The following is a 69,399-nucleotide window of genomic DNA, read 5'->3' as shown; positions in this document are numbered from 1 at the left end:
CTCATGTGACTGTCCCTTGTAGGGCCATGTCTGTATCCAGATTTCCCCTTTTTATAAGGACATGCTGGTTTAGGGTTCATCCTAATGACCTACAAAAGCCCTATTTCTATGTAAGGTCACATTCGCCGGTATAGGACTTCAGCATCTTTGGGGGTTGGGGAGCATAGTTTAATCTGTAACAGTGGGCCATCTTTTTCCATAAAGAGCCAAATAGTAAGTCTTTGAGGTTTTGCTGGCAATGGGGTCTCTTCAGCAACTACTCCTGCCTGTGGCTACACCATGAAATATTCGGTAGATGATACGCAAACGAGTGGGGGTGGCTCCATTCCAATGAAACATTTTTTGTGGACAATAAAATCTGAATCTCTTATTTTCATGTGTCACAATGTATTATTCTTTTAATTTTTCCCCCAACCACTCAAAAATCTAACAACCATCCTCAGCTCATGGGCTGTGCAAAAACGGGGCTGGCTGAATTTGCCCACTCATGCTTAAGAGCATCCATATACATTCTTCCACAGCACTTCTGTACATGGAGGTATATAACTGCAAAATAGGCCTGCAGCAACTCAGGAAGCAAGAATCTAATCCTTGTCTATTATGTGAAAGCAAAACAATTTGCAGAGAGTCAGCATCTGAGGCCTGCAGCAGCCCTGACAACCTTTGAAGAAAGGAAAATCAGTCAGTTGGAAGCCTCTGAATACTCAGAAAATGGAAACGCTGGAGACAGCATTGAAAACCAAGGAAACAAGCACCCTGCTCAGTTAAAAGAATAGGCCATCATGTTTCCTGTCAGGTAGTGAAGATATTTGGGGTGGGGAGGGGGATGCATGATATCTTACATTTAAATGCTGCTCCCAGACAGCAGTGTGAGGAAGGAACAGGAAACTGAAACAAGTTATGAAATGGCCATCAGAAATCTTTTCTGTGAAAAAAATCTTTTGCAAGTTTCATTGCCTGTGTTTGAGTCTCTAACGAAAGCAATAAATGAAGAGTTTTGTGGCTTCTTGGGTTAGAGGCTGAGAGATGAAGACACCTCCCCCAATCTGGATTTGAGGGTGTTTTGCTTCCTCTGGGTTCTCATTTGAGCTGAGAAAGAGAATGGAAAGGGAGTAAGATCATCAGTGAGTGACATCCCCAGCCCATGTTCAATCACACAATTACTAAACTGCTGACATTTGTAGCAACGTGGACATGCAATAGAGATTTTAAGTCTATGTTAATTGACTTGGAAGAATAGCTATGACAAACCTCGACAGTGTATTAAAAAGCAGAGACATCACTTTGCCGACAAAGGTCCATATAGTCACAGCTATGGTTTTTCCAGTAGTCACGTATGGATGTGAGAGTTGGACCATGAAGAAGACTGAGCACCAAAGAATTGACGCTTTCAAACTGTGGTGTTGGAGAAGACTCTTGAGAGTCCCTTGGACTGCAAGGAACTCGAACCAGTCCATCCTAAAGGAAATCAGTCCTGAATATTCATTGGAAGAACTGATGCTAAAGCTGAAGCTCCAATACTTTAGCCACCTGATGCAAAGAGCTGACTCATTGCAAAAGACCGTAATGCTGGGGAAAATTGAGGGCAAGAGGAGAAGAGGGCAACAGAGGATGAGATGATTGGATGCCATCACTGACTCAGTGGACTTGAACTTGAGCAAACTTAGGGAGATAGTGATGGACAGAGAAGCCTGGTGTGCTGCAGTTCATGGGGTCACAAAGAGTCGGACACGATTTAGCAACTGAACAGCAAAATGTTAATTGACAAGTCCTCCTCCAAACACACTGAATATTTAACTTTTACCAGTACTTGGCATTGTGGTGAGACCAAAAACCAACTGCCAAATTTTGAAACAATAACACTTCAGTAAAAATATTTTGATTGGAATAATTTTATATCAGTTTTGAGGTTTCCAAGCAATTGCTTCCTGTTTTATTTACAGCTAAATGTCCCTAATAATTTAAGAAGACCATCAAGATCCTAAAACTACATTTCTCAGTAACTAGAAAGAGATTAGATTGTGCGTTTTTGCATATTTTAAATAAAGGATAGAAGTTAGATCCATTCAGAACAGTTTAACACCCAAGTAAAAATACCTCTTAGGATATTTCTTTTCTTTTTCTTCTTTATTGTGATATAACTTATGATAGTACAGTACTCCAATCTTAAGGGTGCAGCTAACAAAACCCTTTAGCTAACATCATTACTATGATTGGGAGCAAGATACAGATGATTATTATGACTACAGCTAGTCGATATTGTGTTGGAGATTGTAGCCAGTACTACAAGCTTTTGGATAGATTCTAACTTATTTTTAAATACTTCATCTTTTCATCTATCCACATTTGTCTCTATTTTCTTACTCAGTTCTTTTGAAGTACTTTTTTTTTTTTTTACTCACTCCAGTATGTGAATAACTTCCAGGTCTGCTTCTACTGATTCTTTGAACTTCCAGTTGGACAGTCATATCTCATGTCTGTTCTCAAATCAGCTAGTTTCTTACTATATGCCAGACATTTTGGATAACATACTGCAGTTTCTGAATTACCTTCTTCTTAAATATGTCTTTTAAAATATTTCTGGTTAATTTTTATAATCATGAAAGCAAAAGCATTATTCTGTCATAAGGGAGAATACTGAACTTATTTATTCTGAGCCAGTATCCTTGTTGTTTATCCTTTAGGCTGACAGTTTTCATCCAGTCTATAGAGTCAGTTGTTCAGAATAGCTTGGAGAAGAGTGCAAGAGTATTCTTAAACATATTTCATTTCTAAACCATTCTAAATCATTGCACACTCCAATATAATAGCTGCCTATTTATCATAAATGTATTCTATGCCTCTGAATCGTTTCAGGAAAAGAAGACAGTGACTGTCTCTTCTTCAGTATGACACAGATGTGGTTTCCCTCTGAGAAGTCATGAGATTTCATCTGAAGAAACAATTCTTTTTCATCCCCTGGGGCCATTTACATTATCTTTATGGTAATCGGAGAATTAGAGTCATAGTGTCCAGCTCTAGAGTCAGAATCTTTACCTTTCTTGATATCCGTGTGATTTTCTTTGAAAAATATAATGAAGCCTAAAGGTTTACGTTTCAGGCTCTTTTCACTTTGCAATTCCCAACTCAGGTTCCCATGACAAAAATTCCATGGACAGAGGAGCCTGGAGGGCCACAGTCCAGAGGGTTGCAAAGAGTAAGACCCGACTGACCACTGAGTGCACATGCGCACATCCTCTTCTTCTCTGTAGGTGTACCTGATTTCCCTAAAGCCACGTGCTTCAGCGTTTACTGATATACGTTATTAGAACTGTAGTCAACAGCACAAACTGATCCTGGTAGCAATCCCTTATCTGTAACTCCTTGATAGTACTGAGCACAAGGAGGGAAAATAAAAGGTAAAATAGAGCATGCTTTATTGACTATGTCAAAGTCTTCGACTGTGTGGATCACAAGTTGTGGAAAATTCTTCAAGAGATGGGAATACCAGACCACTTGACCTGCCTCCTGAGAAATCTATATGCAGGTCAAGCAGCAACAGTTAGAACTTGACATGGAACAACAGACTGGTTCCAAATCGGGAAAGGAGTATGTCAAGGCTGTATATTGTCACCCTGCTTATTTAACTTATATGCAGAGTACATCATGCGAAATGCTGGACTTGATGAAGCACAAGCTGGAATCAAGATTGCTCAGAGAAATATCAATAACTTCAGATATGCAGATGACACCACACTAATGGCAGAAAATGAAGAACTAAAGAGCCTCTTGATGATAGTGAAAGAGGAGAGTGAAAAAGTTGGCTTAAAGCTCAACATTCAGAAAACTAAGATCATGGCATCTGGTCCCAACACTTCATGGCAAATAAATGGGGAAACAACAGAAACAGTGACAGACTTTATTTTGGGGGGCTCCAAAATCACTGCAAATGGCGACTGCAGCCATGAAATTAAAAGATGCTTCCTCCTTAGAAGAAAAGTTATGACCAACCTAGACAGTATATTAAAAGCAGAGACATTACTTTGCTGACAAAGGTCCATCTAGTCAAAGCTATGGTTTTTCCAATAGTTACGTATGGATGTGAGAGCTGGACGATAAAGAAAGCTAAATGCCAAAGAATTGACGCTTTTTAACTGTGCTGTTGGAGAAGACTCTTCAGAGTCCCTTGGACATGAAGGAGATCCAACCAGTCCATCCTAAAGGAAATCAGTCCTGAATATTCATTGGAAGGACTGATGCTGAAACTGAAACTCCAATACTTTAGCCACCTGATGGGAAGAACTGACTCATTTGAAAAGACCCTGATGCTGGGAAAGATTGAAGGCAGGAGGAGAAGGGGATGACAGAGGATGAGATGGTTGGATGGCATCACCGACTCAATGAGCATGAGTTTGAATAAGCCCCAGGAGTTGGTGATGGACAGGGAAGCCTGGTGTGCTGCAGTCCATGAGGTTGCAAAGAGTCGGACACAACTGAGCGACTAAACTGAACTTAGAGCGTGTTTACTTCCTGTAACTTTTTTGCTAATATTTAATTCTACATTGCTGTTTTGTCATGTGGACAAAACGTACATGAAAGGAAACAGGAAAAATCAAGGGCGCTTCATTAAAACTACCATTTCCCTGTCATCTCACAACTTATGGCCCCAGCTTGATGGTACACAAAGACTAACAACAGAAACTGAAATTAATTTTTGTCCCTAAGCTGCTTCCATCTATTTAAGGAAAAAAAAAAAGGTCCTCTAGTCTCTCCATTTATCATTTAAATATTAGAGCTAATTTTATAAAAAGACTAAAATTTAAATGCTACTTTAAAGAACTATAGGGTTTAATTATTGGTCTTGCTTGGTTTTTATGAATAGAACATGTTTATTCTGTAGGTAAATCCTATTTTTGCATTTAGTACCACAGGCTTGTGAATCACTAAAAGAAAACAAAAAACCTAATTCTCACAGGTGATTGCTTTTATTATTAATGTCACAGAATAGATTTTTAAATTTAGAACCACTGATATGGTCTGACTCGTTATTTGTGATTTATTAAATGCCAGCTTTGTGTCAAAAATATTGTTTTTGTGATTAAACGCTTGTACAGAATCATTCACTAAAGAACTTAACCACCTCATGATAGAGAATTCACAAAGACTTTCCAGGGAGGGGGGTAATTTGAAACAATTACTAATACATTTCTATTTACCATCAAAAGAGGAAAATCAAATTGATTTTGGTCCTTCTTCAGGTTGAATCTGGCAGAGTAGGTAGATGAAAGTGAAGTGAAAGTATCAGTCGCTCAGTCCTGTCTGAGGCCTTGCGACCCCATGGACCCTATAGCCTGTCAGACTCCTCTGTCCATGGGATTCTCCAGGCAAGAATACTGGAGGGGGTTGCCATGCCCTCCTCCAGGGGATCATCCCAACCCAAGGATCGAACCTGGGTCTCCTGCATTGTAGGCGGACTCCTTACCATCTGAGCCACCCGGGAAGCTTATAGGTAGATACCAAGTAAGCAGCCTGGACTATTCAAGTCTGGGTGTCTTATGTAACCCTAAAACAGACTCAGGTCCTTTCCTCTTTGGGGTTAACTTCAGCAATTAAGGCTTGTCATCCACACTCACTGATAACCCCATCCTGAATTCTCTCTCTTAAGGACCCAACAGAGGCATGCTATTTGTCCTAAAGCAGAAGCCAGTCATTCCACCCAAGCAGGTGACCCCAGGGGAAGGGGGAGTGAGAACAGAGTCAGGTATCTCTCTCTTCAAGACTCTCCAATCACCTTCACTTGTACAGAACACAGTAAGTTCACTCCAACTCTTTTTGTTAAGTTTCTGAATACTTAAAGCATTTCTGAATCTACTTTGATGGGTAACTTTTGCTTGTCTGGAGGTCAAGCACAAATTACTTTCACGAAGCCACAAAACCTTGCATCGTCCATTTAGTTTTTGTTGTTGTTTTTCTTTTCCCCCATAGAATCATTTTGATTCACAGTGAATTTTCACTATTTTTAAAGCCCGGCTTCGGGCCTGACGTCAGGATTCCTGACCTGCGTTCATCCCCCGCGGTGCCAGAGCCCTTTTCATCCTCGCCCTCCTCCACACTCCCCCTACTCTCGGTGACTCACGCTGCCATCACGCAGCATCACTCAGCGCCCACGCGGACGCGGGGCCTTGCTCCGTCCCGCGCAGAGCTGCGCGCCTGTCTCCCGTCTCCTGGGAGGTTAGGATCTGCTCAAGCAATTTCAGAGGCCGTGCAGGGAGAGGAAGATAAAGCAGCCAAGCAACACTTCAGATAAATTACCCACCGAAAAGAAAACACTGTGAAATTACAGAAGGCGTCAGTGTTTGCGGTTGGGGAGTTAGGATGGCTGTGAGAGGAATATAGAAATGAGTATTCTCATCTTGCAAGGACGCGCCAGGGGAGGATGGGGGCAGAAAACAGGACAGGTTTAGGCTTCCGGTTTCCAACTTCCTTCTCAGTCTCTCCTCTTTTCCCAGTCCCCAGTTTGGGGCCGGGGGTTGGGCTATAGCATTTGAGGGTCATATTTCCAGTTGGATTTTCTGTGTGGCTTTGTTTATCCTGCTGGAAGGAAAACCTAGATTCTGCATCTGTTTTGAGGGAGTCAGATGCAGTACATAAGATAATATGTACTTATGCATATTGTAGGCAATCATTCTAAAGGGATCTTCCTCCATTTGGGCCATTTAGTGTAAAAGGGAAGTCTGCTCACATTGTTTTACCTTGGAAAAACTGTCAGCTTCTGACCTCCATCTGAAAATGGGCTTGAGAGTCTGTGCTCAGTTCACTCATTCTCACAGTTCATCTCCACATTAGGATAGTTTCTGCAAAATAATATCAACCACTAGTTTTCTGTCCACCCCACAGTACACACAAAAAAACATTTTCTCCTTTTTATGCCACCCACTGTTAGTGTTCTGTAAATGACCTGGGTGGAGATTAAACAGCTGTATACGTATGTAAAATAATACATATGTAAAAACACTTAAAAGCACTTTACTCTTTGTAAGTTTATACCTCAACCAAAAATTAAGTAAAAACACCCATTTTTTTCCCTCTCTGCACAGCAGCCGTTTTCTTTCTCAATGTTAGTAATTCTATTGCTAAAATAATATTTTCAAATAATTAAAAAAGAATTTTTAAAATCCACCAGTATCTCCTGACTATAATAGAAATGTTTGTTTTTCAGTATCTGCTCTCATTTTGGACCTATAGTTGTGACTGGGAAGTAGATGTTATTTTGTATTCTGTTTTTGTTTCCTCTGTAATATTACATCAAATATTTTCCTGTCTTTCATGACCCTCATAATTTTCCATTTTAATGGCTGCAAACTCTTCTGCTAAGTGATTACAACATCATTTGCTTATCCACTTCTCTTGTTTTGGACATCTAGGTGACTCCAGATTATTCATTAAAACAAATTACCCTCCTGTAAACACATGCATGCATGCATGCATGCATACATCCTCCCAATGGATGGAATATTAAGTGAAGCCCCTGTTCTTTTCAGAGGGTGCAAAAACGGAATGCAAATGTGAAATCCCCTCTAAGGAACCCTGAGTGTGGTCTGCACCTTGAAGCCAGAACTGCTAATTAATTACAGTGTGGTCGTGTCTGTTGAGAACTGCAGCATGGGGCAAAACTATCCCTGAACTCAGCTCCAGCTGGACACGGAATGGCCGATTGGGTATACTTGGTCCACCCCAGTGTGGACAGCACGAGTCAGCGCCCTGTAACTACTCAAGCCTGGCGGCTAAATGAATTAATGCATTTATCTGACCTCACTATCCCAACAAGCTTGTTGAGATAGGCATCATTACTCAACAGATAAGATAAGGAAACTGAGTCTCGTGGACAGAGGTACAAATTGTCACAAGAACACAGGGCTTTTAGCTGACGCGCACGATTGCATCGCTCAAACCCTTGGAAGAAATGGAGCATCAGAGAGAAATTAAACAGCTTTCCCAGGGTCACTCAGCCTTCAAGTATTAGAATCAGAAATCAGACCTAGAATTTCCAGCTCAAAATTCTGCATTCTCTTCTGATACTATGCTTTTTCTCAGATGTGGGATCATGGAGTTAGAAGGTAGAAGCATTTTTATTATTCTATTTTTAATATTGCAAATATTCCTTTTATTTCTGTTCAAAAGTATCACCTGTAACATATACAGTTTTCAGTATACTAGCAATAGGTATCACCTTTTTAAATATTTTTGCTAATATAAACTGTTTAAATAGCACCTATTGTACATTATTTAACATTTAATTCACATGGAAGCCCAGCACTTTTTCATATATCTGTTCTTCTGTACATTGTCTCCCTATGAACTTTGTCTTTTTGTTTATTGGACTCATCATTTCACTGATGTGTATTGAAGTGGCTTCTGTAGGTATTAACCCTTTGTCATATTTGTCTCCTACATTTTTTCCCAAATAGTTGTTTCCTTTTTTATTTGGTTAATTTTTATTTTATAAAAGTGGTCTAGCAGACTTTGTTGGTGGTCCAGTGATTGGGACTTTGCGCTTCCACTGCAGAGGGCATAGGTTCAATCTCTGGTTAGAGAGAATTATCATTCTTAGGAAATTTATTATTTTCCGGAACAGATTGCTCTATCTTCCATCATATCCCTTTATGTGCTGTGCAGTGCTAAGTCACTTCAGTCGTGTCTGACTCTTTGCGACCCTTTGGACTGTAGCCCATCAGACTCCTCTGTCCATGGGATTTTTCAGGCAAGAATACTGGAGTGGATTGCCATTTCCTCCTCCAGGGGATCTTCCTGACCCAAGGATTGAACCCACGTCTCCTGAACCCACGTCTCCTGTGTTGCAAGTGGATTCTTTACCCATTGAGCCATCAGGGAAACCCTTATCTCCCTTTATACTTTCCAGTACATTATTATTTTCATACATCTATCCCTTATTAAATGTATCCCTGAGTAATAGACTTGTAATTAATTTTCTTTTTATAATTTATTTCTTGTTATAATTAAAGAGCTGTTAATGCTACTACACAAGAATATTATTGACTTTACACATTTCTTCTACATCTGGCAACTTTTTGCAGATTTATTTACATTTCTAGTCACCTGAAATTGAATATTTTGTTTTTATGGGCCCAATATGTATTATTCTTATGTTTTAATTTTATTGAAGAGAATAAAACAATATTAAACCAAGGCAGCACCTTAATTTAATTCTGCTTTTAAAGAACTATCTCTAGGATTGTCCATTGATTTAACATGGTGGCTCAGCTGGTAAAGACTCTGCCTGCAATGCAGGAGACCTGAGTTCGATCCCTGGGTTGGGAAGATCCTCTGGAGAAGGCAAAGGCTACCCACTCCAGTATTCTGGCCTGGAGAATTCCATGGACTGTATAGTCCATGGGGTTGCAAAGAGTCGAACACGACTGGAAGACTTTCACTTCACTTCACTTGATTTAAAAAAAAAAAAAAGTTTCATAATATGTTTAGTCCTTTTAACAAAATATGTGCTTGGAATGTGTATTGGATTTTTTCAGATTATTTTTTAACTTCTATGGAAATGACCATATGTGAATTTTCATTTAACTCACTGATGTCTTCGATTTTGCAATTGAACCATCCTTGAATTCCAGGAGTACATTTTACTTTCTAATGCAATCCCCTTTTAAAGGGCTTTGTTTTTGACTTCCTCATCTATATTTATGACATTGGCTATTTGTTTGGAGTGCTTATCCTTATCAGTATTGTACTAAGTATTTCTAGTCAAGAGCACACTTAGTAACATAGTGTTATCTATTTTCTAAACATTTTAAAAATTCAGTCATATTCAGAGACTTTTTTATGAAATTGTAATTCTTCTTTGATGACTTCTGTGGTTTTCTCTTCTCTTATCAATCTGTAGAGGTTATCTTTGTCTTGCATCAACTTTAGAAATTTTTATTGTATATGGAATTTCTTTGAAAACTACAAATACAATAGCATACTTTCAATATTTATTTCTTATGGTTTTTATTTCAATAGTTTCTTTTTCCTTTCTAATTTCTACTTTTCAGAGATTTTTCCATTTTCCTTAATTAGAGTTATCAGAATTTTTTTTTAGAATTTTTTTTTTTATATTATTAGACTTTCAAGGAATCAGCTCTTGTATCTGTTCACTCTGTCTTTTGCTTTCCAATTTATGACTTTATCTTTCATTTCTTTCATTGTGTGTTTTCTTCTCTGAGATATTAAGCTGAATAATTTATTTGCTTTATCTTTTTAATTTTAAAAGATAAACATTTAAAACAATAAAACATTTAAAACTATTATTGATGTTTTCTCTAAGCACTGATCTTGGTATGCAGGATATTATCACTATATTTTCTAAATTGTCTTTTATTGAGTTCTTGATTTTCCCATTGTCCCAGTTGTTCTTTAAGAGATTATTTTAAAATATCAAAGTAATTTACGATTTTGTTTTTTTTATTCTTAGGGCTTCTGATTTTAAGTTTTAGTTGTATTTTGGTTAGAATGTAGCCTATAAAACCTCTGGTGAATTTTATTCATTTAATTTTATGTAAACCACCAAGAGGTAAGATTGATAAGTGTTCTTTGAGTAATTCTTTAAAGAATTATATCTTATTTATATACGACAGAAGTTTGCTTACTTATTATAGTTTTGGTTATAAGGAATTTAATTCTTCCCTATAACTGAATTTTTGTTTCTACATGAAATTCTTACACTTCTTGCTTTGTGTGTTTTGTTGCTATGTTAGTTGGTGCATATGAATTCATAATAATTATACCTTTAAGTATGTACTATGTTTATCTCTGTATAACCACCCACTTATTTCACTTAATATATCTTATCTTAAATTATTTGAAATTATTATTCCAAGCTTTACTGTACTTATTATCATTGCTATATCTTTGCAGACACTTTTAATTTTAGGTTGTCTGCATTATTTTTTATATGTATGCTATTTGTGAGCAGGACAATGCCAAACTATTTTTTAGAATTCCTTCTGAGCATCTTTGCCTTTTAGTGAGGGTTCCACTTGATGTTTTTCTTTTTCTTTTAGTTTCATACTTTTTCCTTCTAGAAAAGTTTTTAAACCTTTAATTGAATTTGATTCATCTGAGTGATCATTTTCATAGCTAATATTTTTCTTTGTTTTAAGTCACTTTATAAACATTTTGAAGGAACTGAAGGAGAGAAAATCCCTAGTGTTCCTTATATCATCATTTCAAAAGAGCACAGCATTGACTAATGAAATGTAGACATCTCCAAGTTTCCAAACTCCCCACCACCACAAGTAGCTCTCTTTTTGTACTGAGTTGTGCTTTCTTAAATTCTATAATTGCTCATTTGTCTTCAAATGCTGATTCTTATTTCTTATGTTTTGATTTTGAGATGTATTATTCTGGTCCGATGGTTTTAGCTATCATCTTCAAATTTTAAATATGTCATTCGAGTTCCTTTCTGTACTAAAAATACTGTATATAAACCTCATTTTACTTTCTTCTTAACTCTTCTACACAACAGTTTCCTTTTTTTGTTTTTAAATTTCAGTATAAACCATAAAATTTTATTGTTTCATGAAAAACTTTGAGAAAAAAATGTCTCAAAAGCCAATTCCTTCTTTTTTAATGAATGCTTTATGAAATATTCTTTCTTTAGTGGTCACTATTATTCTTGTTCCAATTATAGTAATATTGTTCACATGGACCATTAAAATACCACCTCCATTTTTTCCTAGTACCTTCCCACCTATTCTTATGGAAAATTTGTCCTGAGTAAATGATAAACATAATTTAAACTCTTCTCCTTATGGCACTAATTTTTTTAAATCTTCCACTTACCTGTAACAACTATAATAAATAGCAATATTAACTTAGCTCTTTTTAAAACCCAGTTTTGTAACTGGTGGTTTTGACGCATTATTTATCTAATAGTTATGTACGTATGCGATAGAAAAATTGAGGGACACAGAGGGACACAGAGGAAATAGAGTGTAACCAGGATAAAGACCATAAGATTAACAAATAAGCGTCTGTATTAATATTAGAATTTCCAGCATTGGTGCACCCCCTACTGACTGAAGTTCAAATAATTAATTTTAAAATATCACTTAGTGCATGTCATAAAAAAAAATCAATAGTTACTTAGGAGGAGTTTATCAATTTTCTTCCTAAGAAACTTTGCGGTATCTTTACTGTTGGTAGAGTAACACCACAACTCAATAACATGGAACTCAAAGTCACTCATCATCTGAAAGAAATTTATTTATAAATTAACAGACATTTCAGATCAGATCAGATCAGATCAGTCGCTCGGTCGTGTCCGACTCTTTGCGACCCCATGAATCGCAGCACACCAGGCCTCCCTGTCCATCACCAACTCCCGCAGTTCACTCAGACTCACGTCCATCGAGTCAGTGATGCCATCCAGCCATCTCATCCTCTGTTGTCCCCTTCTCCTCTTGCCCCTAATCCCTCCCAACATCAGAGTCTTTTCCAATGAGTCAACTCTTGGCATGAGGTGGCCAAAGTACTAGAGTTTCAGCTTTAGCATCTTTCCTTCCAAAGAAATCCCAGGGCTGATCTCTTTCAGAATGAACTTGTTGGATCTCCTTGCAGTCCAAGGGACTCTGAAGAGTCTTCTCTAACACCACAGTTCAAAGGCATCAATTCTTCGGCTCTTAGCCTTCTTCACAGTCCAACTCTCACATCCGTACATGACCACAGGAAAAACCATAGCCTTGACTAGACGAAACTTTGTTGGCAAAGTAATGTCTCTGCTTTTGAATATGCTATCTAGGTTGGTCATAATTTCCTTCCAAGGAGTAACTGTCTTTTAATTTCATGGCTGCAATCACCATCTGCAGTGATTTTGGAGCCCCCAAAAATAAAGTCTGACACGGTTTCCACTGTTTCCCGGTCTATTTCCCATGAAGTGATGGGACTGGATGCCATGATCTTCATTTTCTGAATGTTGAGCTTTAAGCCAGCTTTTTCACTCTCCATTTTCACTTTCATCAAGAGGCTTTTTAGTTCTTCTTCACTTCTGCCATAAGGGTGGTGTTATCTGCATATCTGAGGTTATTGATATTTCTTCCGGTAATCTTGATTCCAGCTTGTGTTTCTTCCAGTCCAGCGTTTCTCATGATGTACTCTGCATATAAATTAAATAAACAGGGTGACAATATACAGCCTTGACGTACTCCTTTTCCTATTTGGAACCAGTCTGTTGTTCCATGTCCAGTTCTAACTGTTGCTTCCTGACCTGCAAATAAATTTCTCAAGAGGCAGATCAGGTGGTCTGGTATTCCCATCTCTTTCAGAATTTTCCACAGTTTATTGTGATCCACACAGTCAAAGGCTTTGGCACAGTCAATAAAGCAGAAATAGATGTTTTTCTGGAACTCTGTTGCTTTTTCAATGATCCAGCGGATGTTGGCAATTTGATCTCTGGTTCCTCTGCCTTTTTAAAACCAGCTTGAACATCAGGAAGTTCGCGGTTCACATATTGCTGAAGCCTGGCTTGGAGAATTTTGAGCATTACTTTACTAGCATGTGAGATGAGTGCAATTGTGCAGTAGTTTAAGCATTCTTTGGCATTGCCTTTCTTTGGGATTGGAATGAAAACTGACCTTTTCCAGTCCTGTGGCCACTGCTGAGTTTTCCAAATTTGCTGGCATATTGAGTGCGGCACTTTCACAGCATCATCTTCCAGGATTTGGAATAGCTCAACTGGAATTCTGTCACCTCCACTAGCTTTGTTCGTAGTGATGCTTTCATTTATTAAGCACCTAATAGGAACTTGGGAGGACAGAAAGATGACTAACATAAAAAAAGAAAAAACGCTGGAAAGAAAAGGATGACCGACAGGGAATCCCTACATCTTAAGTTCTCGCAGGTAAGAGAATACTGGAATGAGTAGTCATTTCCTTCTCCAGGGGAATCTTCCTGAACCAGGGACTGAACTCAGGTCTTCTGCATTATAGGCAGATTCTTTACCACCTGAGCCACCAGGGAAACCCATGAGAGAGATAGGCAACTGCATAAGAGCTTCTGAACGTCACCCCTTCCTACCCCTCCACATGCCCCATGTGCGCCAGGACAGAGCCCATGACAGTCTCAAATTAACCATGCACTGAATTTTCACACACCCCTGACACCTCTTTTTTCTCCCTAGAATTCCACCCCTTCTCCTTCTTCCCTCCCCTTGAAAAGCTTGTGTTCTTTCCCAATCCAACCACGGAATAATTGCATGAACATTTAAGTTTTTCCAAATTTACATTATCACAAATAATTCTGTGATCTAGATAGATCTTTGTGCAGTCTTGGAATACTTCATCACAGTAGGTTCCTGCATTAGGAATCACGAAGAACAAAGAAGAACGTTTAAGTCTCTGAAGAGATGTTGCCAAATTGCTCTCCAGAGAGACTGTACCAATTTATACATTCAACAGAAGCAGATAAAAGTGCCTGCTTTGCTTCACACTCATTCACTTTCATGCATTGGAGAAGGAACTGGCAACCCACTCCAGTGTTCTTGCCTGGGGAATCCCAGGGACGGGGGCGCCTGGTGGGCTGCCGTCTATGGGGTCGCACAGAGTCAGACACGACTGAAGCAACTTAGCAGCAGCAGCAGCAGCATCACCTCTGAATAAGAGCTATATTTTCATCATTGTTCATTTCATAGGCAAAAATCATAATAATAATAAAATTGTATACTGTCTTGGTTGCTATTTCTTCGATCACCAGTACAGTTGAGCATTTCTTCACATCTCATCACTATTTTATTTTTCTACCAAGTGTCTGTTTGTGGTGTTTTTATTTTCCAAAAGATTTTAGTGGAGCTTTAATAGTTTATGTGAGTTTTTTGCATATTAAGAAAATTAATACTTAACCCACCATATTTGTAGTAAATATTTCCATACAATATTTTCCTTTCAGTTTTGTTTTTGATGATTTCTACTTTTATGAGTCTGTGCTGTTTGTACAGTTGAATAATTAGATTTTTAACATTTATCTCTTTAGTTAATTAAGAACTGATTTAGGTGTGTAGCCTGAGATAATATAACTTATTTTTCTGAATACTTAATTAACTGTCCCAGCACCATTTATGTACTAAGCTGTCCTTTCCCCTTGGGTTTGAAATGCTGATTTTAATCAAATGTTAGTACTTGCCAGCAGTTCAGTGGTTAGGACTCCATGCTTCTACTGCAAGAGGCACGGGTTCAATCCCTGGATCTCTGGTCAAGGAATTAAGATCTCACGTGCCACAGAGTTCAGCAAAAAAAAAAAAAAAAAAAAAAATCAAATGTTAAAATATCATATATACTAAGGTTAATTTCAAAGCTCTCCATTACTTCCCACCCATTTTTGCCCAGTATCATACTGTTTTGGCTTCTGTAACTAGATAAGATGTTGTACATCAAATTTTCCTGTTTGTATTTTCAAAATTTTCTTGGCAATTTTCAACTCTTTCTTCTTCCAAATGAGCATTAGAATCACTCTGTCAGGTTTCAAAAGCTTCCTGTTGGGCTTTTGATTGGAATTTCATTAAACTAATTTTGGGAGAATTGACTGTATCAAAACATTCAATCTTCCTGCCCAGAAGCATGGTAGCTGTTCCTCTATGCAAGTTTCCTATTATATTATTCTGAAAAACTTCATGATTCTCTCTATATACATCCTATACATCTCATTAGGATTTCTTCCTAGGTATTTCATATTTGGTGTTATTTTGAATGGAAATTTTTCATTATTCCTTATACGTAATCATTACTGGTATAAAAGAAAGCTATTAATTTTTCTATTTTTTTTGATTAGTTATAAGTTAAATGTAAACAATTCCATATTAGCTTTTCAAATAAATCACAGTTACCTAAAGTACAATTTTAGGGGACCTACAACCAATTCTATGTGCTGATTGACACTGGTAAAAATGTAAACATCTGTATGTATTTGTACTGAGCACCAGGTCGGCTGATGGGAATAACTAAAGCTATATGAGGATCTTGCCTTATTCAGAGTTAGTCAATAAAGAAATGAGAAATCACTGAAATGACTTCATACAGCAGGCTTTTTCTGCATTATTCTTTAGTGAACAGACACGTCAGGAAAGGAAGAAGCCTGGACATGCCGATATGGTCTTACTCGAGTGCATTCCAAAGATTCTCAACACAGGGGCTCTGGTGCCTCTGTTTCCCCGTCTGTTAGGTGTCTGATGCATCTGGAAGGAAGATCTATGTAAATGTAAGATTCCATCATGATTTATCAGTCTGCAGGCACTCATAAACATTTTAATCTTAACGTCAAGACACAATCCGTAAAAGGGCATGTTTTCTGCTGGAGTTGATGGTTCCTTCCTGCACCCCACCCAGCCCTTCAGAAACTGAGTTTCCCCTCTTCCCTGGTGGTTACAGTATGTGCATTTCTCAGACATTTCTTTGATGAAAACTGGAAGTGGATGGAGTTGAGTAGGTTTTGGTGCAGTTTGACATTAAACTACCTCACAGCACACGAGTAAAGTAATTCACAGGGGCCAGCTGATTATTTTCTAATCAATCATTTGGGCACTTTTTCTGAGTGGCCTGGCACTGACTTAATAAGGACACATGGCTCAGCATTTTTCACCAACAGCTGTTCTCAAAAGACAGCAGATTGGGCTCCAGGCACATGCTTCCCTCCAGGCCTGCTTTGAGCACTGCCCCTGCTCCTCTCTGCTCCAGCCTCCAAGATCATGCTCCCGCAACTGACCCATCATAGAGCACTGGGGAGCACTGCTCAGACTCAGGCACCTGCTGGTTCTCTCCCAGTTCCCTTGTGTTCTTTCCAGCTTTTTGCCTTCATACTGTGCCTTGCAAGTTCCAAATTCTTGTAATTACCCAACTTCATAAAGCTGTCAACACTGTTACTGACATCCATTAATACAAGGGGCTTCCCTGGTGGCTCAGAGAGTAAAGCGTCTGGCTGCAATGTGGGAGACCCAAGTTCAATTCCCCAGGAAGGAAATGGCAACCCACTCCAGTACTCTTGCCTGGAAAATTCCAAGGACAGGGGAGACATTAATACATGAGGCATAGTGTCACCAAGGCAAGGGCTTGGCTTGCTTTCCATTAATTCTTCTATTCATTCAACCAATGCTTATTCAGCAGCTACTGTGTGCCTAGCACTGTGGGTAGGCACTGGGGACTTGGCTGTCAACAAGACAGACCACCTCTCTGGACTGTTCCATCTGTCCAAGTGGGTCCCTTGGAACTAAGAAGATCAAAACCCTGGTTCTTATAGGCTGCCAAGTCCCTCTGAGCCTAAATGCTGAGGTCTGGTTTGCCTCATAATCTAGAATACTATGAGTTTATCCTCCATAGAAAGATCTCTTGGCAAATTTCCCACATCATGCCGGAGCATCCAGATGTGAATAGACCCATTTTCTCAGTGGAGAAGCTCACATGAAGATAGGAAGGATACACTGTTTTGCTTTGTTTGGGAGGAGGCATGAGAACACAGTGTGGGAAGGGAAGCTGACATCTCGGTGCACTGTCTCTTCCTAGAGGTTTTCCAACCTGATGCCGGGGGCAGCAGGCTGAGCCCACACACTGCCAGGGAGGATGACCACCCAGTATCCTGGTTTCCATCTTGGCTGCCAATAATCCAACTTTGTTTTCCTTTCACTAACCAATTGAATCACCTAGTTTAAGGATCGTGTCAACATGAAAGCAACTGACTCCCACAGGTACCGGTTAGTATTCCTGATTCAGGGCCTTGGAAAAGAATCATCAAATAACTCCTCCTGGACCCATATTCCAGAACCTTCTACCCACATGCTGTGAAGCACCTCAGTGTGGCCCACAGTATCATGTGGTCCTTCTGTACTAGGGAGTTGAGTCTTGATGATAAAGTTATGTTTTTGTTTTTTTTTTTCAAAAGACCCAGGGACTTCCCTAGAGGTCCAGTGGTTAAGAATCCAACTTGCAATGCAGGGGATGCAGGTTCAATCCCTGGTCAGGGAACAAAGATCCACATGCTATAGAGTGACTGAGCCTGCACACCACAACTAGAGAGTCCATGTGAGACAACAAAAGATGCCACATGACATGAGGAAGATCTCATATGCCACAACTAGGACCCAACACAGTCAAATAAATAAATCTTGAAAAAAAGATCCACATCAGTCATTTCAAGATGTTTCATGACAATCCACTGACTTTCCTCTCATACTTCTGTGCTTGTTTTTCACACAATTTCTTGAGCATACATAAGATGTCACCTTTCTGCAGAAGGGACCTCTCAGGAAGACCATAAGAGCTGGCTCTACCCAAAATTCTGTGAATAGAATCCAGCCAATATTTATTGGACTTCCACTTATGTTCAGAACATTATAACACACCCACCTCCTCACCAAATGAACAGCAGTCACCAAGCAGGTCAGATTCTGGGATTTCACACCATCCAGCTCTGGGTGGCTGATCTTGCCACCTCCAACCTGGGAAACAAGGCAAGTACGTTGCACAAGTTCTGTGTTGAGTCGCCCCCTTGCCCTGCCCCCTTGGTCCCCACAACACAATCCGGTGAGAGGACAAGGCTGGCCAGTGGAAGGCACGTGTGATGGAAAAGGCACTGCCAACTCTTTTCTGGCTGTAAAGCAGGGAAAAGTCCCTACCTCCTTTCTTTACAAGATGTCACACTGACCAATGAGAGGATGTATGGGATGGCTCGAGCTGCCTTGGAGAAAGGCAAGGTATTTATTCAACCTAGAATTCTGCCCAAACACTCGTTACTGAATGGGTTGGACCCCAAAGGGTTGAAAGAGGTGTCAGCTTGATCCTTTGAAACTGTAGTCAGCTGGATCTCTTTCAGGAAGAGTATCGTGGCAGTAATTGCTTGCTCCCTCGGTGTTCATGCTGTCAACCACTGAAATGTTAGATCCAAAAGGTCATCCAGATAAAGTCAAGAGAGAATAGGCCACACAAAAAGAAGCTCTCTGAATCCCGGGGCCAGTATGTGGCTGCATTTGTAATTCCGTTTCCAAGGTCCCCTGTGGATGAGGAAAGGGAGTCCTGAACAAGGACCCTCTGCTTCTGACTTGCTTGGTCCATATGCCTCCAGCAAAGGTGAAGTGAAGTGTTAGTCGTTCAGTGGTATCCAACTCTGTAGCCTGCCAGGCTCCTCTGTCCATGGAATTCTCTAGGCAAGGGTACTGGAGTGGATCGCCATTCCCTTCCCAATCCAAAGATCGAACCCAGGTCTTCCACACTGCAGGGGAGTTCTTTACTGTCTGAGCCACCAGGGAAGCCCACCAGCAAAGAGGAAGAACTAATTTGCCTCCAGCAAAATGGAAGAGACTGCCAAGTTCGACAGCCAGCAAAGAAAACGCTCAGTCCTCTTTTTATTTTTTTAAATTGAGGTATAGCTGACCCCTTTTTTGTAAATCTAGTGACTCTTCTCACTAAGAGGTTGGATCTCAGTGCAGACTGTCACCCCCCACTCTTTAAAAGAATTTATTTATTTATTTTTGGCTGCACTGGATCTTCATTGCTTCTCACAGGCTTTCTCTAGTTGTAGCAAGCGTGGGCTACTCTCTGGTTGCAGTGCTCAGGTTTCTCATTGCAGTGGCTTCTCTTGCTGCAGAGTTTGGGCTCTAGGGCACACAGGCTCAGTAGCTATGGTGCACGGCCTTAGTTGCTCTGCAGCATTTGAGATCTTCCTGAAGCAGGGATCGAACCTGTGTCCCCTGTACTGGCAGGCAGGTTCTTAACCACTGGACCACCAGGAAAGTCCCACCCCCACCTCTTGATGGCACAGAGCTGAGTTATGTTGGCCATGGTCTTGCCATGTTGACCATGATCACCAAACAGCAGGTCATGGTCTGGGTGACTTCAAATAAGAATGTCCTTTATAAGAGACAAGAAAAATGGATAACACAGACCCTACCTACATGGAGGTAGACACTGCTATGAAACTTCTCTGGTCTTCAGACACTTGGCAATCAGTCAGGGCACCTCCTTCCACCTCTCCATCTCCTGATATGGTCGCAGGAACCAAAGTCCATTAAATGACCATGAAAGAAAGGTTGTTACAACTGTTTATCTCAGAGACATATATGATGGTGACATTTTTATTATCACAGGAAGGATTTCTGGCCAGGTCTATATGTCTTTGTGTGAGTGTAAGGGAGTCTTTTCAGAGTTAAAGCTTTCAGCATAGAAAGGGAGTGAAGCTAATTTCGACATGGACTGCCCAGTTATGGGAAGATGGCTCATAAGACAAATTGATTTAGCTTGAAGAAATTATCCTTAATTTCTCAGGATGAGGAATTACTGGAATAGTCGAAGTCCTCCCAGGAGAAGGGATTCATTTCTTACGATAGGAACTTAGGGATAACTTGGTTAGGTACTTAGGTAAACAGAGAGTGGTGGCCAGGGGGAGGGAGAATCATATAGATAGGAAGCTCTGGACCCAAAATCTGCAATTACTAATGGGAGCAAAATTGAATTGGACTCAAGATACTTGTTGAATGAAAAGTAATGACAGATTCCTGAGATGAGGAAATGCCCTTCGTAGAGTCAAGCAGGTGGTCTCTGGGGTCTCCACAGGCCTCTGGGTCCCTCCCACTTTCTGGCCTCTCCTTCCTGGCCAGTGAAATCCCCAGGGAGCAGAGGCCATGGGATGGTGAAGTCCTGGGCTTGTTGTGCAGGTTGCTTCTCTCCCGCTTATTCCCTGGCCACACAGACCCTTCCTCTCCATTTGTAAAGGTGGTGGAAAGGTAAGAGTATGGCCTAGACATGCCTCAAACCCCTTCCCTTCCTTCCATCTCTGCTCCTACTCTTTCTCACCCAAACTACTGAATGCTTCTGCATTTTCCTCCTAAACCATCTCCCTGAGTGACCCCGAGAAGTCTCAGCTCTTGAGGTTTAAGGAAGCCCTCATTCTCAGCATCCATCTGGTATCCAGTCAACCCACTGAGTCCACTTACAGTCAACACCAATGCTTCATAGTAAAGAATGAACAGCAAAAACGTGTGGCTAGGACTTCATCCTGGAAAATGAGACAGACACACACAGGCACATGTATACATATGCATATATGAAGTGATACATATATATTTAACACATGTTTATATATTGTATGAGACACATACATGCATGATTTAGGTTAAAATTGTAACTCTGTGCAAATTCTTCTACATAAGATGAATCAAGGGCTGGTTTTTGTCATCATTTTCCCCACCAAACTGGAAAAAGTGCTACACAATATGTTTGAATTTCACAGCCCAATTACAGGGATGAAGATGTTTGCAGAAATATTCAAAGACTTGATTAGTTTTCCCATGGGTCCCTCCTACTCCTTAGCTATTCAAAGCATTGCCTTATGACACACTTTTACTTTAGGAACCATCTCTCATCAATTTTCTCTTCTCAGTTGTGAGCTGCCTTGATTCTACAGGAAGTCATCTACCAGTGGGTTCACCTGTGATGGAGGAGGTCTTGAGGGTCACCTGCACAAACCTGATAAAATCCTGCATCTTTCCTCAGAATTGCCACTTTACTGTCCAGCCATGAGTGGTGTGCCTTCAGCCATGGACAAGTACTGAGAGACTAAGCAGAAGACAGCTGGGCTCAACAGAGTCTAGGCTAGTGTTTTCAGAGGGTGCTAAGTTTCTAAGTGTTTGGCTCAGGAGCAAATACGTTCATGTTTGGATGATTCTTGCTACCCAGTATGGCCACTTTAAAGTAAGGACTTGAAAAATGAAAAGCTGGACAAGGAGGCCCTCTCGTCCCTCTAACACAGAGGTTGCTATGGTCTGAATGTTTGTGTCCCATTCCTCCACCCCCCCAAAAAAAATTCATGTTGAAACCCCAATGTGCTGACATTAGAAGGTGGAGCCTTTAGGAGGTCCCCAAATGAATGAGATTGATACAAAAGAGGCACGAGAGAGCACCCTTGCCCCCGTATACGCCAAGAGGCTGCAACAAGAACTCAGCAACCCAACCTTGCAGGCATCCTGATCTTAGACTTCCATGGCGCCTCCAGAGCTGCGAGAAATACATTTCTGTGGTTTATAAGCCAAGCAGCCTATGGTATTTTGTTATATCAGCCTGAACTAATATACACCACCTTGTACTTTACATTGCAGTTGTGGACACATATACACACACACACACACACACACACACACACACACCGTGATCTTAAGGTCTATATTAAATGCCAACAGCACAGAAGAAGAAACAAAGCATTGGGCAGTGCAGAGGAGAGGCAGACGGGGTGTGGACAGGGCACATTTGCAGCATCAAGACGGGAGCAAGACTCTTTAAAGCAAATAAGGGGAAAGTGCTTTCTGGGCAGAGAACACTGAGTACATAGTTCAAGGGTGTGGCCTGTGTGGCCTATTGAGGGACAGCTAGTAATCGCTATGGGGCTCAAGCGACCTGGCGGCTGGAAGGACACAGATGGATGGAGTCCAAGGAAGTAGACTAAGAGTCTGTTAGACGCAGCTCAGCAGGACACTACTGACACTTACACTGGCACTTTTTAGACTTGGGGAGGGTGGTGCTGTCTCTGTCCTGTGTCCTGCAGGGTGTTAGCAGCATCCCAGATGCCAGGAGCACCCCCCTCCCTCACTGTAACAACCAAAAAGGTCTCCAGACATTGTTACGTGTCTCCTGGAGAAAATCACCGCTGACCATGAACCGCTGCTGTAGCATCAGCTCCATGAGTGTGGGGAGGACCTAGAATAGGTGACCTGTGGTTATTCATTGAATAAAAAAATGAAAGGAGCACAGGCAAAAGGTTGGGAAGAAAATGTCTGAATGCAGAGAAATTAAGAGTATTAATGAGATTATCATGGTGCTAGTGCTAAAGAACCTGCCTGCCAATGCAGGAGATACATAGAGATGCAGGTTCAGTCTCTGGGTCAGGAAGATCCCCTGGAGGAAGGCATGGCAATCCAATCCAGTACTCTTGCCTGGAAAATGCCATAACCAGAGGAGCCTGGCAGGCTACAGTCCATGCGTCACAAAGAGTCAGACACGACTGAAGGGACTTAGCACAGCACGTATGCAATGAGATGACAAGACATTTTCAAGAGGAGGGGACACAAGTTGAAGAAGCTCTCAGTAAATTCAGAGACAGACATCACGGCTGAGAGGGTCAGAGGTCAAGGTGAGTTTGGAGTTTGAAGAGAACGGGTGAGAGTTGAAGAGCAGTTAAGAAGTTAGGGGGACTTCCCTGCCTTCCAGTAGTGGGGACTTCGCCATCCAGCACAGGGGGTGTAGGTTTGATCACTGGTTGGGGAGCTAAGATCCCATGTGCCTCTGGGCCATACAACTAATATGTAAAACAGAAACAATGTTGTAACAAGGTCCACATCAAAAAAAAAATCTTTTATAAAAAAGCAGCTTGGAAACTGACCCCAATGTGAGACACACCCACTCCTGGACTCTGTGAAAGATGGTGGGGAGCCCACAGACTTACTGTTTGGCTTTAATAGTTATGTGTTACATGAAAACCAGGAGAAAAAAGAAAACAATTTTCTAGTGATGGTAGTTACATAAAGTTTCATTTAAAGTGTATTTGTAAGAATGCTGGTATAAGAAACTTAATAATGGAACAGATGGTACGAAGACAGGGCACGTTGTGAAGATGGCATGAGAATGACTGAAGTCTGGGAATAAAAGGCGCTGGTGCCCAGCTGAAGTTGAGGCACGTGACTCCACCCACTTTTCCTGCGAGGTCTGTCTCTGAGCCCTACCTACAAAAGAACGAAGAGGGCTCTGCTGCCACCGGGGCTGGCTGCCGGCTGCCTCACTTCCCAGCCCCTGATCTGAGCCCAGGATGACAAGGCTCCACCCACCATCTCACAAGAAGAGCTATCTTCACAACCACGGGCCACTGTTCTGAACACCTAAGCCCTGCACCCCCGCTTTAAATGCCCTCTACTTTTTAAAAAAATTATTGAAATATAACTGATTTACAATGTTGTGTTAGTTTCTGGCATACAGCAGGGATTCAGCTGTACCTATATTCTTTTTCAGATTTTTTTTCCATTATAATTTATTATAAGAGGTTGACTATAGTTCCTGTGCTATACAAAAGCACCTTGTTGTTGATCTTCTAGCTATTTTCTGACTTGTGTTTTGGCTCAGCCAGGTGTGAAGCTTCTGGTTGGAAGGAATCCACCACCCCACCCCGGGCACAGGGAAGGGCACGAGGCTCTGGGCATTGTCACTCCAGTAATTAAGTGCCATAAGAGCAAGTCACCTACCGAACCTCCAGTCAAATTAATGACCTACTAATGACTTCCCTGTTTCTGTGAGAGGCACGGTAAGTGACACAAGGCTTTCTTGTTGTTCAGTCATCGTGACGTGTCCAACTCTTTGCGACCCCATGGACTGCAGCACACCAGGCTCCTCTGTCCACTGTCTCCCAGAGTTGGGTCAAATTCATCATGTCCATTGAGTCGGTTTCCTCTGTGTGTTTCTGAGCGAGTCTCCAGCAGATAACCTATGTAAAGGTCCAGCTCTCCAAGTCCAAGTCCAAGGCAGTGTTACTTCCACACAGAAGAGACCCTTGGACCTAGACTTCTAGTCTTCCTTTCGCACTCCCACCCCCATCACTCCAGCTTTAGTGAGTAAAATCGATAGACTGATAGAGGGATAGGAGGGTAGGCATCATTTAATTTTCACGACTCAAGGGGTAGAATAACCTTCTCTAAAATAAACAGAATAGGGATCCTGGATGGTGAACAGCTTCAGGGATCTCCAGGAATAGCAGAGACAGACTGTTCTGTGCTGATGGGTCCCAAACCAGTATTTTAAACACCCAGCGACATTAACTTTGCATCTTAATGGAGGCTGAGGCACTCTGAGCAGCCAATAAAGTGTTACCTCACCAAGACTTCCCTCTAAGTACTGTAGGTTTTGTTTTTAAAGTCCTGGGTACCACAAATTACACTTAGCAACTACCCAACCATATTATTTCCTTCCTGTCTAATGTAATTTTTCTGTTTCTTTATATAAAGGACCTCGGCTATTTTAAAAAATTATCCTCACTCCTAAATTAACCTGACTTTTGTTTTCAGCAATCGAATGAGCTAAGAACAAGAATGAGGCAGTGTTTCTAGCTTCTAAGAAACTAGATGTAAAAAATTTCCTACAGAGCCATCATTTAAAACGGCAAATTGTTCTATTAAGGGGTACAGGTTGTGGAGTGTGGTGGGGACCAGGAAGAAAGGACAAGCCACTGAAGGAGGCTCCTCTATGGATGAAACCGCATGGCATTCCTTCCCACCAGCTCACATCTTACTCAATCATTTATACAACAATGATTATGTAAGTGCAGTGGGATTGCTGGACAAGTCTGGCAAGGCCCTCCCCATTAGGAGCTCACAGTCTAGTGGAAGCCAAACAGGTAAACTAGACGATTCCAGTAATTCATTCATTCCACAAAGAATTTTCATTTTTTAATAGATAACCATTGAGTCTTTACCAAGAATCATTATTGAGCAAGACAGGCAAGATCCTTGCCCTCAAGGGCTTATGTTTGCGTGGAAGTTAAACAAACGATCATCTCAAAGACTGAGAAGTGCTAAGAAAAATACAACAGGCTATGTAACAGAGGATCTAAGGCTAGAGGAACTGCCAAGCTGATGGAGGGCGATGAAGTATAAGGGCTCTCTGGGCGGGGGAATGGGATGACACTTGAGCTGAGATCCATCCTTTAAGCCAGGGCCAGGAGGCTTTCCATCTCTTCCATGAGCACTCGAGCTTCCTAATCTCCTAACCTAACACCCTCCTTCCACTGGACACTAAATGTGCTGCCTGATGTTAGCGTCTCCGGGTCTACCTTGCGTATCTGCTCCCCGCCCAGGGGCAAAATCTCCGGAAGGCAGGTGAAATGGGATAGGAGATAGGAGGAAGCTCTTAATATGTGACCATGAACATTTGCTCAAACACACAGGCGCAGTCGGCGTAAGCGGCCGGACTGAACCAGTCAACAGGCCTCAGAACCCCAGGCAAGCACGGGCTGGGATGGGAAGAGGTGAGGCGACCTGCCTGTGAGCCGAAGAACCGGCTGGGCCGGGCCCAACTCTGCCCTGACGACAGCGCTCCTGCCTACGCCCTCGAGGGGGCGGGCCGTAAGCCCTGTGCCGCGCCTGCGCAGTACAACGCCCGCGCCTGCGGCCCCGAGCGCGGCCCTCGAACTGCGCCGGCGCGGTGCGACAGGCGCTAAGGGGCGGGGCTCCGTTGCGCCGCGCGCAAGGCTGGGGCAAAACCCGGGCCGGGATAGGGCGTGGGGCAGCGCGTCGGGACGTCCCTCGCGTCGGGCCCGACGGCGCGTGCGCACTGGATGGCCGGCTGGGCGGCTGAGGGGCGGGGCGGGGGCAAGAGTGGCCTCTTTGCCTCATTTGTGCCCTAACGCCGCCCGGACACCGTGCTGGCCGCCGACACCATGAAGATCTGGACTTCGGAGCACGTCTTTGAGTAAGTTTGGGGGTAGGAGCAGGTCGGCGGGGGTCACGGGGCAACTGGGGGTAGGAGGGTAGGTTGGGCCCGGAGTCGCGGCGAGGCTCCGGCGCACTTCAGGAAGCTTCTGGGCGTCGGGCCTAGTGTGGGGAGCTGGGCCCGAGCGCCTCGGAGCCCGGGGCGTGGGGTCCAAGGTCACGACCCTGGGGACACCCCAGAAATGGGCTCCCAGGGGACACGGCCGGACGGGAGGGGACTGGGGATGGGGCCCTTGCGGCCTTCCTCTGGGGGACGCCCCCTCGGGTGGCAGGGGCGGCGCCGAACACGAGGTCCTTGACAGCCCCGTAGGCCCGAGGATCCTGGAGAAAGGCGTGGACTGTCGAGATTCTGGTCGCCCCGCCACCTTCAGGTAGAGTTTCTTAACCTCGGAATGTGAATTTAGGGTGAGCTCAGGCGACCAGGAAGTGGAACTTCTTCCAGCAGCTTCGTGCCTTGAGGAATTGCAATTTATGGCCTTGGAATTGGAGTCCAAGGTACAGCCCTGACTCTGACAAGCTGTGTGACCTTGGGTTACCCATTTCCGTCGTCTGAGACATGGAAGATGACGGTGTTGTCAGGGCCTGACAGCACTGAGATGTCTCTGAGGCCATGTTTATTAACATCTCCTGGTTAGGGGGAAATGTTTACTAAGGAAAAAGGTCTTAAACCAGTTGGATGTTGAGAATTAAATTATTTGCTGCTTCTATGATTCATTGTGCAGAAGAACCATGCCTTGAATCCCCTGTATCGTTTTTGCCTGAACAAATTGTTGATCGATTATCTCATCACTGTTTATTGACTAATAATTTTTCCTCTCACCGGTTTGAAATGCTGCCTTCATCCTAAAACACTGCTGTAATTTATATTTTAATCCATGTCTGAGCTGTCTGCCCTATTTGACTGATCTTGCTATTGTTGCCACACTGTTTTAATTTTTATAGCTTTGGTAGTATGTTTTAGTGTAACCATTTGGTTTAAAAACAAAACGACTTTTCTGAAGGCAGTGTTAAAACATGTTGTAGACTGTTTACATTCTTATCAAATCAGACACATGCAGGAGTTCGCTGGATCCTAGAAAGCAGAGAATGTTAGAATCAGAGGGAAAGTTTCTTTTCTCCCTAATGTTTACTATTTTTTAGGGGGGAGACCCTAAATTTGTAGTCTTTTTAATATTCTTTAACCAGGTCACATTCTTCTACTCTGTTTGAACCATTAGGATCATGGGTGGTTTCTTCTTTGCAGTTTTCTTCTGGGTTTAAATGCTTAAGTTCTTTCCACTGTGTCTTATAACTTTCTTCCTTAACACTCTTCTCCCTAGGTTGTTCCCCACCCCTCCTCTTCACTCATTCTGCCCTTTTCTTTAATGTTTCCCTCTCTTTTTCCCCTTCAGTGTAAATGCTCAGTGAAATTCTGCTATTGGCCTTCTTGCATTTCATCAGAGATTCTTAATTTTTCTCTTGTTGCAGACTTCTCTGAAATTTGATGAAGGCTCTGAGACTCTGCTCCCAGAACATAGACATACTCACATAAATGCTCTGTATGTTCCGGGAGAAGCCCTGATTCTCCCCAGATAATCTGACTTCTTGATCAAGGTCCCAGCTGATACATACACATTTCCAGCAGCCAAATCTGTACCTAGGGCTCCAGCCTCTCTTGACCTTCAAATCCTTATTTTCAGGTTTCAGCAGCGTGTCTCTGCTCCAGTGTTCTGCGGGCTTTTCAAACTCAGCATCCTGAAAATGAAGTTGTTTATCTCCGCTCTCAAATTTTACACTTTTCCTATGTTTCCCATCTTAAGGATGTTACTAACCAACATCTAAGTCATCTTAGATGACTTTCTGTGTCTTTCCCATCTTTGAGTTGCCAGACTTCCTTCTGAGGCCTAGCATGTAGTTGGTATCTAGTTGAAGTCATTCATTGATTCTTACACCAAATATGAAAGCCCACTAGGCACCAGGCGCTGTTCTTTGGATCGATTCCACTTTGGTAAATAATCAAGACATCATTGCTGCCTCAGTGAACAGTGTTCCCACATTTTATAGGTGAAACAATTGGACAGTTCACCAGGCCAGCACCAGTTCCACTTATTGACTGCCCTTTGGCACAATCTTTGAATGTCTTGCAGTGTGAAGTCTTTTCACATGATTACATTAATTCAGTTAAAATGAATTTCTGGAAGATTGTTTATTGTCATATATATCCTTTGTGATTTTTGAGCTAGACGTGTTTTATAAAGCTAAGTCAACATCAGTGTTTTCAGGTTGGCCCAGAGAGGAGAGAAGTACTGAATTACAAATAACATACAACCATCCTGAAATCTTGCAATTGCTAATTTTTTTTAGAGGAGGTGAGGAAGAGAATAAGTTCCAGGAAGCCAGCTATCCAGAGTCTCTGACTAGATGGAGACAGGGATGGGCTCACTCATCTGATTCTCATTTTAGTTAGTTGCCTTGGTAACAGTCAGAGTGCTTGTCCCCTATCACTTCTTTTTGTGGGGATTGTTTAGATTTGTGAAATAGATTTGCTTGTATACCTGCACTTAATGCTGAATAAGGCTTGAGATTAAAAATACAATGGGATTCATTTCTGAATAGTATAGCAAAAATGAAAGCTTTAAGAGTAATGGTGGAATGGGAGGGAGGTTCAAGAGAGAGGAGCAGGTCTCTCCTCTCTCATATATCTGCAGGTATACCTATGGCTGATGTATGGCAGAAACCAGCACAATATTGTAAAGCAATTATCCTTCAATTAAAAGTAAATTAAAAAAAAAAAAAGGTTTTGGTTGTCCAGGGTTTTGCGAAGCGAGTGGGGTTGAGATTTTTCTTCTGTCCACAAAAAGTTATTAGGCTTAGTTCTCTGAAAAGTTAAAATAGATTAGTACCTACTTGTTTTGCTTTTAGAAAAATAAAAAGCCGTGCTGTGTCGTTTATCAGTAAGTGAAGTTTGAAACACCATCTCCAGATCTTGTCTTTCTTTCAGTGAAGATGTAGAATCAGTCACTTTTAATGCTCATTGTAATTAGTCAGAGGCTCACTTGAAAGGGGTATCTTTTGTATATTGTTCAGGTAAACTGTGAAGAGAACAAATGCACATTATGTTGTAAATCACCCAAGTACACGTGTTTTTCCAGTAATATAAAGATGCTGCAAGTTCCATGATGCTGTTGCCATCTTAATCCTTCATAAGCAAAGGCTGATGAAGAGAGACTATTAGAAAATGGCACATTGCTGCTGCTGCTGCTAAGTTGCTTCAGTCGTGTCCGACTCTGTGCAACCCCATAGACAGCAGCCCACCAGGCTCCCCCGTCCCTGGGATTCTCCAGGCAAGAACACTGGAGTGGGTTGCCAGTTCTTTCTCCAATGCATGAAAGTGAAAAGTGAAAGTGAAGTCGCTCAGTCGTGTCCGACTCTTAACGACCCCATGGACTGTAGCCCAACAGGCTCCTCCATCCATGGGATTTCCAGGCAAGAGTACTGGAGTGGGGTGCCATTGCCTTCTCCAAAATGGCACATTAGGAGTATCTTAAAAAAAAAACAGTATATTGAGTGACCTTTTCAAAACAGATGTCAGAACCACTCCTTGGAGGAAAGTAAAGAATAAAAAGATTGGCTGGAGGGGTCACAATTATTTATTACATTATTAGAGGCAAGTACATGTTTAATATGAATCAGTGATTCTTAGAAACAAAATTTATGTGTGAGAGGATACTGGTGAGTGGAAAATATGACTCAGGAAACTACTGGAGTGTTCTATAGGTTATTTTAACCTTGCAGGCATCAGCTGTGACACATAGCCTGTGTACTGAAAAAAAGACTGAAATCTGTACACGTCCATAATGTAGACTGAGTCCCCTGAAATCATCTTCCAGTCAGCATTTCAGAAAATAATCTTCCCTAGGTAAATTAAGTAAACTTTAAGTGTAAAGAATAATTTGATGAGTTATATAAATGGTTTAATTTATATGCATGTTGTTAAAGGTTTGATTTTTGATTCGTGTCTGCAGCCATCCATGGGAAACCGTTACAACAGCTGCAATGCAGAAATACCCAAATCCTATGAATCCGAGTGTGGTTGGAGTTGATGTACTGGACAGACACATAGATCCCTCTGGAAAGTTGCACAGCCATAGACTTCTCAGCACAGAGTGGGGACTGCCTTCCATTGTGAAGTCTGTAAGTGTGCCTTTGTTCCTGAAGCAGTGTGACTGCTGGAGAGAAGTTTTCTAGATCACATTATAATTTCAAATAGGTGGTGGGAGCCAATTTGGAATGTCATTTTTGCATCAGTTCAAATTGTATTATAATAAACTTGAGTTATGAGTGTATAATGAATTAGAAATATTATTACAGTCTTCATGAAGTCACCTGATAAAACCTTCTGAAGGAAGCCAGCTAATGCTCTGTGATCTGAAAGTTTTATTCTGCTTTTCCTACCTTGCCAACAGCTTGAGCTATGGCAGCTGGGATTTGGTGCTGGTGGTTAGTGGGCAGCTGCTGGGGTCATTGGTGCTGCGACGTTAAGTGAGGCATAATCTCAGTTTGCCGTGGCCATGTTTGTTCCAAGATCTGGTGCTTCTGCCTGTACATTGGAAAATGTAATTCTGTGCTCTTTCAAGGGAGCAGGTTTTAGGGATCCAGTCTATCATGATGGGAGAGAATCCTAGTATAAGTGGACCAAGTTATCTGTAGAAACCCTCTTCATAGAAGGTGGGCCCATGCAGAAAACGGAAGTACATGTTTTTCACCAGGAATGTGCTAACTGCTTCCTTTGTTCTAACTGCTGCACTAGATGATGAGGACAAAGAAGTGAGCAGGGTTGGGATGGGCTTGGGGTCAGCGTGAGAGTGCCCCTGCATGTGCTGTGTTACCTTCATTGTGAAGTGGCTGGTCTTCTGCCTGGAGAGCAGAGCCACCGCATCCTCCCCCTTGGACTGCACCAGGGAAGCCCTGACAGACACTCTGAAGCTCTCCTTTCTCTCCATCTATGTTTCCCGAATGTCAGGCTCACCGCTCCACGGCAACCTTGGCAGTTTCCGCATCCTGCCTTGTCCTGCATACGTTTTCAGCTGGCTGGTGGCTAAATTGTCTCTGCGGAAGGTTTTTGTGTCTAGGAGTCTCATCTTCTCCCTTAAGTGGTCCTCCTTTCTGATCTTTGTCTCATTCCTTGTGTTTTTTATGAAAACACATTTTTGGTTCAAAATACTAACACATCTTTACCTACAAATAAAACATTGATAACACTAGTTAAGAAATCCTCCTCTGATCACTAATTCCAAATGTTTTACTTAGATTATTGGTGCGGCAAGAACCAAAACATATGTGCAAGAACATTCTGTAGTGGATCCTGTAGAGAAAACAATGGAACTTAAATCTACAAATGTAAGTAACTACCTGGCTTAGTTTTTTCTTCTTTTGTGGTGGTGGTGGTGGTGGTTTAGTCACTAAGTCGTGTCCAACTCTTGCGACCCCATGGACCGTAGCCTGCCGGCTCCTCTGTCCATGGGATTCTCCAGGCAAGAATACTGGAGTGGGTTGCCACTCCCTCCTCCGTTCCCTCTTGTAGTTGATACACAAGTGGACGTACACTCTTCAGCCTGGTCTAAGAAATTCCTACTCAGATGCTGGACCGTCTCTGCCTGTTTGCAGCCTCAGTACTCTAATGAGCCTGCCTGTTACTTCTAGGAGATAGCATTCAATAAAATGAATTTGGAATCACTGTGTATTATTACTATTATGGTGCTTTTGTCAAATTTATTACTTTTTTAATAAAAAGTAAGCAATGAATATTGAAAAGTTCTATTTACATAGTAATATCAAAGTGGTTTATATGCTATTTTGCATATTTACCCAGCAAGATTTTGGTTTGTGAGTTAATTTAGGAAATGTTTTTAATCTTGATTCCCGACATTATTTGACTTTTTTTAATTCTGTAGATTTCATTTACAAATATGGTTTCAGTAGATGAGAGACTTATATACAAACCACATCCTCAAGACCCAGAAAAGTAAGTGAAAAGTATTTTAACAAGCTTATTTTACAATATATTTTTATTTTTCTTAAGTATGAAAAATGAAAATTAGGTCATCCTGAAGCTGTGCGAATGTGTTTTGTTCTAGAACTATTTTGACTCAAGAAGCCATAATTACTGTGAAAGGAGTCAGTCTTGGCAGTTACCTTGAAGGGCTGATGGCAAGTACGATATCATCAAATGCTAATAAAGTAAGTAAGGCTGCTCTCACTTAACGTGGGGGGGTGGGGTACAGGCTTGTGGGATCTTAGTTCCCCAGGTCCCCTGCAGTGGAAGCACAGAGTCTTAACCGCTGGGTCACCTGGGAAGTCCCTCCCGCTTGCTCTTCTTCCTGGGTCATTTCTTAGAAGAGCTGTCCTTGTGAGCTGTCTGAGCCACTGCAACATGACGCCATGTGGGCTGTTACTGGGTCTAGTGTGTCTGAGTTCACATTCCACCTGTAATTTCCACCTGTAACTCTGACCAGCTTTTCATCTTGGGCAGTTAACTAAGTGAGCCTTTCTCTACCTCAGTTTCCTATCTGTGAAGTGAAGATTAATTACCCACCTTACAGGGTTGGGTATGAAGAGTAAATGAGGTATCATGGGAAATCTGTGGCTGGGGGCCCAGCATTTGGGGGCAGGGGAAGGTGAAGATGTGTGTCACTGTTGAAAGCATAGATTCTCAGCCTGTTTCTCATTATCATCTCCCTTCACCCCCAGATCCACTGTAGATATTTTCTCCTAACTATCCCCACCCTGAGAAATTATTTAATGCCAAACATTATGTCTACAGATTCAGAGATATATGGGTCTGCGTCTGTGCTTTATATATTAAAAGAATGAGATTTTTCCCTACTACCCCCCAACTAATTTTTGCCCCATTGAAAATGTATGATTTAAAATAAAGTAAGTTTAGAGAAAGAGATGCCTAATGCACTGTTTTATAACATGTAATATCATTCAGCAGTCAAAAGATATTCATAGATGCCTTCTCTATGTCAGGCAGAGTGCTAGGCTAGACTGGGGAGACAGCGGGGAGCAAAACAAACGTGGTGCCTGCCCTCGTGGAACTAAGAGGAAGGCGACATTAATCATACAACACGGCATTAGGAAAGGAAAAGTACAGAAAGGTACGAGAGTGCTTCATGAGTGCTGAGTAAGTGGTGTTGCTGCTGAGTTCTGAGCGAGGGGTGGGTAGGCCGTGAGGGGTCTGCTAGGGAGTGGTCCAGGTGGATCAGCTGCACATGCAAAGGCCCCAAGGCCAGAAGCAGTCAGTGCTCCTCATTCTGTCCCTCAGGGAAGTACACAGAGTCCCACGAGAGAGGGGTTGGAGAGCAAGTTAGACCAGAGCCTCGGACAGCATTTTGGTATAAAATATGGACATAAAAAGAGAAATGGAGTTTGACCTCACCATCAGAAGGGGGACCATTCTAATCATAAAGTAAAACATGACTATCATTTAATTGTAGATTCTTTTTAGAACATCTTTTGCAAACAAAAACCAGTTTTAGATCAAGCCAGTTTCTCAAAGCATTTGATATTTGGTAAATAACGTTAAAGAAGAAAATACAAAGAGAAAAACTGTCCTAGTGAGGTTTAGTTACGCTTGTTCCACCCATTGTGACTTCCTGATGTGCTATTCATGCATGCCTTTGCCCTCACTTGGTTATTAGTAAACATACTGGATTTTTTTTTTAAGGGCCGAGAAGCAATGGAGTGGGTAATACATAAATTAAATGCTGAAATTGAGGAACTGACAGCTTCAGCAAGAGGAAGCATACGGACACCAATGGCGGCAGCAGCATTTGTGGAGAAATGATAATGGAAGTTGATAGATGGCACCCAGTTCCCCAGGTCTCTACAAGCTGGCAGTATATTTATTTGTTATTTAAAAAATACAACTCTATTTTAGGTAGAATTTTTTTTTTAAATAAGCTGAAGAAAAGCTATGTGACTTGATCAAACAGAGGTGCAGGGTTTCTAAATAAAAGGGATCAGCTGAAATTAGTATTGTCTGAAATGACTGATTTTGAGGATTCCAGTATTTATGCAAAATTTTAAGCTTTTTGAAAAGTATGCTTGGAAATTGGTATTGGCTGAGGAAACCTCCTTAAGGTAGAATTTTAAAGCTTTTCATGCATTGGAACTCTTACCTGGCTTTGGACCAACCCCAGAACCAAGCAGAGCCCCTTCTGCGTACGCAAGACTGCCCTGCTGCAGTAAACTTGGAGAGCTTCCATGAGGGAACTCACTGTTAAAGGAGGAACTATCGTTTTAAAAAGACATTAATTGTATGAAATAATTTGCTATAAACCACCATTAAAAATCACAATGCTTTAATTTCATACTCAGCATTTTTTGGAGTAAAAATTATCACGAAAGTAATAAATGACTCCAACAAAAGTACATTTTATTGTGTTATAAAGGGTACTGTACTGATTTGCCAAAGTTTTGTAACTTAGTAAAGGTATTACCTTCCTTGGATTTGTACTTTATGATTTAGTATGCTGTATCGTGGGCTGGTTATGTTAACTGAAGAAATAAAGTCATTACCAGAATTTTGCAGCACTCTTAAACTTAAACAGAAGAACAGCTGTTCACATCTTTTAGCATTTCACATTTGCTTAACTTAAATTGCCATGTGTCAAAATCACGGTTCTGTAATTGCTAAAGCATGATATGTCAGGTTATTTGAATATAATTACTTTGTGAAGTAATTATGACCACAAAACATCTTTGTTACATGAAGAGCTGTACATCATTTGAAATTACTCAAATGATGTCTTGATCTGAAGCATAAATCCCAGGGACTTAATGTTTTTAATAACACTGTGTCACTGCGGGGGATGGGGGTGGTGGAGAAGAAAAAAATAATAGGGTGGGAAAAAAAGACATTGGCCTAAAGCACCCTGTGAGCTGTTTTGCAGCTATTTATAGGAAATCCTTGCTTTGGATGAACAGTCCAATATGTGTATTTTGTAACAGGCAATTAATTATCAACCACTAAGTAAGAATATCTATGATCCTTGGAATTGTTGCGTACAGAGTACTGTTATTAAAAGGTGATGAGCTCTTGCCTTTATTTCACAGTACTTAATGTATAAACTTCTAGTCAGTTTTCCTACAAAAGAAACCAGTTAATATAGGTATATAAACCACAAAAATCATATACCAATTTAAAAATCAGTGTTTTTCTACTTAAAATACTGTTTAGCTTGAGGCTTCTTAGGACATTTGTAAAAGCACATTAAAGCCAATAAGGTTTTTTATTATTTTTATAACATTTTTTACAATTAGAATAGCATTTCAACTAAACAAAACATTGCTAAATATTGATATTTAATAAATTACCCTGTATAATTTCTGGAAATTATACTTGTTCTGGAAAGTGTCAGAATAGCCTAATGATAAAAAGATTTCTAAACAATGTTATCCTGACTTTTTTATTCTAATAATCTATAAATTTTCATTTTCCAGTGTAGTTACTTTTAGTAAAGTAGCTGGTAGTTAATGGCTTTTACCTGTTAAGCATTTGAGAGGACTGAAATACTGGTTTTCATGGGTTAGAATTAAGGCTCTCAGACTATGTAGCATATTTTTTAATATTAAAGGTGGATCTTAATTTAAAAACTTCCTGTTAATAAAAACTTCCTTTTAACTATGATGTTTTTCCTGATTATAATTTCTTTCTAATAACTGCAAGGAGTAAAAGTGTTTTATCCTTGTAAGAATTCGCCTAATGCCACGTGCTGGAGCCGGCTCAGCGCCCAAGATCTAGATTCTAGGTTGGATGCGCAGCGCCTCGGCCCTCCCTTCCTCCGATGTCCGGTCTGCTCCCCTGGCCGGGCTCTGCTGCCTGGTCTGGTTACCCACCCTGGGCTGGCCTGAAACCCCAGAACTGTCGAGGGTCGGCTTGCCATGGTTAACTGTTAACTCGGGACGGTAGTGCTGGCGCGTCGTCAAGGTCCGGACCCGGCCGTCGGGTCCCGGGGCGGGAAAGGGGTGGCGCGCCCAGAACACGGGCCTCGACGCAGTTCAAAGTCCCGCGCTACCGGAGCCAGGCGGTCACGCCTCCCCTCTAGCCCCGGCAAGGCTACTACGGAAACCCGCGAGGCACACCTGCACTGGCAACCGCGGCACGGGTCGCGCGCCCCTATTGGCTCACGGCGCGGGGAGCATTCTGCGACGAGGCGGTGAGGCCGTCCGGGAAGGCGGGGCGGGACTGGCAGCCTCGGAGCCCCGCCCCTTCCGCTTCTCAGACCTGACCTTCCGGCAGCCGGGCCGCGCGCCGAGCCGACATTGACAGGTCTTCGCGATTCGGCCCGACGCGCCCCCTCTCGCGACATCATGGTGGCGTACTGGCGACAGGCTGGACTCAGGTAGGGCCAGGCCTCGGGAAAGGCGGACCTCTGGGGCACGGGGAGGTACGGGGCGGCCCGGGGTCGGAGGTCACGCCGGGCGCTTCGCGGATGGGGGTCGGCACGGCGAGTGAGGTCCCAAGATGGCGGCCTGCAGACGCTGGGCCAGGGTCACGGCCGCCGGGGCCCGAGCACCTGCCGGCACCTGCCGAGTGTCACCGAGCACCTGCGTGCTCCCAGGAGCGCCCTCGACAAGTGCCATGTCTTCTCAAGGACGGCGCTTTTCACCCGCGCGGCCTTTGGCCTTTGAATTGGACTCAGTTGAGGTTCTGGAAGTAACAGAGCTCGAGAGAGCGGAGGGGTTCTCTGGGTGTAACCACGGTCACCGTAGCTGTTTCTTTCTAGCATCATTAAAAATTAACTCCTGTTGTCAGGTTTATTGGTAAAACGGGTGAAAGCCCTTGATAAGGTGTAAAGAGCTCTGCCACAGGTGAGTGGTGGCTCCTGGGAAGCCAGAATATGGAACACACTGGAGGCCACGGCTTCTGGTGAGATGGAGAAACCGTGGATCTAGGTGTCACACCTGGTTTCTTTGCCCGTACACCCGATTGAGCTGCTCACCTGGCTCAGGTTAACACACCTTGTTACTTGACTAGATTAAGTAGCACCTCCTAATGGTGACCTGTGGGTATATGACTGGGCAACCCAAGAGTTTGCTGATTTTCAAGGTCGAGGTAGAGTTCTGTAGGATTGGAGGCATGATGGTCCCCCTCAGAGGCAGCACCTACCACGTGATAGGTGGGGCAGACCTGCTCACCTCACTTGGTCTTTCATCCTCCCAGCCACCAGTGGGACAAATATTGTTATCCTTCTGCTTTGTGCTGTTGTTTTTACAGGTGAGCAAATTAGACAAAAAGATGCAAAGGTCACCAATTCCTAGGAGTGGAAGCAAGAATCTGAACTCCTATCTCTGGTCCCCCAAAAAACAAACCTGAAAATATGAGAAAATAGTCAGCAGCAAACTCCCCTTCCTGTTTTCAAAGAGTGTTAAAAGTGAGCTTACATCTCCTGGAAAATAAGGTGTTGATGGGAGTCCCACGTAGCAAACAGGAAGCAGGCTGTCAGATATTTTGCTCGAATTGATGATGTTCTCTAAGGGCTTCTCAGTTTAACTTAGAAACTTTGATTGGGAAGTTATTTTCAATGGCATACCTGTGAATCAGAATCCAGTATTCTGAGGAAAACCTTTAAATAATCAGAAGTAGAGCTCTTTTCATTCAAAATAGGTGTGTTTTTTTCCTCTTTTAATTATGTATGCTTTATCTTGTAAGAATAATAAAAGACAAAATGTTGAAATCAAATGGGAAAAAGTACAGTCATGTTATACCCTTTGTTAACATTTAGGACTGTGCTGTGGGTTTTTCCCTCTAATAAATCTATGCATCTTTTAGTTCAAATTCATATGTATTGAAGAGAAAACAGTGCAAAGAAAAATAAAAAATCTCCCATTCTAATACCAATGAAGGCTTTGATACATTTCTTTCTGGTCTTATTTCTCTTTGTATATATTCCTTTTGCGTCATTCATTTATTTTAAAGTTCAGTTCTACAATAATGTACAGTGAAACCAAAAGTATAGGCAGGAAAACAAAAGCACAGTCACACAACCAGTCTGGCTGGATCATTGATTATTAGCTTTCTTGCTCTCTCATTTCCTCCCAGCTACATCCGATACTCCCAGATCTGTGCAAAAGCAGTCAGAGATGCACTGAAGACTGAATTCAAAGCAAACGCCATGAAGACTTCTGGCAGCACCATAAAAATTGTGAAAGTGAAAAAGGAATAATCTGTAAGTTACTGATACATTTAGAAAAAGAGTTGCACCGTAAGTTTTTAGAAAGCTTTAAAAAATCGAATTTCAGCTCTCAAAAATAGCTGTCCATGTTTGGTCAGTTGGTACGTTTAGAGTTAGTGGGATGATAATTTGAGGCACACAGGTTGTAGAAGTCCCATGGTTTAATCAAAGAATGTCACTGGGAGGCCCTGACAAGCAGAAGTAATTGCCACATTGATTTTTAGTTCATTTAGCGAAGCTTAGGTAAAGAGCCATCGACCATCTTATTTTAATTAAACCTGTTTCATTTGTCTACACAAAATCAAATATTTGGAGGATAAACTCCCAACTTTATAATTGTTATTGGAGTTATGTAACTACTTCAGAAGCTTGAAAAATTACTCTTCTTTAAGAGTTTATTTTCCCCACATCTGCTAGTGTTCTCAAGCATAAGGGCTGCCAGTACAGGCAAGGGTCCTGATTTCTTATCAAGCATTAAAATCATCAAGACCCTGCAGTGAATACTGTTTTGCTAAATTTATTATGCTTTCAGAGTTTGGTTCATTTCACCTCTGATGTTGGCATTGCAAAGTAAGACAGTTTCGTACAGTTGATAAGTTCAAACTACTAAAGTGATTTGATCTCTAAACCACTTTTTTTGACATTATTATTTCAAAGATAAAGTGAGGCAAATTACCAGAGGGATGTTTTTCAGATTTAATTTTCTTGTTTTGCTTTAAAAAAAAATTTTCAGCAGTAGCCAGGAAATGTGATAAATATTAATCCTTTGGCAGCTTGTGGTTATGAGCAGTTTTACTTATTGGAACTGTCTCCCCTAAGCATTCTTCATTTTCATTTTAAATTAGTAAATATTTTATTACAAGTCTGGAGATGCAGTGTTTTGAATTGAGCCCTGTTTCTGTTGGGGCTCTCTGTCTAATCTCATCATTCTGAGGAATGAGACCTTTAGGTTGGGTTGTTTTTGTTTTAACAGTGAGCTAACTGAGAAAAATCACCCCACTTCTGCCTGCAGCATGGCTGATCGAAACCCTGCTTCGATTGCCCTCAACCTTGCGATGTCCTTGGGGCCAGGAAGTAGGGTTTGGCTCCAGTAAACAGCACAGTGACCACTGTCTATACCTTGTACAGGGAATGAGTCCCCACTGCCTCAACGTCTTCTAAAGACAGAGTGTTTCTTAACTGTGGGGAGAGTGTTTGGCTTTATTTAGCAAGGAAGTGCCTCTTTGGCTAGGGCCTCTCAGGTGAACCCACACTTTTTACATCTGAGAGCCAAGGTTTATCACCAGCCAAGTGAACTGAAGCCGCAATCGTATTATACAGCTTGTTGTAAGGAAGTTATTTCCCCTATTTGTGTTGGATTTTTAAGAAAACAAAAGGACTAGCAACTTGGATTTTCTCTTTTCCTTCTAGACCCTGAGTACAGCCTGAATGCTGCATGTTCAAGGTGAAGCTGTGGGCACATATTATAGCAGATTGGAAACCATCTCCCTTCATGGAAAAAAAACAAAATAATACCTGTCTTGTTCATAGATTGACAATGCCAGTGAATTAAAGTACAGTTCACTCTAGCTGTTGATTTTTGATTTCTGTCAGACTTCTTCTTTATGGGAGCCATCTGCACGGCTGCAGGAATATGATAAAAGGAGAACAGAGACTTCTGTCCATCCAGTGGTTAGCACTCCAAGCTGCAGGGGGCATGGGTTCAATCCCTGGTTGGGGAACAAAGATCCCACAGCCGCCAAAAAAAAAAAAAACCCAAAAAGTTAAAGGAAGAAGAGATGTCATATCTAGTGACCAAAGGGATCCAGGAGACATTTTGAAAATGTCTCAAAATAGTGCTCTTTTTCATGACATAAATTGACAGAATTGGGCTCTGTCATCAAAGCTGTCTTACTCCTTATCTTCAAATTGCAGACATCATGTCAGAGCTAGTGGCCAGGGGTGGGGGAGGGGAAGTGGGTTGTCTGCTGGCCTCATCCTCCTTTGCAGGCACCTGTCGTATCCACGTGGTGCCACTTAGCCAGTAGACTAAGTGAGAATGATTATTAAAACATAGATTAGGAAACAAAATACTAAATTGTGGTATTCATTTCTTATCATGCACTTAAAACCTATAGAGGAGTACTTTTAATGTTGAAATTATCAAGCACAAAATATCTTTTACTTTGTCTTATAAATGAACTTTTATTTCCTGGGAGTGTTTCTCATAGGAAACTAGACAAAACCACTCATTAACTTGCTTACAGAGTTGATGGCTGAGCTGACATGAAAATCTAAGGCTCTGGACTGCAGGTCTCAGGCGTGCTTAGGACAGCCGTCCAGTGTACTTTTTGGGGTAATTCATTTACCCTTTAAATACTTAGAGATAAGAATTTTTGCAAGTGCAGTGTTTCTCTTTCTTTGAAACTTGAAAGCACTTGGCTAAATAAAATCCCACTGCAGAGTTAGAACTGCTTGATTGTTAACCACTTCTGGAGGATGGAGAAATACAGCTGGACAGGAAATTTTGAAACACTTCAGCTTCTGCCCCAGGAACGGCTCTCACCTTGATACTTAAGCTCACTATATAATTTATCAGGGCCACTCAGCCACGCTGAGGACGAGCCCAAGAGAACGTTTTTGTTCTTGGCTTCTGGAGAGGACTTCCTGCCCCAGACTCTTGACCTGTATGTAAGTTTTATCTCATTCTCGGCACAGGGCATGCAAAGAGGAGCGGGGGTGCTGAACAGAAGCAGCTTAGGAGCCCCTTGAGCCCTGTGCCTGAGGCTTTTGTCCTGAGCTTTTGAAGTCAGGGCCCCTCAGTTGTCATGCTTCAGTCCCCACAATTAAGGTACCAGGAGGCATCTTTCATTACTGGGACAGAAACAAATGACTCACAAGGCCATGGGGCCTCTGATACCAGACGAATAAAGTAACTGATAGGCAAAGGGCTGAATCATTTCCAGCCAAGTTAATTAGAGATAAGTCATTTTATTCAGGAGGCAGATGGAATAATTAGAGTCGAGACTTAGGGACAGGCCTTGTGATAAGGAAAGGATTAAAGTTAACTGAGTAAAGGACAGATTCACTGCTCAGTAGAGATTCTGTGCGGTTCTTTCTCCATGATTAAAAAAATCCTGAACTGTTACCATGAGGCCTTGCGTCACGCCCCACTGGGTAGCTGGCAGGACCACTGTGTCCAGAATACCAGGGGGCCTGGTCAGATCAAGTTGTGGGTATTTCACTAACCACCTGCGTGACTTGTGAGGGATTCAGTCTCCTCATTCAAACAAGGTTCTTGTGTGTGAAGTGAAGGAATCAAACATGCTCTAAAATCCTGAGTCTACCATCTCGGTCTTGGAGAGACCAATGTTGCTGTAACCACTGTACAGCTAAAGGAAGAGGCCTTTCAAAATTGGGACAGATTTCTTTTGGTTTTAGTGTGTGTTGCTTTTTTTTTTTTTTAATCTATATCTACTTAGCTCAGCTGATAAAGAAACTGCCTGCAGTGCAGGAGACCCCAGTTCAGTTCCTGGGATGAGAAGATCCCCTGGAGAATAGATAGGCTACTGCACTGCAGTATTCTTAGACTTCCCTGGTGGCTCAGCTGGTAAAGAATCTGCCTGCAATAGGAGAGACCTGGGCTTGATCCCTGGGTTGGGAAGATCCCCTGGAGAAGGGAACAGCTACCCACTCCAGTATTCTGGCCTGGAAAATTCCATAGACATGGGGTCGCAAAGAGTCAGAAGTGAAAGTGAGCAACTTTCACTTCACCAGACAAGAGTAGGATAGTGGGATGCATTTTGAAATATTTTTAACTACTCAACATTAATAAGTCTGGGCAGTTAGGTTCCCAGAAAAGGAATTTACTTAGTCTGAGATAAAGCAATTTAGCCATTTAAAATTGAATTTCTTTGTACTTTAATGATTACTATTGAGCAAACAAAAATCTTTACAGTAATATAAATCAGCAGGGTTTTTGTTGGTGTTTTTTAAACTTTAGATCTGTATCCTTTTCTGCATCTATTTAATTGCCTTTTTAGATTTGAGAAAGTGAAAAAAGTGCCAGAGGAAGCATGCGTATAAATTCTTATGTAATCACAGGTTATGTTTCTTTTTAGCATCTAAAGAAGTTATGAACTCTAAGTAATTCAGGTGCAGTTTCTTATTAAATCTGCTTTCGGTTTTAGTGCTTTTTGAACCACAAGTAGAAAGTGTTTAAAACTTTATTTTTTTTAATTCTGTAGATAAAAGGCATGTCACAATACAAACATCGAGAGAATTTTTCTCTTGGTGCATATTTTGGTTATTTCCTCGTGATACGCACGTGAAGAGAGTGAAGTTTCTCAAAATGAGCTACTATCACCCACCCACTGGCTGCCCTATTACTGCAGGTTACAAAGCAAATAGGAGATGAAAACCCAGTTGCCTGCAAGTAGATAGTTCCTCCCATCACTGGCTGCCCATGGATCCAATTGGATAACTCTGTGGTAATTCTAGAAAGCCATTAAAACCTTTCGTGGATGGGATGGCAGTGCAATATGTCAGAAATAGGTAAACTGTAATTAAGAAGTTATGGATGATTTGATTACGCTCTTGTGTATTTGGTCCGTTGTAATGTGAACAGATTAAAATCGTGTAATGGCTAAAGCTGTGTCATCATGCAAACATTTATGGCAACTTCTGCAAATTAATTTGAACTGTAAAAGTTCCCTAATGAGACAGTGTCCTCCATAACCTCGAAGGACACTACAGCCACCGCTGCTTAATTCCTCCATTTCAGTGGTCGCTGGGCCTGCATGTGCCCTTTCTAAAGAGCAGGGTGGCTGCAAAGCCCCTTCAGGAGGGTTTCTGCATTCAAGTGAAAAGGGCATTTCAAAATAGCCTTTACAAGAAGAACCAAAGATGATGAATGAATTCCCAGAATCAAACATTAATAAGAAACTTTAAAGTATCTACATATATGTTAAGAGCTAGTTATACAGGGCACTTCCTGGTGGACCAGTGGTTAAGACTCTGAGCTCTCAGTGCAAGGCATGCAGGTTCAGTTCCTGGACTGGGAACTAAAGAGCGCACATGCTGCACAGCACAGCCAATTTAAAAATATTTTTAAAAGGTGGCTATTCAGACATAAAGATCAGAAGACTGGAGTTGTCATTTTGTGGGGCTTTTTGCCTGGGTATTTTTTCGGGAAGGACTCCCACTTTCCTTTCCTCCCTTTTCCTTTTTGCAGTTGGTACGCTGAAGTGTACACACAATCTCCACAATTTACTAGTGGTCACTGACTCCTGTTTTCCTGTGTGGCTCCCAAACATCAAGCAGTCACCTGACTTTCCTGGAGGTCAGCAGATGTGAACAAGTGGGCAGCAGGCCATGCATTGAGAGAGAACCTACAGTGAGAGCCTTAACAGTCCCAAGATCCCAACAAGTACAGATCCCCAGGCACTTACCAGGGTAGCTGATGCCTATACAACTTAACCTCGCCTGCAGGGGTTCCCCCACCCCATCCACACAGTCCATCTCCACACATAGCAAACAGCCAAATCAAATCTTTAAACAAAGGGAGCACTTTACAGTTAATTCACCTGCCTATTAAAAAGAATAAAATCAAGCTTGTGCATAGAATACCACACTCTTAAAGACCCTAGTGCCTGTCAGTACTTCCCCCCCACCCCCCCCCCCCTCCGAAATCCCCCATCAAAGCTAAGGCTGAGTGGCTGCAGGTGGGTCTCTGTGTCGCAGTACAGAATCGGCCTGCCTTCCCAGGGGTGACTTGCTCATCCTAATAGAAAGTGCTCCGGAAGAGCCAGCCTCAGGCAGGGCCTCTCGTAGTTAATGTTCCTTATCTGCCGGTTCCACTTCTGCTTCCCCCCCGATCTCCTCCTCTTCCACATCTGCTCTGGCATCTTGAAACTGTTGGTATTCGGACACCAAATCCTGGATGTTACTCTCAGCTTCAGTAAACTCGTTGATGTCCATCCCCTCACCGGTGTACCAGTGCACGAAGGCCTTCCTCTTGAACATGGCCGAGAAATGCTCGGAAATCCTGCCGAACAGCTCCTGGATGGCTGTGTTGTTGCCGATGAAGGTGGCCGCCATGCTCAGCCCCCGGGGCGGGATGTCGCACACGGCCACCTTTACGTTGTTGGGGATCCACTCCACGAAGCAGCTGCTGTTCCTGGTCTGCACGTTGAGCAGCTGCTCGTCCACCTCCTTCGTGGACATCCGGCCCCGGAAGATGCAGGCCACGGTGAGGTAGCGGCCGCGGCGGGGGTCGCAGGCAGCCATGGTGTTGCGGGCGTCAAACATCTGCTGGGTGAGCTCGGCCACGGTCAGCGCGCGGTACTGCTGGCTGCCCTGGGCCGTGAGCGGCGCGAAGCCGGGCATGAAGAAGTGCAGGCGCGGGAAGGGCACCATGTTCACGGCCAGCTTACGCAGGTCAGCATTGAGCTGGCCCGGGAAGCGCAGAGAGGTAGTGATGCCGCTCATGGTGAGGGACACCAGGTGGTTGAGGTCCCCGTAGGTGGGCGTGCTGAGCCGCAGCGTGCGGAAGCAGATGTCGTAGAGCGCCTCGTTGTCGATGCAGAAGCAGGCGTCAGAGTTGAGCACAAGCTGGTGCAGCGCCAGCACGGCATTGTAGGGCTCCACCACAGTGTCCGACACCTTTGGTGAGGGCATCACGCTGAACGAGTTCAGGATGCGGTCGGGGTACTCCTCGCGGATCTTGCCCAGCAGCAGTGTGCCCATCCCTGACCCCGTGCCCCCACCCAGCGAATGCACTAGCTGGAAGCCCTGCAGGCAGTCGCAGCCCTCGGCCTCGGTGCGCACTGCGTCCAGCACTCTGTCCACCAGCTCGGCGCCCTCTGTGTAGTAGCCCTTCGCCCAGTTGTTACCGGCCCCAGAGTTACCTGTGGGCACAGGGGACTCGGTCACACCCCTCTTCACCCCCACCCCCCCAGGACCGGGCATGGGGGCTGGGGAGGATGCACACCTCCAGGAGGCACTCTTGCTCTCTCCCCGGTGGAACCTTCCAGAAAAACCTACCGTGGACAAAGCTGTCCGGTTGGAAGAGGGCCCCCACTCGGCTGGATCGGATGCTGTCCATGGTCCCGGGTTCCAGATCCACCAAGACTGCTCGGGGCACATACTTCTTACCTGCATAGAAAGATATGAAGTTAGCAAACTTCTAACTTATTTTTCTGAAGGTTCATGTTTCATCAAAGTAGAACCTGGGTGAGGGGGAAAAGTCCTTCTAGAAAGTGTCTTGGGTAGATAGACTGGCAGTGATAGCTTAGACCCCGACAACAATCACAGAAATCTGTAAAAAGCTTCAGAAATCACTTCTTCCACCATTGTCCATTTTGTTTGTTCTCTTGCCAGTGATGAGGATTTTGTTCCTATTGGAACTGACTCTACTTTGTATTTAAAAACCAGAAAGGGAAAGTTCTCTGGCTGTGCAGTGGTTAGGACTCTGCAGTCTCACTGCCCAGGGCCCAGGTTCAATCCCTGGACCGGAAACTGAGATCCCACAAGCCACATAGCATGGCAAAAAATAATAATAATAATAATAATTAAAAAATAAAAACCAGAAAAGGAAGATAAGGGAAAAAATAAAATAATAAAAACCAGAAAGGAAGGTCAGGGTCTAAACAGTCTGTGTTGGCAGCGTGGCCCTCCAGTGACCAGAGACAGCCTTGCCAGGGCTACCCTTTGTAGCTCTCAGAACATCACCCGCCTGTCCCTCTGGTCTCGCAGGCCCTCCTGTCTCTGCTGTGTCCCCGGGGCTGGTGACCGAGGCCAACAGTGCGGCGTCCTACCATGGGCCTCATTGTAGTACACGCTGATCCTCTCCAGCTGCAGAGCGCTGTCCCCGCAGTAGCTCCCGGCCCAGTCTATCCCATGCTCCTCTCCAATCACCTCCCAGAACTGAAAGCAGAAGGAGAGAAGGTCAGTGTGCAGAGGGATCCTGCTGAAGGCCACGTTGGAGCCGGCAGATTGAGCAGAAAGACAGGAAGCAAGGGCTCTGGGTCCGCTTTCCTCCCTGAGATTTATCACTGGGGCCCTTTTCCCACCTGCCCCCCCTTCCTAAATTTATGCTTTGTCCCTGCTGCTAGCCATGAAGATGAAGACTGCATTTTATATCCACCTGAACTGCTTCAATACAACACATAAAATGTCAAATTGGATTTCGTTTTTGTGAAATTCAGGCCCTTGTATACATTAATGCTGTTCTTTTAGAATTTCACATCAGACAGTGTATCTCTACACTTGCATCCTTACAATGCATCCAGATAGCAGAGTATAGATCCCATTAAGTGAAAATAAACTGAATTCTTATCTGACTGCACAATAACATCTCATTCCACTTTGCGGATTTATTTTCATGCAGTTTTTCCCAAAAGCCCATCACGAGGACACCTATGCATGCTTTTAAACAGCGCGCATTTTGGATGATCAGATATGACCTCAATTCAAAATTATGCATAGCCATTTTCTGGTAACTATTTGAAACATATTATACCTTCAGTCACATACACATATTATTTATATAGATATGTGCCAGGCTTTTATGGATACAGTTACTGAAATGGCCCCTTTTCATTACCCTGGAGAAGCACAAATATACATGAAAATGTATTCGTTTATGTTCAATCCCCAAGGCTGTTTTTCTAACCACATTTATGAATGATAGCTCTGCTTGGCCTTGATCTTATTAATATAAGACTCTGTTTTATAGTAAATTATCAGCAGAAAAAAAAGAAAGTTCTCTGAAACCACAAATTAAATGTCTTGTTTATACTTATGGATGATTCACATTGCTGTATGGCAGAAACCAACACAACACTGTAAAGCAATTATCCTCCAATTAAAAGTTTTTTTAAATACCAAAAAATAAAATCAGGAGTGAGACTAAAAAAAAAATATGGCTTAAAAGTTCTTATGGCCCCAAATAATAAGTTTTTGCTGGGTCTTTAACCATTAGGCAGCCCATTTCTGGACCCAGAGCTGAGACCCTGCCTAGACCCTGCACTCCCTGCCTGGATCCTATCTTCACCTTATCTTCCAAATTCAGAGCAGTAAGGGCCCATGCCTCCCTTCTCTGTGTGTTTTAATTTTGAACGTCTTATCACTCCATCAAGGAAGGATGACATCTTCCTTGTAAGCGGTCATTTTCTTTGCCCCGGGTTTTAAACACCTGTATTAAAAGACTTTCATTTTTTCCATAGCTGCGTTAGTTACAGTAGCCAAAATTTGGAAACAATCCAGCTGCCCATGGACAGATGACTGAATAAACAAATGTGATCTATCTATACAGCTGGATTGTTATTCAGCCTTAAAAAGGAAGGAAATTCTGACATGTGCTACAACAGGGATGGACCCTGAGGACACTATGCTATGTGAAACAGGCCACTCACAAAAGGCCAAATACTGTTATATGTTCATGAAATTCATAGAGACAGAAAGTAGAATAGCAGGTGCCAGGAGCAGGGGAGAGGAATGGGGAGGCAGTGTTTAATGGTGTGCACCAAGTTTCAGTTTTGCAAGAAAAAAGGATTTTAAATTCAGTTTATCAAGAAAAGCATTTTGGAGATTGGAGACATGACAGTGTGAATGTACTTAACACTACTGAAGTAGATACTTAAACATGGTTACAGATGGTAAATTTTACATCATCTTATCACATATAAACTTTCAAGTTGTAATGCAGTAAAGTTTTTAATGTAATTCATACTAGTAGAAGTAATTTCAAAATAGTAAAGAGAATAATCAGACAGCTGTTTCATAGTAGAACCGATCACTTTAAAATTAGAGTTGAAGAGGGCTGCCCTGGCGGTCCAATGGTTAAGAATCCACCTTGAAATGCAAGGAACACCGACTCGATCCCTAGTCTGAGAGGATCCCACATCCCATGGAGCAACTAAGCCTGTGAGCCGCAACTACTGAAGCCCAGGCTCCCAAGAGCCCATCCTCTGAAACGAGAGAAGCCACTGCAATGAGAAGCTTCCCCCATCCAGCCCTACTGCAATGAAGAGTGGCCACTGCTGGACACAACTAGAGAAAACCCATGTGCAGCAGCAAAGACCCACCACAGCCAAAAATAAATAAATAAATCTTTAAAAAAATAAATTTTTAAAACTTAGACTTGGAGGTATTGGGCTCTGGTATCTGTTTTTTAGCATTGGTCAATAGAACCAAGTACTTTTTAGAAAAATGTGATGGAGGAGGAGAAAAACTTATATCACAAAGGATATATTTTAATTATTTCTGCTGCTGAACCCCCAAAATTTTAGGTTTACCACTTTGATTTTTGGTTGCATTCAAAATAAAATAGTAGTTGATCTTTTTAAACTGGAACATAAATACAGGAGGGGAGGGAAAGCTATCTTAGTGATACAGTGGAAAAATTTTCCCAAGAAATTTTGGAAAACTATTTTGAGACAAAATTACTGGTTTTAGATATGAACGCAGAGGTGATCAAAGTAAAAACGATTGACAGGTGTTTTATACACACAGAACTGTCCACAGAATTAACAGGAGTTAGATTTACCCTTTAAGCCTTTTCCTATGCCCTCAGTCTCTTTAACCACTAAAGGCGTCATTTGACATCAGTAAGTCAGACACTGGACAAGTGCATGGATCTGCTGGGCTCAGGTCCTCCCTGCTACCTTAGAGGCTTTTCTGAGCTGGCTATGCTATGGATCATGGACAGGCCAACACTAGTAACTGGACATTCCTTACCTTGGCTCCAATCTGGTTGCCACACTGGCCAATCTGGATGTGTACAATCTCACGCATCCTTGCTCTGCACCCAAGGATCAGACCTGCCTGGAGTGAGTCCCCAGTCTGGGAGAGCTGCTGGTCACTGCCACAAGCCTTACACAACTCTGGTCATCGCAGTGACAGGACCCACTGACCAGGCTGCCTCCCGCAGTGACCCAAGGGTGTGTCCAGCCTGGAGGCCCAGCCCCTGCCCCTCTCTGCTCTGTCATCCTTGTGAAGGGGGAGTTCTTCCTCTCCCAACACGGAATATTGCCCGATCATTTCCTAGAGTTCAAGACCAAAGGCTGCTGTTGTGTGCGCTGCCTACAAGACTGGCACCAGGCCTCGGCATTGCATGGTAGACTCTGGGCACCAGCACTGGCTCTGGGCCCCCAGTTGGTCAGACTCCTAGCTCACTGGGGAGACCAGGACCACCTCCAGAGACCTTTCCCACCCAAGCCAGTTGTATTATTAGAAATCCATTTGTCTAAATGCATCGCATGACAGATGAGTCCACAAATTCCAGAGTATGAAGTGGCTTCACTACAGCCATACATACAACCAATTAGACATCGCCCCATCCTCCCTCTAGACTTGCCATGGCTCCCTCGTCTTCAGCTGTGCTTTTTCTAAAAGCCACTGATGGTGCTGAGGTGGAACATAGATGGACAGTTCTTATTTTTATGTTGCGTATTCTAATGTTAATAGAAAAAAAAAAACTTGCTAAGTCATTCAGTCGTGTCCAATTCTTTGCAACGCTATGGACTGTAGGCCACCAGGATCCTCTGTCCATGACGATTCTCCAGGTAAGAATACTGGAGTGGGTTGCCATGCCCTTCTCCAGGGGATTTTCCCGACCCAGGGATCGAACCTAGTCTCTTATGTCTCCCAAGGTTCTTTACCACTAGCGCCACCTGGGAAGCCCAATAGTAGAATGATAATAAGAGAAAGTTTGCTTTTTCAGCTTGGCCAAATTTGTATGGGTGACATGTTCTTGGGAGTTTGGGAAACCAGAATGGAGACATAAGATCTAAACTCTCCAGCTTGCCATCAAGGCCTTTGCTAACCTGGCTCCAGGCTTCCATCTCAGCATCCCCTCGAGACTTTGGTCTTGCATGGTCAGGGTTCTGGAATATTCCCTCCTCCACACTGGGCCGTGGGGTTTTCAGCCCACGACTGCTGTCTCCCAGCACATTGTTCATACTGGCGGTCACTCGCCCCTCCCTGACATGACAAGGCCCCCTTTAACATAAAAGCCTGTGACTGCCCCACCCACCTTTCTGCCCAGGACACAGCCTGGCTGTCCCTTTGCACCGCCCCCCCAACTCTGCTCTGTTGCCCCTTTGCTCTCATCATGGGGGTCTCAGTGACTTTGGTTCCTTTACCAAACGATGAAGTCCCTCAGACCCAGAGTCCCAGCCACGTTTCCCTGACACCCAGTGAGGGCCAGCCACACAGGAGATGCTCAGCCCCATGTTCCCAGCAAACGAGGCTCACCACCAGCCCCCTGCCTATCACCTCTCACCCTGCAAGCCTCAGCCTGACCATCAGCTCCTAAACCACATGCCTTCCTACACATTGGGAAACCCCAATGTGAGGTCAGTGACATGAGCAGGGAAGTTATCCCCAGTGGACTTTCTGGGAAAAATAGTCTCCTTTCCTCCCAGGAGGAGTTCAACCACAGAGCGAAGAGCTGAGGCAAACGCTGGGAGGGAAACCCACAGGTAGGGAAGAAGGACTTTGTCCCATGGTGCCCGCCGCAGGCCCACTCCTGTCTGTTGTCCGGTGATCTCACACATCACGTGCAGACTAAAAGCTCCATGACCCTCGGTCAGGTCCTGGACCAGGGAAGAGTTGCTGTAAGGGACACGAAGGAGACACCTGTGGACGTTTGAGCACAGACTGTGTAGATAGGATAATAACATTGCAGCCACCTTCTATTTCCTGAACTTGATCTTGGCCTGGGGACTACGCACATGCAAGCCCTTATTTTCAGTAGACACTTTGAGGTATTCAAGGTCACCACGCAACTTTCTCTGAAACAGCAGGGCAACAATGACTGAGTAACACTTGGAGAGAGAGGTTAAGCAAACTGGGACGTGTTAAGAGTTAGTGAATCTTTCCAAACTTAGAAATGAGGACTCTTGAGACATGTCTCTTAGTTTGGAAAGTTCTTCCTGCTCCAAGTTGAATGACCACTTCATTCACACCTGCGTCTGCTCCAGACTTGGCTGCCCCCAAGGTAGAGAGGAGACAGTGTAAACCCAAGAGAAGAAATATGCATGTGCTTAGCAGTATTTTTCACAAAGTAAAAAATATACAGCAGGGAGGGATAAATTCAGAAGTTGAGTCTTCCTTTTTTTTTTTTTGGCTGTGCTGTGTCTTAGTTGCCGCATATGAGATTTATTTCCCTGAGCAGAGAGTGAACTCAGGTCCCCCTGCACTGGGAGAGTGGAGTCTTAGCCACTGGACCACCAGGAAGGTCCCAGGGGGTTGGGATTAACAGATAAACACTACTGTATATAAAGTAAATAACCAAAAGGACCTACTGCACAGCACAGGGAACTCTACCCAATAGTTTGTAATAAACTTTATGGGAAAATAATCTGAAAAAGAATAGATACTTATTAAAAAAATAAAGAATCACTGTGCTAAACACCTGAAACTAACAGAATATAGTTAAATATATATTAAGAAATATATACACACACACACACACAGAATGAGCCTTTCAGCTCCCATGGAGGTCACCCCACTCCCCTTTACTCCTTCCTCTTCCCTCGGTGCTCCCACCTGCCCTCCCCATCCTCCCCCGGCCTGGCAGGCCCCTGCGTCTCTGAGGCTGGAGCAGGAGACAGACCCTGGGGGGTCAGGGACACCCCCCATTCCGGTGGCCCCAGAGCTTTGGTGGCAGTTTCCAACACTCAGCCTTGTTTGCTCATCACTTATATTCCTGCCTTATCTCCCCAACAGCCTGAGAGTTGCTGCATCGCTTCACCTTCGAGTCCCCAAAGTGCCTCAGTCAATGTTTGCTGAGTGCAGACCAACAGCTGGGCGAGGGTGAGCAGCCCCACTCAGAAGGGCAAGCTTCCCCACAGCCAATAATGTGTTTATTCAGCAGTGTGTTCTAACGGGCGGGGTGGGACTCTCTCCTCCTTCCCTAGGAGGTGATCCAGGCTGACCATGTGAACGGTTCCGGGGAACGGGGACGGTACGTGGAGTCAGCACAGACCTACTTTGGAAAGTTACAGGAGGCGGAGGGGGGCAGAGCTGCTGGGAGGGTCTGGGGGTGTCCTCCACCTGCGTTTTCACTCTATGTCGGAGGAATGCAGTCCAGCAAGCTGGGCGCCCCCAGCCTCCACCCTGGAGCACCCTCCTTGGGTCACCTGAGTTTGTCAGAATTCCAGATGAGTGCTTAAAAGGTTTTTCTGTTAATGGTGGCAAAAAGGGGGAAGAAGAGGAACCCTGTTTGCTCTGATTCCGGTGGGGCCAGCGGTGTTTACTCAGCCTGGGTGGCATGAGCTGTCAGGGGTGGGGGCTAGTTGGGGGGGGCGGATGCCAGGCAGGGAGGCTGGGATTGGGGGCCTACCTCCCTCAAACCTGGAAAGCCCAATAGTGGTCCCAAGGCCTAAGTCTGCGGTAAGAACTGAGCAGCCCTCAACCATTGCACAGGCAGTGTTTTTCGAGTCAGCTTCACATGATGGAAGGCAGCGATGCAACTGACTGTGTAGACGCCACTGTCTCCTGGGCCTGCGTCCTGAGTGCCTACTGTGTGTCTGGCCTGAGCTACTGAGGGCTCAGGAGTTAGCATGTTGGGGAGCACCAAGAGGCAGGACACGCAGTGGGGCTGACACCAGCCCGTCTCTGCCCCTTTGTCCTTATTTATGAAGGTACCTGCTCCCCTGGGGAACACGCAGCCCTCTGGCTGCCGGGTCATCGAGAGCCAGTGAGGCGGTGGAGACACAGTGGCTTTCTCAGGCCCCTGGGAGTGACCCCTTCCTGACTCACAGGTGAACAGGCCCCCCTGGGTGACCAAAGGTCTGCACTTCTGCCAGGCAGAAGGTGACCCCTTGCCCTGAAGCACAGCAAGGGATTTAAAGCGACCATCCGTGATGAGTGACAAAGCCATCTTCTCCCCCAAGAAGGGCTGTGACAAAGGCAGGTGACAGTGATAGGCCCTGAACTGAGCTCCGGGGGGGCAGAGGGCAGGCGTCCCCTGCACGCCGGGGGCGACCCCACACACCCGAGGACCCTGGAGATGATTAAGCACCCTCAGGCCAGCCCTTCGTTGTGAGGAACAGCCCTCGACAAGATGCTGTGGCAGAAAGCCCCTTCCTGGATGACACTCGGGTCTATTATGGGAACAGGACCAAGATGATAAGGAAAACCAGTGTCATCAAGAAACCCCACATCAGCTGCTCCCAGACTTCCTGCAGAGGTGACTCCAGTGGTCAGACTGAGCTCTTCGCATCCTCCACTTGGCAAACGAACTTCAAGTAGGAGAAAAACAAAGTTCTCAGAGAATTCATTGATTTCATCCTCCCTGAGCTTCCACTTCTGAGCACATCAAAGTTCCTTGCATAACTTAGAGAAGACTGGTGAATTACAGTGTTTGCTTCTGATTCACAGGCAGAAAAATTTCCAAATGTCTTAGTAAGAAAATGACATCTGAGGGGCCATTAGGAGTGACTCAGCGGATGTGGGCAGATCATCAGATGAACTGAGTTCCACTTGCTTGTACTCTCTTCCTCGTGCATTCTCCTACTGTAAAAGAAAGTTCTGGGAGAATGAATAAGTAACTGCAAGAAGAGAAAAAATAACCAAGAAACTAGTTACTGTTTTTCTTTAAGCCAGGCTGCCCAGCTCCACGGAAGAGTTTGAGACCTTCTCTCCCTTGGGTGCCCCACGCCAATGGCTCCCCATCCCTCTCCAGCCTCAAGTCCAAAGTGGGGATGACATGCCATCTCTTAGGTACATTGAGAATCAGCGTCCTGGGCTGTGGCACCTCTTATTTGCAGGAGGAAACACACACACGCTTCCCGTGAGCCATCATGATTCTGAGGTGTACGGAAACATTAACCTTCTCGTTCATATCTCTCCCATCTCCCAAGGTGTGCAGCTCCTGATAAGCCATGTTCAGTGGCAGAAAGAGAGATAAGCACAACACGGATGAAATCAAACAAAAATATATATTTCCTCAAGCCCAGTGTTTGTCCAAGCAACCTCCGCTGTACAAGCCTCAGAAATCTATTTGTTTAGCCAACAAATGTTGGCTGAATACTCTTTGAGGAACTCAGAAGAGCTTGAAGGACCTCAGAAATGTGGGAAATGTGGTTCCTGCTCTCCAGGGAGGAGAGACTCACGTGCCAAACCTCCCTTCCGTGCCCTTTACCAAGTGCTCTGCCACCACCTCTCTTGCTGCACCCACCTCCAGTCAAAGGTCCGTAGAGTCAAAGCTGTGGTTTTCCAGTAGTCATGTACGGATATCACAGTTGAACCATAAAGAAGGCTGAGTGCCAAAGAGTTGATGCTTTCAAGTTGTGGTGCTGGAGAAGACTCTTCAGAGTCCCTTGGACAGAAAGGAGATCAAACCAGTCAGCCCTAAAGGAAATCAACCCTGAATATTCGTTGGAAGGACTGATGCTGAAGCTCCAATACTTTGGCTACCTGATGCGAAGGGCCAACTCATTGGAAAAACCCCGGATGCTGGAAAAGATTGAGGGCAGGAGGGGAAGGGGGATGTGGACAGAGGATGAGATGGTCAGAAGGCATCACCGACTCAATGGACGTGAATCTGAGCAAGTTCCTGGAGATAGTGAAGGACAGAGGAGCCTGGTGTGCTGCAGTCCATGGGGTCACAAAGAGTCGGACACAACTTAGTGACTGAACAAGTCAGGGGATGATTCTTTCATTTGGCGGAAGAGACTGAAGCTCAGAGAGGGACCTGACTGGTTGACACGTGTCCCAGGATGACACGGCAGAACCAGAGATGGTTCTAAAAAGATGATTCCGGGTGTGGAGAGGCAGGTCGGCCAGACAGCCTTTAGCCAGGCCTCCTCCTCACCTCTGGTCCATAACTGGGTCCTGCCAGCGCTGCCACCCATCTCAGCATCTCTCCAGCAGAATCAGTGACCCACCAGCAGCAGCAGCAGCTCTCCTGCCCACAACCGCAATAGCCTCTAACTGACCACCACCCCCCAGCCTTCCATCCTACCATCCTTCCTCCCAGAGGGAACTCATAGAGCATAAAGACCTCACCACTGCTCCCCAGGAAACCAGCAGCCACCAGGGTAAAACCACCCCTCTCACCGCAGCTGATATATTGTTCCGATTGATGGGGAAACCCCTGGGGTGGGTGGGGAGCAGGGAGGGAGCCAAAGGAGGCGGAGACACAGGCCTGACCCAGGGAGGGAGGGACAAGGGAGGGCTGGGTGGGACCTGGTGGCGGAGGAGGAGCCTTGCACTTGAGGACAGTGGCCTTTGGGAAGCAGGAAGCTGGCCTTAGATCCCAGAGCAGGGCAGCTGAGAGGTGCGTTTACACCCAGGGACCTTGCCCAGCTCCTTCTTCTCCAGCCATCTCTGAGGCCACTTGGTCACACCTACCCAGAGTGTCCGCCTTTCAAGGTCCTTGCACATGCTTGAAAAGTCCAGCACTTTCCATCAGCTGCGTCCTCATCAGTCAACCCCAACTCGCAGGATGGCTAAGAGAACCACCCCGGAGCAAACTCCCAGAGGCCCCGTCTCTGGATCCAGCTCTTTCTACTTGGACACTCTTCCTGTTTCCACATGGCCCCTTACCAGAATGTTCACTCCTGGCAGGTGGGGACTGACACTCCTGTGTCCCCAGGGCTGGGACAATGACGTGGCGCATCCTAGGTTCTCGGAATGCTTGCCAACTTCCCTTCTGGGTCCCAGAAGACTGGATCCAGTGAACGAGGCAGGCCACGCTCCAAGGGCTCCTGGGCAGGCTCCTGGGTGGGCCTGATGGGACCTGCCGAGTGGACGGTGGGAGGCATGCTCTGAAGGTGAGACTGACAGGCCAGTCTCACAAATGTGACCCCCAGGAGGCGACTCCCCTCCCAAGCCAGCCTGTGTGACCAGCAGAGGGTGTGGTGGCAATGGCTTTTGGGGACCACATTCACAGCACAGGGTCAGCGTGAACATCTAACAGAGTGACTGTGTGGACAGAGGAGCAGCTGCCGAGGGACCCATGTTGCCCACGAGCCAGACATGCCTCCCAGCACGCCAGCACCCATCACAATAAAGGCAGTATCCAAGACCTGGCTCAGCCCAGGGAGGTGAGAGAATAGGAAGTGTCTTCCGTCTGCCGGTGGAGGGCAGGCAGCGTGGCATGAGCCAAGAAGGAGGAGAGGGCTCGGAGGCAAGTCCACAGTAAATGAAAACTCACCTGTGTTCTCCTTGTGCAAGTGGGGAGGCTGGGTCGGCCCCAGCCTGGCTGTAAAGTGTGAGAGATTTCTTTATCAGGACGAGGGGACAAGTCAGTCTTATTTTTAGAAATGAATAGGCTTTTGTGTCATGGCCTTGCATCACGTGTTTGCCAGGAAACTTTATGGGGCAATAAAAAAGGAGAACATCCCAGATTCAAACCTGCCACCCATGAACCTCAGTCTGAGTATAAGTCTCTCGTCCTCGCTGGAGCCTCAGTCTCCCCACCTGTAAAATGGGTGACGGCATTGGATTCCCACCTCACAGGCTTGTGCCAAGGATCAAAGGAGAGAAGACTTGCCCAGACAGGAGTTGTCTAGGCTGACTTTGTATCTGCCTTCAGGCACGGCTGAGCGGCAGGGAGGAATCAGTTACTCAGTTACAGGCCGGCTCCCTGAGCCTCTGTCCCAGGCAGATAAGACGAGTCATTATCCACAAAACACCCTCCCAGACATGCAGAGCAGTGGCAGCGTCAGGAAGAGACAGAGCTTTCATATCCGCAGGGTCCCCAAACCTGCAACTCAGGTGTACCTGCTCTGCGGAGAGAGGAGCAGGTGGGCGGGGCAGCCAGTCCAGCAGCTCCTTCCTCTCCGCAGTCCCAGGAGGTTTTGCATTTCATCCGTGCACCTTCAGAGAGCTCCTGGAGTCAAACGCCCTCCGCTCACAGCAGTGGCCAGAGCTAGGGCCCCTCCCTCAACAGACCGCAGCCCTGAGGGACTCCCAAAGTGATGCAGCCAGCTGTCCGCAGAGCTGGGAGCCAGGCAGACGTATATCTGTGGACCAGAGCCAACTTCAGGTGGAAGAAACGGCCCAGAGGCTTGACTCCACGTGGCGTACGCACCACAGGTGCTGAAGAGGCAGAGCGGGTCACAAGAGAACTCACTTGCTTCTTCTTGCCTTGAAAGTTGTGGTTTCAAATGTCTGGCCTCCCTCCCCACTCCACCTGCTAGATTTTCCCATCATCCTCTGAGTCTGCATAGCTTCCAGGGCAGGGAAACCCTGGTACACCACCACCAGTCAGCCTGAGAATGTCACTGTCCCTCCCTTTAACCTGCCTTCTCCAGGGCCCAATGCATGGCCACTGCCCCACTCTGCCCCTTCCGCAGACCCTGGCCTATGGAGGTTGTGTCATCAGGCAGGCCCAGCTCCAGAATGTGCAGCTCAAAATGAAAATGGGGGGCCTTGACAGACCAGCATCTCACCAAGTGCTCAGGGCCCTGTTGAAGTCGGGCGTCACACGCCCACGACACTGGCCCTGACCATCATAATACCAACGCACGTGCACCTCCTACGAGAAGCCCAGGACACCTTCCGAGCATCCAGGTCCCCCAACACTGCAGGAACGGAAGAGCTTATAACCTGGCACATCTCCACCCAGCATCAGGGATGCACCCCAGACCTCATAGCACCCCCCTGAGGTGGGGCTGAGGGGCCATCTGCACCCCACGTTGCAGCTCTTGGGCCCTGACCATCTGGGCACTCGGGTGGTCCCCACAATATTCATCACCCTACAATAGGGGGACCACTGTGGTCATTCTTCAGCAACTATGAGCTTTTATGATTTTTTTTAATGTTTATTTATTTATTTTTGACTGTGCTGGGTCTTCGTGTCAGCTCAGGCTTTTCTCCAGTTGTGGCGAGCGGGGCCTACTCTCCAGCACATGAGCTTCTTCTCACTTCTTCTCTTGTTGAGGAGCACGGGCTCTGGAGCACAGGCTCAGTAGTTGCCGCTCATGGGCTTAGTTGCCCCATGGCATGCAGGATCTTCCTAGGTCAGGGATCAAACCCAGGTCTTCCGCATTGTCAGGCAGATTCTTTAACACTGCACTACCTGAGAAGCTCATATTTTTCTTTAAAGGAGACCCAAAACCCACCTCTTAGGAAGACCCTACCTGGATGGTGGACGTCACCGGGGTCACCCAGGGACAACCCTGCTGGCTTGTTTCCTCCTATGGATGGAGGACCCATTGGCTGGTTCACCTTGGCTCTGGAGGAGAGAGGTGAGAGATGGGGAAACCCCGGCTGGAAACTCCCTTCCCACACCTGCTGCACCTAGGGAAAGGGAAAGGCTTTGGGACCAGGCCCAGGACACATGCTGGGGCAAGCACCAAGGAGCCAGCTTTCCAAGAAGATAAAGGACACCTCAGTGTATCGATAGAGGCCGTGTCTACATGTCACCTCAGAGACAGCCTCTTGGGAACTGGGACCAAGCCCTACTGGGATTCCATGGGCACCTGAGGGCTGCCAAGGGCAGCCAGAGAAATGGCTGGAGGTCCGCAAGGCAGCTACTGTGATTTCTGTGTGCAGGCTTGGTGCCAGCAGAGCAAAAGACAGGGACCAGGGGGAGGTGTCCATGTGGTAAGAGCAGGGTCCCCACATCAGAGCACCCTATACTAACACTGGACCCTAGGACAAAAAGCCTGAACCCTTTTCTCCCAAGACCAGGGAGGCCATTCTGCGGCCAGCTCAGGTGACCACCAGTCACGAGGAGCCGGAGGAGGAGGGAACTCTTGAGTTATGAAACCCAGGCCCCTGGGGTCGCACTTCTGCTTTCGGTTGTTTGAAAATGAAATGCTTTGTTAGCAGAAACCTCCCCAGGCAGCTTTGGAAGTTGGCAGGGAGAAAGAAGATTCAGGCTCCAAGTGAGATTTTCCTTGAGGGGCCTTTTCTAGAAGGATTCAGTCTTCCTTCTCTATGTTGGGGCAACGTCTCTCCAGAAAGAGTCTCGGCCTCAGGGAAAGCTAGGGTGCTCAGGTGCTCGGTCATATCTGACTCTTTTGCAACCCCTGGGACTGTAGCCTGCCAAGCTCCTTTGTCAATGGGATTCTCCAGGGAAGAATACTGGAGTGGGTTGCCATGCCCTCCTCCATCAGGAAGCTAGAATAGGGTGCAGTTCTGCAGAGAGACCCCTGCCCATCATCCCTGGAGGCTGGACCCAGGCGGGATGCGGGGATCCGGGGCATCTCTCCGGACCAAAGGGTCCCAAGACGCCAAGGCTGGGGGCGGGGGGCCCTAAGAATGAATGAGGTCTGATAGATCAGAGGCAAGAGGCAAGTGGCGGGGTCGGGGCGGGGTCCGCCGAGGCCTGGCGCGTGACCCGAGTCCGGACGGGCCGGGCAGCCGGGCGGGGCGGGGCCGGGTCACCGGGGGCAGCAGCGCGCCCCGCCCCGGGGGAGTGTCCCGCCGGGCGCAGACACCTTAAGGGCCTGCGGGCCGGGGAGGAAGCCTGCGGAGGGGTGACCGGCGCGAGATCTGAGTTAGAGTTCAAGTCGGGGTCTGATCGCACCGGCGAGGGAGCCATGGCGTCGTCCGGGCCGCTGGTGCCTCCGCTGCTGCTGCTGCTCGTGCTGCTGGCGGGCGCGGCGCGGGCCGGCCTCCACTTCCGCCCGGGCCGCGGCTGCTACCGGCCTCTTCGGGGAGACCGGCTCACCCAACTGGGGCGCAGGTCGGGGCGGCTGGGGTTGGGGGGGTCTGCCCATCTCCCGGGGCTGTGCGCGCTCTGCTGCCTGGGGAACCCTGCCGCCTCCTTGGGGTGCCAGCAACCAGGGCGCCCTGCTTCCCTTGACCTCTGCGGGTCAGGGCCAGCCCCTAGGCTTTGGAAGCGCCCTCTTTCACTTGTGTGGGGTTGGACGGGCCTCACCCGTGCTGGAAGCAAGCCAACCTCGCCGACTTGCATTTGGGGCGTTGCTGGCCGGAGCAGTCTGGTTCCTGCATTGGGGGTGGGGGTGGGGGGGTGCCCTGCCAGCTGAGTCTGAGAGGGCGGGGATCTCCCGGGGAGAGATGGGTCGCCCCCATTCCCTCTCACCCTCCCACTGGGGAAGATGTTTGGGCCCCCCCACCCCAACCCTGGGAAAGGGGAGAGGTGCCCAGTGCTGATTCTGTTGATGGTGTCTGTTCCTAGGACGTACCCCCGGCCTCATGAGTACCTGTCCCCGTCGGATCTCCCCAAGAGCTGGGACTGGCGCAATGTGAATGGGGTCAACTACGCCAGTGTCACCAGAAACCAGCACATCCCCCAGTACTGTGGCTCCTGCTGGGCGCATGGCAGCACCAGTGCCATGGCGGGTAGGTCAAGGGCCAGCGAGGCCCGTCCAGCTGCCTTCCTGTCAGCATGAGTGGCTGCAGCCCAGGGTCGCGGGGATTCAACCTGGGATGGGGAGGGGGGTGTCTGTGTCAGGCCTTGGGGAGCCGATCTGGGGCCTTGTGCGTGCCCAGCGGTCACAGAACTGAAGCCCAGTGACAAACGGCTCCAGGACCCTTATTTGTCTCAAAGCTTGTGACCTGAGCCACTGGGGCCCAAACCACAGACTCGCCCAACCCCCTGCTGGAGTTGGGCCTGTGAACGTGAAGCTGCTTTTCAGGGTAGTTAATATTTGAAATGAATGCTTGTTCTGGGCTGGGGCTATTGAGAAAGGCCAGCTTTCTTCTCGTCTGGACCTTAGCCACCTGGCCACAGTGAGGGCCGGAAGTCTTGAGGCCTGGAGGAAGGGGACATCAGAGGTTCACATCACTTGAGCAGGCTGCTGGGCCTGCCTGGGAGGGTGGGTTGCAGACTTCACACCAGCCTGGGTCTTCTGGCAACCCAGGGGTTCCACACTGAAATCTGTGAAACTCCTCCCCTGAGGCACTGTGCTAAGCAGACCGACCACAGTGTGGGTGCTGCCGCTGGCCAACATTCCGCGTATCATTGAAGTTCCTGACTGCCCTGTGATTGCTCCCACTTTGTAGATGAGGAAACCAAGGCTCCTGGCTGAGTGGTCAGGAGACTAGGCCTTTGTGTGAGTGTGAGTGACAGCCGGGACCTGAGCCCAGAAGCTGGGCTGCCTTGAGGGTGAGGAGTGGGGTGGAGGGGGTGGGATCTGGACCCCAGGGTCCACCACTGTAGCAGGAGCACCTGGTAGGTCTCCGCGGTGGCCCTGCCCCATCTCTCCTGGGGGCTGGGTGGTACTTCTGACCCTTCAGGAAGGAGGAGGGAAGGGGCTGGTAGGCTGAGCCCCATTTTTACCTGGGGAGGCCCCTGCTGACTGGAATGGAGATGGAGAGGGCCCCTGGAGAATGTGGAGCCAGAGGCTTAACCAAGGAGCCACTGGGAGACGTCTGGGCTGGGCAAGCAGGCAGGGTGTGGGCGGCCTTGAGCTCAAAGCTCATGGCAAAGGCCTGGCAAGAATGGCGCTCACTGGCCTAGAGGAACTGAGAGGGCCTTTGGGGGGGCCTTAGGGTGTGGTAGGGGAAGCTGAAAAGGTCACCAGGGGCCCTGCAGCCAGGGGAGGGGCCTGGCAGAAGCCTGAGGGATCTCAGGAGGGAGTCACAAGCCAAGGTTTGCATCTGTAAAGGAACACAGTGCCTGGAAGGTCTGTCTGGTCCATTGACCTTTCCCTGTTCGGAAGTCAACCCTCCACTGACTGGAGTGGATCCTCCTGGGCAGACAAACAATGGCTTCCCCCTCCCGACCCTTCGAATGTCCTCCCTAGCAGCAGACATCCTCTTCCTCTTTCGCTGAGAAAACAGAAGCCCCCGAAAGGGGACTTCCAGGGTGCCGGCCCAGCTGCTGCCTACCACAGCTGGTCATAGTTCTCCTGCCCTCCCATCCCTGGGTGTCTAGCATCTGAGCCCCTGGCCAAGGCCACCCCTGCCAATGCCCACCCCTGCCCATCGCTGAACCCCACTCCGCCTCCAGCTGCCACCCCATTTCTGGGCTCTCAGAGGTGCCTGCAGCCCCCACTTCTTCTCTTACCTCCTCAAACACCTCCAGCCGCACCTCCAGCTCCTTGCCAAGGTCTCCAGCATGGGGCTGCCATGGTCAGGCCAGGTGGTCACCGCCCGGCCTCGCCCTGCATGATTGTGCTTGATCTGTGACCCCCCCACCCCAATGCTTTCCTGGCTTTCAGTCACAGTGGGCCCCTGATCTCTGCCTCTCTGGCCCCTTCAGACCCTCTTATGGGCTCCTCATCCTCCCAACTTAACTTCTGAACGTTGGGTTCCCAGGACCCTACGGCTGGACTTGGCCTTCACTTCCACCTGATGCTCTCCGTCTCGCTTGGACGCCTGACACCTCAAACCTCACTTGCTCCTCCTTTCCACCACCACCCTCACCCCCAAACCAGTTCCCCAACCTCCTGATCGCTCCAGGAGAACACCTTCCTTCCCTCACTCTGGCTGAAGCCCAGAAGCACGTCGGCCACCTGTTTTTCACCTTCAGACAATCAGGCCATAGGGCTGGGCTCTCCCTTCAAGGTATATCGAGGATTCTGCTGGAACTGGGCCCTGGCCTTGCTGTTGGAGCTGCCTGACCGGTCCACCTGCTGCTCCCCTGCCGCCCCGCCTCAGGCCTCAAATAGCTCTGACCCAGGCTGTCCTGGGCCCCTTTCTGTCCTGCTTGAAACTGTTTTAAGACTTCAGGCAGATTAGCCAAAACCCTGACTTGCCTGCAGACCCTATGTTAGCTGACTCCTTATTTGGTGTTGGGACCCAGCTTGGATGTCAAGAGCTGAAGAACGGGAGGGTGCCCTCAGGCCCGGCCCTTGCCCCCTCCCATGGGTGCCCCCCACTGTCCGTAGGTACCCCCCCTCCTCTCCCCTCTTTTCCTGGCAGCACTGCATCTACTGCTGCCGTGGCCCATCTCCCCGACCACATGGAGCTCACAGGGTGGGAGCTTTGTTTTGCTCACTAAACAGGGCCTGGCGCACATTAGGTGACGAGCTGGCCGTGGATGAGCGGGGCAGATGAGGGGCGGAAAGGGGAAGTGCCAGGTGCAACCCTCCGGGGGTGGGTCAGGTGCAAACTGGTTGGGAAACAGCAGTGGGGGTGAAGGAGGCCCTCATCCCACCTCCAGGCCTTGCCCAGCGTGCAGCCAGGATGGAGAACCTCCACGTTCATGGCAAGGGGGCTTCCAGGGTGAGGCTGCAATCAGTAAAACCTCGGTGAGTTCATTTAGGCAGCTGGTATTTACTGAGCAGGCTTCCCAGGTGATGCAGTGGTAAAGAACCCCCCTGCCAGTGCAGCAGGCACAAGGGACGTAGGTTCGATCCCTGGGTCAGGAAGATCCCCTGGAGTAGGAAATGGCAACCCACTCCAGTATTCTTGCCTGGAGAATCCTGTAGACAGAGGAGCCTGGCAGGCTACAGTCCACGGGGTCGCAGAGTCGGACACGACTAAATGCATTTATTTACTGAGCACCAACGATGTGCCAGGCAGCTTAGGAGCTACGCTATGCCAGCACTGCGGGAAGGAGATGGTCCAGTAACAACGGGGCTAAGGGGTAGGGCTAATGGGCGAAATGATGTCAGCTGGAGGGTCAGCAAGGCTGGGGAGGGATTGTGAGGGTTGAGAGCAGACGGCTATGGGAGGCTGCTGAGAAGGGGCTTGGGGAGACCTGTCGGGGGGAGGGGTTGGCCACGCGAGGCTCTGTAGAGGTGTGTCTGCAGTAGGGCCCTGGGGGAGCGTGGTCCCGGCACTGGGGAAAGAGCTGGGGCACTGCTGGTGACTGGCTGTGGATTCCAGAAGGCCGAGGGCAGGTCACAGGGGCGGATGTAGAGCCCTGTGGGCCCAGAGCCTGGGAGGTGACCCCAGGGATGTAGGGGGGCATGGGACTGTGGGAGGGAAGGAAGGAAGCACCTGGAGGGGGCTGCTGGGGGGTGGAGGACCTGGCTGCTTGCTCACTGTAATCAGGGAAAGAACAGGCTTGGTGAGTTCCTACTTGGAGGTGGGATCTCAAGATGTGGGCCAGCATGGATGGTTGTGGGATCATCACCTCAGGAGGTGGCAAGTGAGGTGGCCGGCCAGGGTAGGACTGGCTGTAGGGTCCCCAGGACCCTGCATGTGCAGGGAAAGGGGTGTGGCCACCCTCAGCTGCCTGTGGGGTGTGTGGGCCTAGGCGCGTGGGGAATGAGAAGGGTCACCCCACCGGCCCCTGGTCTGCACTCTCCAGTGCCCTAGAGGCGGCTGGTCACTAGCAGCCTTCAGGCAGGACTCCCCTGGAGCTGTCCTGGTAGTTGGCAGTAGGGGCCAGCCTCAGGGCTGAGAGGGGCATGAGGAGAGAGCAGAGGCCCCACGGGAGGAGGGGAGCGCCCTGCGGAGCGGGATGCAGGGCCCCCCCACCCAGAACAGCATGAAAGGGGGTGGGTGCCGACCCATGTGGCTGCTGCCCCTGCAGACCGGATCAACATCAAGAGGAAGGGGGCGTGGCCGTCCACACTGTTGTCGGTGCAGCACGTGATCGACTGTGGCGACGCGGGCTCTTGTGAGGGGGGCAACGACCTGCCGGTGTGGGAGTATGCCCACCGGCACGGCATCCCCGACGAGACCTGCAACAACTACCAGGCCAAGGACCAAGGTAGGCGCCGCTCGCCCCCCTGCCCCCAGACACACGCATACGGGCACACGCATGCCTCCCTCTGCCCAGGGCAGGTGTGGTCCGGAGCCCAGGCCCACACACTTCTCAGGTCCTGTGGCCGGCCCCGGGGGAGGATGGGACAGAGCCCCCTGGGTGGGGCTGAGGATCAGGAAATGGGGGCCTGGCGTCCTTGTTGAGAAAGGACTTGGGGCAGGGTTCTCCAGCCTGCGCGCACTGTGGCCAGGCCGGGCCCTGGTGTTTGCATCTAGCATTTTAGTGGTGTCATGGCCTTTGTAAGGGGAACTTGGGTCCAGGGAAGAGTGTTTTCCAGGAGCCGGGTGGGGAGAGCCGGCAGGCAGCAGGAGGGCCTGGCCTGAGAGTCACAACCCTGGGCTGAGGGCACTGTATGGACCAGTGGGCACAAGCTGGCCTGCTTGTGCCTCCAGCCCCTGGAGCTGGCACGTTCCTTTCAACCTGCTCCCCTTCAAAACCAAAGGAGAGAAATAGTCCAAACCCCAGACCCACAGTGGGTAGTTTTAAGTCTCCTGTCTGGGCTCCCTCGTAACCAGAGCACAGAGCTGGGGCCAACTCAAAAGGCCTTCTGAGACAGGAAAGGGGAGGATGACTTTTCTGCTGCCCCCAACCCCATCTATAAAACGTGTGCTCCTGCTCCTGAGCCTTCTGAAGGCGCCATCCCACGCCCACGGGTGCCTCTGCCTTGCCTCCTGGCCATACTCCCAGCCAGAAAGCATCCCCCCAGACTGGTTGAGTGAGTCTTGTTGAAGTGGTAGATGCCACAGGGGTCAGAGGATCAGAGAGAGGTGCCCAGGGTGAAAAGGAGAAGGGGGGCCCCTGAGGGCTCAGAATTGGGGACCCAGGTGGTCTTGGGGCCCCGCTCTGTCCAGAACTGGTCATGTCCGTCCTCAGCCAGGCCCTCGAGCCCACCTAGAACAATAGGGCCAGATGGAATTCACCGGCCCCTGGTTGTTTGCAGTAAGTGGTCTGGTCTTTGTGTTAGCAAATGTGGCCACAGATCCACCATGTTTCAGGGTGTCCTGGGCATTTGGTGTCCAAGGGGTGAATTAAACCAACAGCTTAATCCTCGAAGAGTTTACTGTCCTGGGGGGAGGAATCTGGACAGATATGAAAATTATGGCAGAAATAGGTAACATGAAAGCAGTAAAGAGTGGGGGTGCGGGCTCAAGGCAGGATGGACGAGGTGAGAACACATGAGACAGTATGGAGTCTTCCAGATCTAACAGCTGCACTTTGTTTTGAACCCTAATTCAAAATGCTTACTTTCCCCCCAGATGTGTTGACCTATTCACTAGCCAACAATATAATCTTATTTAAAAGGCTGCTCCCCTTGGAAATCAAAGGAAATTACTAAAAATTATTAAAAATTAAGAATTTAATTACTCTCTATTCTCAGCTATAGAGTATTATGCAAAGGCCTTTCTTCTGGCTTTCAGGAAAAGTCGAGCTTTTGAGCGCCTGCTTTGTGCTAATTAGTGTTGTCTTTTTGCTGAGAGCTGGGGAAGGAATGGTTACCGTGACTCCTGTAGCTGAAGGAAGAGGGTAATTAAACACCTGAGCGCAAGGTGATTTCTGTTATTAGCTAGTGGATGGCGCACTCAGCTAGAAAAGTGAAGACTGGGGTCTGGGTGCGCTGCTTTGTTCGCGTCTTAACGAGGAGAAGGTCTCACGCTGCCTCTCCGTGCGGTCCCCAGAGTGTGACAAGTTTAACCAGTGTGGGACGTGCACTGAATTCAAAGAGTGCCATGTCATCAAGAACTACACCCTCTGGAAGGTCGGTGACTACGGCTCCCTTTCGGGGAGGGAGAAGATGATGGCAGAAATCTACACCAACGGCCCCATCAGGTATGAAGCTGAGACCCCTGCCCTAGGTGGGCACGCAGGCTTCAGGTCGAGGGGACCCAGGTCATTATCACCCCTTTTCTTCTGGCCAACTTGACCCGCAAGGCTAGAAACAGCTGCCACATGAGTTTTCTCAAAATTAAGCTCAGGGCTTTCCCAGTGGCTCAATGGTAACGAGCCTGCCTGCCAATGTAGGAGACACGGGTTTGATCCTTGGGCTGGGAGGATCCCCTGGAGAAGGAAATGGCAACCCATTCCAGTGTTCTTGCCTGGAAAATCCCATGGACAGAGGAGCCTGGCAGCCTACAGTCCACGGGGTCACAAAAGAGCCTGACACAACTTAGCAGCTAATCAAAAGTAAAGCTCAACAGTCTATGTGCCCCTGGTAGGATTATTGGGAAGGAGGCACACGTGTGTGGGAAGGTCCCAGGGCGCAGCCCATGCTGCGGGGCTGCCAGTACAGCAACCATAGCGGGGACGCCAGGTGAGTAACAGCAGAAGTTTGGACAGAACCATCAGGTGTGAATTATGTGATTTGTTCCTAACCGTGGTGAACAGTGGCCGCTGAAAGTGTGCGTTCTCTCCCTGCTTGCTCTCAGCTGTGGCATAATGGCAACCGAAAAGATGTCTAACTACACTGGTGGCATCTACTCCGAATACAACGACCAGGCCTTCATAAACCACATCGTCTCCGTGGCCGGGTGGGGTGTCAGCGATGGCATGGAGTACTGGATTGTCCGGAACTCGTGGGGAGAACCATGGGTAAGACACATCTACTGGGACAGCTCTCACATGGATGGTCTGGGGGGGTTTGTAGCTGAGAACTGCAGCCCTGAGCAGTGGGGCTTCAGGCTCCAGATGTGGGGCTGGGGGGATTCTGTCCTGCGTGGTGGGGGCAGGAGGCTTGTCTTGGGCATCTCAATGTGTTCAGCAGCCTCTTTGCCCCTACCCATTTGATGCCAGATGCTCCTTCTCCCTATTTCCCAGCTGTGACAACCACAACATCCCCAGACATCTCATGGCGGTGGGGAAGACCCTGGCTGAGGAGCCCGACTTTAAAAGTTTCCATTTAGCTTGCTTTATTCCTTTACAACCATCTCATTCTTTCTCTTGTCATATTTTCTGGTCTCCTAAGTAACAACCGGGGTTTCCTCAAAAATACTTTAAAAAAAAAATTAATTTTGGCTGTGCTGGGTCTCTGTTGCTGCACGGGGTTTCTCTAGTTGCAGTGAGCAGGGGGTGCTCTTCACTGCAGTGACTTTTCTTTTGGAACCGGGTTCTAGGCACTTGGGCTTCAGAGTAGTGGCGCGTGGGCTCCGTAGTTGTAGCTCCCAGGCTCTAGAGCTGACTCAGTAGTCGTGGCACACAGGCCTAGTTGCTTTTCAGCGTGTGCAGTCTTCCCAGACCAGGGATCGAACCTGCATCCTCTTCATTGGCAGGGGATCCGCTCTACCACCAGGGAAGTTCAAAACACTATTTGATTTGGGTTAAAAACCCAGGGGAGTTACAGCAACTGCCAGAATTTTCATTTCTGAAACCTCGTATTAACGATTACAGCTTCAGACACTAACTCATTATGATGAAATCCAGGGAAGATGATTTATGTCAAAGTGATGAAACGTCAGTATTTTTTATTCAATGACTATAAATGGGGGTGTTAATAGGTAGTCCAGACATCTGGTTCACAAGAGTCAATATTTTAGCTACATTAATTAGCTCTTGGTATACAGACCCATGTACCCACTGTGTTAAGGATTAACCAAGTTTAAATATTTCACGAAAGCGCTATCTGAACGGGGTCCTAGGAAAGGGGAGAGGCAGCTGAGCGGGTGGCTTGGACACTGCAGGTGCCCTGAGCACGAGGTGAATTGAACAGGGAGGAGAGGGTCTGTGTGCTCTGAGAGCAGATAGGGGAGGTAGGAGATGCAAGGTGTGCGGGGGTCCCCAGTCCTCACGCACAGTCCCACTCCTCATAGGGCGAGCACGGCTGGATGCGGATCGTGACCAGCACCTACAAAGGTGGGGAGGGCGCCCGTTACAACCTGGCCATCGAGGAGAGCTGCACGTTTGGGGACCCCATTGTTTAAGGCAGAGCAGCTCTTACAGAAAGGATCGCGAGAGCCGGAACCAGAGGGGATCCCATTGTCACAGGCACCGGGGTGGCGCTGCCGTGGTTTGAAGGAACTGGGGGTTGACGTTCACGTGACAGCCAGTGATGGCCCTGAGCACCGAGGACAGGCACGGTGGAAATGCCACACAGGCTGACATGGGGGCGAGCCGGGGAGCCGCCGGCTCCG

At 46.3% G+C, this 69,399-nt stretch overlaps 4 protein-coding genes and 1 long non-coding RNA gene across 7 annotated transcripts in view; 3 read left to right on the top strand and 2 right to left on the bottom strand.

Moving 5' to 3' along the window:
• Window positions 1-26,228: 26,228 nt before the first annotated feature.
• PRELID3B (PRELI domain containing 3B) lies at window positions 26,229-36,158 on the top strand. Of its 3 annotated transcripts, XR_003514058.1 has the most exons (7): window positions 26,262-26,465; window positions 30,490-30,658; window positions 31,775-31,864; window positions 32,419-32,489; window positions 32,602-32,704; window positions 33,497-33,624; window positions 34,194-36,158. XR_003514058.1 is itself a non-coding variant. In XM_027559041.1 (6 exons), the coding sequence occupies exons 1-6, from the start codon at window positions 26,434-26,436 to the stop codon at window positions 34,311-34,313; spliced, it is 585 nt and encodes a 194-aa protein (XP_027414842.1). In that variant the 5' UTR covers window positions 26,229-26,433; the 3' UTR covers window positions 34,314-36,158. The 3 variants fall into 3 exon arrangements, 2 of the variants coding, with proteins under 2 accessions (XP_027414842.1, XP_027414843.1); XM_027559041.1 differs by lacking the exon at window positions 33,497-33,624 and having other exon boundaries at window positions 26,229-26,465; XM_027559042.1 differs by lacking the exons at window positions 26,262-26,465; window positions 33,497-33,624 and adding an exon at window positions 26,766-26,856.
• A 430-nt stretch (window positions 36,159-36,588) lies between these two features.
• On the top strand, window positions 36,589-40,274 carry ATP5F1E (ATP synthase F1 subunit epsilon). The gene is made up of 3 exons (XM_027559043.1): window positions 36,589-36,873; window positions 38,574-38,700; window positions 40,117-40,274. Exons 1-2 carry the CDS (start codon window positions 36,842-36,844, stop codon window positions 38,695-38,697), a joined length of 156 nt encoding a protein of 51 aa, XP_027414844.1. The 5' UTR covers window positions 36,589-36,841; the 3' UTR covers window positions 38,698-38,700; window positions 40,117-40,274.
• Window positions 40,275-42,589: 2,315 nt separating this feature from the next.
• On the bottom strand, window positions 42,590-50,095 carry TUBB1 (tubulin beta 1 class VI). Its single transcript, XM_027559040.1, has 4 exons — window positions 49,426-50,095; window positions 46,503-46,611; window positions 45,730-45,840; window positions 42,590-45,593 (listed from the first exon to the last, which is right to left on the bottom strand). Exons 1-4 carry the CDS (start codon window positions 49,480-49,482, stop codon window positions 44,518-44,520), a joined length of 1,353 nt encoding a protein of 450 aa, XP_027414841.1. The 5' UTR covers window positions 49,483-50,095; the 3' UTR covers window positions 42,590-44,517.
• Window positions 50,096-52,112: 2,017 nt separating this feature from the next.
• Window positions 52,113-54,966, bottom strand: LOC113903221. The gene is made up of 2 exons (XR_003514057.1): window positions 54,875-54,966; window positions 52,113-54,568 (listed from the first exon to the last, which is right to left on the bottom strand). It is a non-coding gene; the product is annotated as an uncharacterized LOC113903221 (long non-coding RNA).
• A 5,093-nt stretch (window positions 54,967-60,059) lies between these two features.
• CTSZ (cathepsin Z) overlaps window positions 60,060-69,399 on the top strand; it is a 9,574-nt gene continuing 234 nt past the window's right edge. Inside the window, exons 1-6 of the mRNA XM_027559038.1 lie at window positions 60,060-60,337; window positions 60,794-60,957; window positions 65,045-65,224; window positions 66,955-67,105; window positions 67,702-67,864; window positions 69,079-69,399. The exon at window positions 69,079-69,399 is cut by the window's right edge and continues 234 nt beyond it. Of these exons, the coding sequence (XP_027414839.1) occupies window positions 60,192-60,337; window positions 60,794-60,957; window positions 65,045-65,224; window positions 66,955-67,105; window positions 67,702-67,864; window positions 69,079-69,189 (915 nt within the window). The 5' untranslated portion in view covers window positions 60,060-60,191 and the 3' untranslated portion in view covers window positions 69,190-69,399. The remainder of the gene's footprint in view (window positions 60,338-60,793; window positions 60,958-65,044; window positions 65,225-66,954; window positions 67,106-67,701; window positions 67,865-69,078) is intronic.

The sequence above is a fragment of the Bos indicus x Bos taurus genome, chromosome 13, assembly GCF_003369695.1.
Source record: "Bos indicus x Bos taurus breed Angus x Brahman F1 hybrid chromosome 13, Bos_hybrid_MaternalHap_v2.0, whole genome shotgun sequence".
Lineage (NCBI taxonomy): Eukaryota > Metazoa > Chordata > Mammalia > Artiodactyla > Bovidae > Bos > Bos indicus x Bos taurus.
The sequence above is the reverse complement of the archived record's forward strand: the minus strand, read 5'-3'. Positions and strand labels throughout refer to the sequence as shown.

What these genes read in the sequence shown, in the direction of transcription:
- PRELID3B (XM_027559041.1), top strand. Translation starts at nt 26,434, where the DNA reads ATGAAGATCTGGACTTCGGAGCACGTCTTTGA. An exon ending in TGGAACTTAAATCTACAAAT is followed by an intron (nt 31,865 to 32,418) that starts GTAAGTAACTAC and finishes TTAATTCTGTAG; the next exon opens with ATTTCATTTACAAATATGGT. An exon ending in TATCATCAAATGCTAATAAA is followed by an intron (nt 32,705 to 34,193) that starts GTAAGTAAGGCT and finishes TTTTTTTTTAAG; the next exon opens with GGCCGAGAAGCAATGGAGTG.
- ATP5F1E (XM_027559043.1), top strand. Translation starts at nt 36,842, where the DNA reads ATGGTGGCGTACTGGCGACAGGCTGGACTCAG. An exon ending in TGGCGACAGGCTGGACTCAG is followed by an intron (nt 36,874 to 38,573) that starts GTAGGGCCAGGC and finishes ATTTCCTCCCAG; the next exon opens with CTACATCCGATACTCCCAGA.
- TUBB1 (XM_027559040.1), bottom strand. Translation starts at nt 49,482, where the DNA reads ATGCGTGAGATTGTACACATCCAGATTGGCCAGTGTGGCAACCAGATT. An exon ending in GCAACCAGATTGGAGCCAAG is followed by an intron (nt 46,612 to 49,425) that starts GTAAGGAATGTC and finishes TTCTGCTTTCAG; the next exon opens with TTCTGGGAGGTGATTGGAGA. An exon ending in ACCGGACAGCTTTGTCCACG is followed by an intron (nt 45,594 to 45,729) that starts GTAGGTTTTTCT and finishes CTGTGCCCACAG; the next exon opens with GTAACTCTGGGGCCGGTAAC.